The following is a 71,812-nucleotide window of genomic DNA, read 5'->3' as shown; positions in this document are numbered from 1 at the left end:
AACAGAATGTGGAAGAAGGGCCAGTGTGTGAATTCTAAGTCCAAGTCGTTAGAAGCCTTGGTATTTCCACTCGGCCGTGTTGGAACACGCACACTGGCGAGAGACGGGCTGTCCAGTTCCCCTGGGACCACCACGCCGTAAGGAGGCCCAAGGTAGCCACATGGAGAGCTGGGTATTGAGAGCACGATGCCCGGCCACCCCAGCTGTTCCAGTCGCCCCAGCCCAGTCATCAGACACGCGGGTACAGATGCCCCTTGGATAATCCAGCCCAAGCAAACACAACGTGAAGAATCAAAGGAACCCAGCCAGCAGCCAGGACCAAGGCTGAGCACCGCAGCCCCAGTCCAGCGGCCCAGCAGCCTCCAGTTTCTCAAGCCGCCTGAGCTGTGGCCAAGCCTCTGGAGGAGCAGAGCCTGGCTGTCCTGCGGGCCTCTGTGCCCCAATTCCTAACACATTTGTGCATAGGATTAGATGGCTCTTGTCTTATGCCCCTACATTTTGGGGTGCTTTGGGCGCAGCCGCAGATAAACAGAACCCTGGACAAGCTCAAAGCATCAAATCTAATACAAAACATCCTGGGGACAGACAGGAAGTAGCGTGTGCGTGCGTGCACGCACACACGCACGCCTACACTCTCACGCTTCTCGGACACACCTGTTTTCATAATGCATTCCCACTCTGACCTCTACTCCAGCCTGAGTCACTTCGTGGCCACAATTCTGAAGGTGGAAGGACAGTGGCCCATTTGACAAAGAGCACGACGTAAATATGGCGGGCATTATCAGCAGGTGGGTTTTGTTGATAAGAATTGAGTGCAATTCCGGGAGCGAAGCAAGAACACCGTGTCAGTCGGCATTTCATTCCCACGGCAAGATCACCTCTGCAGCAATTTGTTACGTCTCTGGGTCGAATCCAAGACCTCAGTGCAAAGCCAGCAAAAACCTCCCTTCAAGGAAGGCATTTGGGGGAATTTCAGGCCATTCATCTCCTCCCAAGGCTCAAAGTCTGCCTAGCGTAGCCAAAGGCAAAACTCAGCTTCCCCTTTGCTTTCTCGGCTGGAAGCGCTGAGGGAGGCCTTGGGGAGGGGAGGCGGCTCTGCAGGAGGGAGAAACATGGTCTGGGAGGACCCTGCAGAGAGCATACTCACCAGACCATTCCTAGGGAGGCCCTGGCCCTGCTCTGCCGTTAAGAGACCTGTGCTCTGATTCTGGTTCTGAATCCAGGAGTCTCTGTCACGTAACAGCTGTTTATCTGTTTTGGGGAGTATTGTGGGGACACCGTGAGGAGGCAAACTTGTAACCTGACTGTTACGTCCCGGAGAAGGAGCCTTGAGACCAGCTTTCTGAAGGGTTGTTACGGGTTGAATGCATCTTCCCAAAATTTGTATATTAAAGTCCTAACTCCCAGTACCTAGAAAGGTGATCTTTCTCGGAAATAGGGTTGTTGTAGAGGTAATTGGTTATGTTAAGATCAGGTCATACTGGAGCAGGGTGGGCCCCTGATCCATTGTGACTGGCGTCCTTACAGAAGGGGGAAATGTGGACACACAGACACATACGGTGAGTGCCATGTAAAGAGTGGAGTTAAGCTGCCAGAAGCCAAGGAGCTACTAGAAGCCAGGAGAGAGGCGTGGAACACACCCTTCTGTAGTGCCTTCAGAGGGAACATGACCCTGAAGGCACCTTGACCTCGGATTCCCAGCCTCCAGAAGTGTGAAAGCAAGTTTCTGTTGTTGTATGCCACTCAGTACATGGTACTTGGTTATGGCAGCCATAGGAAACGAACACGAGGGATCATTTGTTTAACAAAGTTGCGTTCATCCAGCTTTTTCTATTGCCTCATAGAGATGACCAAGACACGACTCTTCCCTGCACTCAAGGGCCTTCCGAAGAGAAAAACTCACCCCAAAGCCATGTGCTAAGTTCAAAACAATGGCGGTGCAAAAGTGCAGAGAAGATGTACCTACCCCGGCCCAGAGGGTTGGGGAAGGCTCTGAGAGGAAGGGACATCTAAGATTTCAGGCTGGGGGAACAGGTACCCTTTTGATGAGTGCCACTGTCATGGTTCACCTAGAGGATTCTGGCCCTTCTCTCAGGCTTTTCTATCTAAAGATAAAACCCCCAATGGTCAGGTGTGGCCCAAGACAAGCATCCTTTCTCCACGTAGGGGTTCTTGTTAGCAGAGAGGCAGCTGGAGGCATGGGGAAGGGCAGTGAGTGACTTCACAATTCCCTATGAACTCCATGGGACAAGGAAGATTTGTATTGCATAGACTCTAAACCCGACAGGATCCAGATCAGAGCCCAGCTCCTGGTAGGTTCTCTGAAGGTGTTCATTGAACTGAAATGAGAGCAGAACTGAACTCCAGCCCAACCTGTTCCTGGGGTCATCAGGCTTCAAGGGGCCTTGGAGTGTTTGCACAGCTCATGTAGACCACTGTGACCACCTGCTCCTTCCATCTGGCAATGGACCTACTCAACGAGTTTACCCATCTGTGACCGATGCAATGGGTCAGAGGTGGGAGGGGGGGGGCATCATACGGAATGGCAGCCATTTGGGCATCTGACCCACCCAATAAGCACCTTTTCCAAGGATTTTGAATTGAAGAGATGGGAAAAAGAGACAACGAAAGAGACAGATGGACACCAAGAGAGCCTGAGACAGAAATGAAGACCTAGAGAAAGAGAGAGAGAGAGATGGAAAGAGAATGTGAATGGTCTTTGTCCCTGGTTCTAGCCCCTTCCTAAGGCTGTCAAAGCTTGCCTGATAGAGACAAGAGCTAAGGGGTCCTTTTCTCCCTGCCTCCAATCCCATCGGCCCTTCTGAGGAAGAATACCGAGGACGCCTACTGCCAGGTGCCTCGGTGGGTTTTGGAATGGAAAACAAGAGAAATCTTGGCAAACTTTAAAGAAAATACAGTTAATTGCCACTGACATTCTCCCTTTGGTTACACAAGCAAGCCCTGACTTTAATCACACGCATTATTGTAATCAGCCTGCCAATCACATTTTGAAATATTTCATTTTTGACATAATTACAGTAGAATACCCACAACCCATCAATAACATGGATAAGGCAAGATTGATATTGTGTTTCCAAATGGGGCCTGACAAAGCCGTCACGGCTTTTGTTCGGGGGAAGAAAGGTAGGGCGGATAGCATCTCCCTCTCACGTTATGACTGGGTTTAGCGAGACTGTCTCACACATCACTCACGCGAGGCTGGAAAACCCCACTCGTCGCAACTGTAATTGGGAATTTTCAATTATTCAAGCCTCGTCCGTGTTATTCTTATTGAGTAACAAATTCAAAATGAATGCTCTACCCTGGGGCCTTTGTGCGTAGACATTATTGTGAAATGGAGGCCTATTATGAATCGCGCTTTTATGTTAATCTGCCTCATTTTCCTTATTAGTCCCTTGCTGTATATCAGTTTGTGCGTGTATAACACAAAAGTACAACACGTGTCTGAGAACACTGTGACATTTCAACTTCTGACTTTTCCAGGTGGGCTGGCTGTGACCGCCCTCTCCCTCACCCACACCTAGCTGTTCACGTCAAGACAGGGCTTTGTCTTTGTCCCCAACAGTGAATATTAGAAGCTCCAGGCAAATCCGCAAACAATGGTTCCAAGAGTGACTTTGTTTTTCCACGCAGAGTTCTGTTCTTGCAGAAGAACCCCCTTTATCCAGCTACTTGAAGAGCTGAGGTTAACAAGGAAAGGAGGAAGCTCAGATCTGAAGAGAATGTGTCCTTACTCAAACCTTTTCTCTAGAAGCATCTTTATCAAAAACATAACATTCGGTGCGTTTGATCAACAGAAGGGGACAAAAAGTCGCTCCAAAGTAAATCCCCGGGGGTCCAGGACAGAGGCTCAAATGGGTCAGCAGTGTGACTGAGGCGACAGCTTTGTACAGCATTGAATGCCCACCCTGGAAAGCCCCCTGTCAGCAAGGCCAGGGCAGCCCAGACCTCCCTGGTGATGACACCTTAATCTTGGACTCCTGCCCTGCAGAGCTGGGAAGCCATCATTTCTGTGGCTTAAGCCGCCAGCATGGGGTACTTTGTTATCGTAGCCATACCAGATGGATACACCCAGGAAGGCTGGTCACTGAATTGACCAGGACCTTCATTCCCCACTGCCCCTCCATTCCTGGTTGGTCAAGGCCGACCTGCTTTGAAGTTGGAGAATGTTGTCTTGTACCATTCAATGCAGGCACCTAAGGGTGCCTTCTGCGGCCTCCCTCCCTGAGCTCTGATCATTTTAATAGCAACCTGGGGTCTAGCATGATGTCTCAATGTAATGTGACCTGGGAAAAAGGAGGGTGGGAAGGAGGGATGGGAAGGAGAAGGAAGGAAGGAAGGAAGGAAGGGAAGAAAGGAAGGAATAAGGAAGGAAGGAAGAAGTTGGCTTTGTAGGTCAGATGTCACACATGGTGTGGCTGGGCTCTCTGCTCAGGGTCTCACGTGTCTGAAATGAAGGTGTTGGCCTGCTGGCTTCTCTGGAGCTCAGGTCCTCTTCCAAGCTGTTCCCATTATTGGCAGAATTCAGTTCCTTGTGATCATAAGTCCAAGGCCCCCTTTCCTTATTGTCTATGGACTGGGGGTAACACCAACTCATTTCTGCTGCTCTCTGGTCCTTGCCTGGAGTTAGACCCCACCCTGATAACCTCCCTTTGTCATATAAGATAACATAGTCATGGGAGTGATAGCTTACCATATTGGGTTTAATCCACATTCCAGAGGGAGCATGCAGGGCATGGGTCTTCAGTTGTCAAAATTAGACTTCTACCTTGTAGAACATCCACATGCGTATAAATGCCCAGAAGAGACTCTGCAGGGATACACCTCAGATCCATAGCAGTTCTTATCTTATGCAGGGGAATATCCATTCTAGTTGATGCTAGGACTATATGCTAAAATATACGTGCTGATAATTAAAGGGTAACAGCTAATGAATATGAATGAGACATGTAACTTCCAAATCCTTAGAAAAGAGAAAGCAATGGAGCAAAGAAAACTCCATTTTTTTTCAGTAAAAGTCTGAAAAGGGGGGAGGGGAGCATGGTAATTCGAAAACATAAAATCCTATCAGTGGAAAAAAATGTAAATGCATTAAATTCTTACATTAAAAGTCAGAAGCTCAGGGTGAGTTCCTTTTTTCAAGGTTTTTTTCTTTATATTTGAGAGAGAGAGAGAGAGAGCATGAGCAGGGGAGGGGTGGAGAGATGGAGACAGAATCTGAAGCAGGCTCCAGGCTCCAAGCTGTTAGCACAGAGCCCGATGCAGGGTTCGAACTCATGGGCAGTGAGATCATGACCTGAGCTAAAGTCAGATGCCCAACCGACTGAGCCACCCAGGCACACCATCAGAGTGAGTTGCTTTGATGCAAATACCTATCAGTAATAGGAGGCACAACTGGGGCGCCTGGGTGGCTCAGTCGGTTGAGCATCTGACTTCAGCTCAGGTCATGATCTTGCAGTCTGTGAGTTCGAGCCCCACGTCAGGCTCTGTGCTGACAGCTCAGAGCCTGGAGCCTGTTTCGGATTCTGTGTCTCCCTCTCTCTCTGCCTCTCCCCTGCTCATGTTCTGTCTCTCTCTCTCTGTCAAAAATAAATAAACATTAAAAAAAATTAAGATTCTCTCTTTAAAAAAATAGGAGGCACAACTAAAAAATGACACACAAAGACATAAAATAAAGACGAGCTAAGTAGCAAGTCAAAAAAAGAAGGCCATGTGGTAACGTTAATGTAAGACTGCACTGAATACAAGCCAAAAATAATATTTCATATTAATAAAAAAGTGTAATTTACAAGAAAATATAATAGTTATGACATTTTAGTTCCTGACAAACATTATTTTAAAATCTTAGTTTAAAAATCAGAAACAGGGGCGCCTGGGTGGCTCAGTTGGTTAAGCATCTGACTTCAGCTCAGGTCATGATCTTGCAGTTTGTGAGTTCAAGCCCCACGTCTGGCTCTGTGCTGACAGCTCAGAGCCTGGAGCCTGCTTGGGATTCTCTGTCTCCCTCTCTTTCTGTCCCCACTCATGCTTTGTCTCTCTCTCTCTCTCTCAAAAATAAATAAGCATAAAAAAAGAGACCAAAACAGAGCAGGAAATTTACTCCTATAAAATTGTATTGTCTTTAATGTACATTTCTCAAAAATGAAGGGATGAAACAAAGAAAGAAACATGTAGAAGAATTAAATAACACAATTAACAAGCTTGATATAAGAGAAACAGAATTTTGAATCCAACAGGCATAGAATCCATATTCTCTTCAAGGAATGCTCATAAAACCTGATCATACAGTAGGCCATATAGAAAGTCTTTTTTTTTTTTTTTAAAGAGGAGAAATGACTCAAACACATTTCTGACCACAATTCAATAATATTAGAAATTAATGACAGCAACAAAGGCAGCTAAATAGAATCAACCTGTGTCAAAATGTTAAAATGCCATTTTTAGTAACTCTTGAGTGAAAGAGAAAAGCAAACCAAAATTAACAACTGTTCAAACATGAGCAATAATGAGAGCAGTCCATGTGAAAACCCATGGATTGCAGCCAACTTAATACTCAGAGGAAAACTTATAGCCCCAAATTTCTATCTGAAAAGCAGAAAGATTGAAAATAAATGAACTAAACATTTAACTCAGGAAATGGACCAGGTAAGAAGAACAAGAAAATCAACCTAAAGATGGTAGAAGGAAGAAATTCATAAACACAAAAGCAGAAATAAATTAAAAAGGAAACCAGTGGGGGAAAAAAAAAAACAGCCCGTAAAAACAAAAACATGCTCTTGGAGAGACGGATGAAACAGACATTCTTTTGGCATGTAGGTTTCATCAGCGACTCACTGAAAATTTTCAGAGCAGGTATGACAGGCCAGATGCTGTTCTAGACCCTAGAAAAGAGAGTGGACAGAGCAAAGATCCCTGCCGTTATGGAGCTGCACTCCGGTGGACGTGAGGAGACAATAAATTAATAAACAAGTGAATCTAAAAACGTCTGATGAGGAGGAGTGTTCTAGAGAGGAAAAAAGAATGGAAGAGAGATACAGAGCCTGAGATTGGGTAGGTTTGCTGTTATAAAGACGATGGTCGGACCTCACTGAGAAGGCATGTTTGGGAGAAGATCAAGGGGAGGGAGGGGATAAAGACATGCAGATACCTGGAGAAGAGTATTGTGGCAGAGGGAAGGGTGAGTGCAATTACCCTGAGGCAGGAGCATGCCTGGTAGGTTTGCAAAGGAGGCAAGAAAGGTGCTGGTGGAGAGTGGAGGGAAGAGAACAAATACACAATAAAGAGGCGTAAGTATAGATAGATGAGTTGTTTTAAAAAAATAAGTTATTGAAAACGTAGCTTATATTAATTAGATGTGGGATCAGTGGTTGTAGCAAAATAATAATAATAATAATCCTCAAAATAAGTAGCTTAAAAAGAGAAGTCAACTTTTTCATAGCACGAAGGTATTGACTCAAGCTCCTTCTGCTTTATTGATGTCAGCCTGTTGTCACTGGACTCACCTCTAGGCGTCTGTTCCAGACATCACATTGAAGGAGGAAGGGGAGCTCTCCCACATATAAAGGCATGTGCCAGGGGTTACACACAAGCATCACTTCCTTTACAACCTGAACTCTGAAATCTTGCATAACCTGAACTTTGGTATCTGGTCACATCCAGCCACAAGAGAAGCTAGGGAAAGGTGTTTCATTCCAGGCATTTATACCCAGCTAAAAACTGAAAAATGAGAGAACAGATATTGTGGACAGCCAGCAGTCTGTGCTAAGTAGCTGTAGATCTATCTCTAAAAACGAAAACAAAAACAAAAAGCCCACCATGCCAGGTGGTTTTAAGAACAAATTATCCCAATCTTCAAGAAATAGAGAGTTTCAGGTTACATCCTCTGTTATTGAGCATGGGAAAGGACAGAAAATTTCCTTGTTCATCCTTTCCAGTTGGAATGGTCCCGATACTAAAAACAAGAATAGTGCACACATAAACGCTATAGGTCAATATCATTTATAAATATGGGAGCAAATTCTAAATAAAACATGACCAATGGTCTGTTAAGAGAACGATGCAACTCGATTGAGTAGATTCAAATGCCAGAAATATAAATGTGGTTCAACACTAGGAAGTTTACCACACTAACAGATTAAAGGAGAAAATCATATGGTCACCTCAAAAGTTACTGAAAAATAATCTGGTGAAACCAAGTATCTAAGCCTAGATTTAAAAATAAAACAGGGGCGCCTGGGTGGCTCAGTCGGTTGAGCTTCTGACTTTGGCTCAGGTCATGATCTCACGCAGGGTCTGTGAGTTTGAGCCCTGCGTCAGGCTCTGTGCTGACAGCTCAGAGCCTGGAGCCTGCTTCGGCTTCTGTGTCTCCCTCTCTCTCCGACCCTCCCCTGTTCATGCTCTGTCTCTCTCTGTCTCAAAAATAAAATAGAACATTTAAAAATAATAATAAAAATAAAACAAACCGCTTGTTAGCTAGAAATAGAAGGAGATTTATTTAAGTAGATAAAAGAGTATGGTGGCAAAGATTGTGCTAGTCCCCCATCATCCATTCTCCCCCCCCCCCCCCCCCCGTTGTACCCAACCCCCAGTTTTGGCGGGCAATATGGCCACTGAGCCAGAGACTACATTTCCCAGCATTCCTTGCAGTTGGGTGTGATCAGGTGATAAAGTTTGAGCCAATGGGATGTGAGTGGAAATGATACCTACAATTGCTAAAAAGAGAACAGTTTTCCTTTGAGTTCCCTTTCCCCTTCCAGCTGGATGGAAAATGGCAATGACTGGCGGATGTGTGGAAGTAACCTAAGGAGACTGGCAAAACCAGCCCTGGACAATCACTGTGAACTCTTATGTGAGAGAGAAATTAGCTTCTATCTCACTTAAGCCACAGCATTCTAGACTCTCTTTGTTGTACCATTTATCCAATGCCCTAACTAGTACGTGAATGCATAAATCGTGACAAACATAATTTCCAATCATGAATCATAAAAGCATTCCCCATTAAAATCAGAAACAAGGAAAGGATACCTGCAGTCTTCTTTATTGTTCAAAATTTTGCTGGATGTCCTAGCAATTAGGTGAAAATAAAATAATAAATATTAGAGGGCCGCCTGGGTGGCCCAATTGGTTGAGCATCTGACTCTCGCTTTTGGCTCGGGTCATGGATCCCAGGGTCTTGGGATTGGGCCCTCCAACAGGGTCTATGCGCAGTGTGGAACCTGCTTAAGATTCTCTCTCTCCTCCTGCCCCTCCCCCCCCGACTTGTGCGTGCGCGCTCTCTCAAAAATAAAATAAAAATAAATATTAGAAAGGAAAATTAAAATTTCCATCATGTGTAGGCAATATTATCTGCTTTCCTGCTAAAAAGTACTAGAAATGGTATGAGATTTCAATAAAGTGGCTAAAATACAAAAGATTTGGAGACTCAGTTCCTTGTTTACAAAATGAAAATAACACTTCTTCATAGGATTGTCATGAAGATTAAATGAGAAAATGATTGGAAAATGCCTAACTCCATGCTTGGTATATAGTAGGCATTCAGTAAATACTATTCCTTCCCTTCTTTCTCATTCATCTGTAATTGGGAACCTCACACATCTATCTATTACAAGAGACAAAAGATTTCTTTTCTAAAGTTCTGAAAGTAAAATCAGTCTCCACTGCATTTCTGTGCTGAGACAAAACCCTACAGGAGTATAATGAAATCAGGGGCTCTCCGGTTGGAAAAAATCCAACAGATTAGTTTGTCTGACAACCTATCTAGTTCCTGAAGGCTCTCTACAGCCTGTGCCTGAATGCTCTCAAAGCCAAAGAAAATATTATCTTCTAGGAGGATCTGTGCCTTCAATCCATCCACCCACCCATTCATCCATCCACACCCCCATCTGTCCATTCCACAAACACTTACTGAGCATGTATTATGCGCCACAGTGGTAGGCATTGGGGCTTTCAAATTGAACATATCTTGGCCGAGACACTCCTGTGTGTAAACATATAACAATAACACACTGTGACAAGTGCTGTAAGAGAGTCCCCTTCAAATTGCTGTGGGAGAAGGGAAGTAATAAGTGCGGGGAGTGCGAGAGAGAGTTCCCAGCAGGGATGACATTTTAGCCAGGAGCTGCAGAATGTCTATGAGATAGTCCCCAAGCAGGGAAGAGAGGACGGACATTCCACATAGAAGCAATAGGACGCTGAATACAGAAACGAACATACGCAAGGCGTCTGGAACACTGTAAGCAGTAGGGCAGGGGTGGGGGTGCGTGGGAGCAGGAGGAGGGGTGGCAGACCGGGGGTCTGCAAAGGTGACAGGAGGCAAAACTCTGCAAGACTTGGCAAGCCCTGCTTCAGTTAAAGTTTTGGTGAGTGGAACAATCATGCTCTAGAAATCTCCTTAAGAAAATATGCAAAGAATCCCCATGATGTTCTTACATTAATCTGTGCTGCCGGCGTGGGCTTAGATGCAGCTTTGCAGAATATATTTTTTAAAGTTTCATTATGCCACTGTACATCAAAATAGGCCAATATAAATTATAATATGGTCATGCCGATAGGACTTGCAAACACAATATTTTAAGTTTATATTGCTTTCCAAGACCCATAAAAATTATTCCGAATGGCTGTTTGCTTTTTGAAGCCAAATGAAAAGGTATTTGCAATTTGATTATTAACAAATCAAATCACTGATATGATATTGGATTCGGTACATCTCAAACTGACTGAGAGCGAAAAAATCCTCAGTGGTCAATTATGTAGCCTGGCTGGTTTATAGTTTCTTGTGTGTCATTAAGAATAAGCATCACAGCCAACTCCGATTTTATTTTGATTTATTTTAACTGTTTCTCTGCTCTAAGAATTTCTCTCTAGGCCTCTACCAGGCATTGGACCTTTTCTCTGACTCAGGCTGGTATGGATGGGTATGACCAGGTACACAGTTAGCTACGTGAAAAGGTCGGTGGGTGGATGGCTAGGCGAATGAACAAGTGAACGGATGAATGAATGAAACTATGTCAGTGCCACACTAGATTTTAAGAACTGAATTGCTTTCGCAATAGAAAAAGTGTTGGTTTTCTTACTTCCAGCATTGAGCCTTTTTTATTTTTTATATTGCTTTGTGTTTTTGCCCTGTGCCTTTGACTAATGGAAAAGTCCCTTTTCTTTAGATACGTTCGGGGCCTCTTGATAGCAATGGCCAGAGAGAAAATTACATATATGCCCTCAAGTAAAATGGATCATCCCGGATTGGGGCCTCCTGTGCCGTGTCCCTGGTGCCTCTGCAGATTCAGGGAAAACCTGAACTCCTCCTTCCAGTAAATGGTGCTTCACCTCACCCCTACTTCAAGCTGGGATCTCAATTTCAGGAAATCCTTAGACTACCCAGGCTCGGCTAGGGCATGGAAATGCAGGACCCAATTAATGCAGGGGGGAAAGGACTCCTACAGAGCAGCGTGTCTGGGGACACAACCTTCTGCCTACTGATCTGGAAATAGGATTTGGGTTTGGGAGAGCCACGTCTTGTCCTGCTTTATTCAGCCTTTAAGGTATCCTTACGTTGCCACGGGCGCTGATGATCGCCTCTTCCAGATGGCTTCCGCGGACAGCTCTCACAGTCTCCCCACCTTGTGGTTCTCAACCCTGAGCCTCACGATGGGTTGGGCAGGACAGGGGTTATTTCCTGAATTTTGCTAAAACCAGAAGGAAACAAAGATTTAGGGAAGTTATGTTATCTCACACAAGGTGACCGGAATGAGCGTCTATTTTGTGCCTCTCCAGGGTCCGTTTCCCCAACCCCTTTGGTAATAGACCCCATAAAGACCCCACACTGAAGCCATTGTTTGGCTCGGACTGATACCTAGCCCTGCTTCTAGGGGTGGAGAACGCTCCTTCTGCACCCTTAACGTGAAGGAAGATCACGTGACTAGGCTAATGGAACGTATTTCGAGAATTTTGTGTACCTACTGAGATGGAGCAGGTGTGTTCCTGGTCTTGCTGGTAGCAGGGGTGATACAAGTCTGAAAGTTCTGGGGAATATCAGTGGAGAGTGGTGGTTTGGGAAGAAGCCAGTACAGAAGAGAACAAAACATGAAAAAGAGAGAAAAACAAGATCCGGCAATATTATTTGAGCTTCTGGATCCAGCCACACCTCTAGACCTCCTTGGACTTTTGCATCATATATGTGTTCTGGTCATCTATTGCTGTATATAGCAAACCATCTCAAAATTGAGTGGCTTCAGACAGTAACATATCACTGTTGTTATGGTTCCGTGGGTTCATGGAGTCAGCTAGGTGGTTCCGACTTGGGGTTGTTCACGTTGTGGTATTCAGATGTCAAACAATGTGCAAAGTGGCATCTTCCCTAACGCGTCTGGTTGACTAGGTTAGTGTAGGTGGACCACCTGGGGGCTGGCCAGGCATCTCTCTCTACGCTGCCTCTCCACATGGCTCGTTTGGACTTCCTCACAGCCTGGAGGTCTCAGCAGAGTTGAACTTCATAGGATGTCTGGCTTCCCTTGGAATGAGTCATTCCAAGAGAAGGTGGAGTCTATAACACTTCTGTCTCAGAAGCCAGGAAGCATCATTTCTGCCACTTCAGGTTTCAAGCAAGCTTCTGGGTCAACTCAGATTCAAGGGGGAGGCGCCTATACAAGACATGTGTACCGAGAGGCTTGATTCGCTAAGAAGTTCATTTTTAGAGATAGGCTACCATGATATGCTAGCCAGTATATTCCTTTTGACACCCTCAGAGTTAGGTTTCCACTGTTTGCAACCAAAAGCAAGTTTGAGCAGAACCTAGAGAATACAGGCCTGCCCTGCCCTCTCCTCAGATATGCTTTCTGGTACACCCCCTTCCTCGGTTCCTTCTCCCCAGTCATAGGAATTATGTGTTTCTTGGTTCCGTTGCACTGTTGGAAATCCATTGGAAGAACTGGTCAGAGCCGGAGACGTGGTGAGGCTCAACACCCTACTTTCGCAGCTCGGGAAACTGAGGCCCAGAGAGACAAGGAGAAATGACCAAAGTCACCCCATAGTTTAGGAGGCTTGTGAGGGAGGCATTCTGGCTGGGAGGATGGATATTATGTTCGTGTCTTATTCTCTCTACCGGACCGTAAACTCCTTAGAAGGCGGGATGGTACCCACTCCATCTCCGGACTCCCAGGGCTCCTTGAACAGGTCTTGGACAGGGAAGACCTTCGATGCTTCATTAAATAAGTGTTTAAAAGTTGCAGAGGTAAACTTTGCATCAGGAATTTCCCCAACCTGCTTGGCTCTAAGCAGCTCTCTCTGGCCCCTGCCGGGGAGGGGTGGGGGGAGGGCTGCCACTCTTCCCATGGCAAGGGGAAAAAGGAGACGAAGGACTCAGGCCTGGGCTCATGGCCAGGTGGACCTTCACTTCCTCATCTGGAAAGTGAGGTGTGAGAACCACAGCCCCTCCCAGTGGGGCTGTTGGAGGCAATGATGTCAGCAAAGGGGCTTTGAGAACCTTAACAAGCTACGCAAAAGCAGGGGGTTGGCATCATTAGTAGACTGGGACGCGGGGACTCCAGTGTGCCCGGGGGGGGGGGGGCGGGGAAGGTGAGGAGAGGAGCCTGAGCATCCTCAGAAGAGCTGCCCCCTCCCCCTCCCCTGCCCCGGAAACCCTCCCCGGGCCCAGAGGACAGGCACTCCCACCAAAGCTGCCCATCAGAGCCCAGGGCTAAGGGAGAGACAGAGCCCCATCGGATTTTCTCCCTCCCCCACCTCAGATTCCCCACCCATTATTAGCCCCGAGTGGGGGGAGAGACGTGACTAATGTGCCCACAGTTGCCTCCTGGCATGGACAATTAGCCACCTGCATCTAATTCTGAAGGACCCAGAGGCTAATTGCATCTGCCAGACCCCATGGGCTGTGTGTGTGTGTGTGCGTGTGTGTGTGTGCATATGTGTGTCCTCGAGCTACCAGTGGGCACCAACACAGACGCCGCTAAAATAATCGGGTATTATTGCATTCCACATCCACCGAGAGCCTGCTGGCCCCTGAGCACAAAGGGACCAGAGCACGACACGGTCCTACCCAAGGAAGAGGGACAGAGGCGGCCGTCACCGGTAAATCAGTGGAGCACTGTTTTGCAGCTGGAGAGCGCCCTCTGAGTCATTCTGGAGGCGAGGGAGGGGTCCACGTCAGGGCTGTGATCAGAACCACCTTGCCTCGGGGTTCTGGACAGACGTCGCCTAGAGACTCCTCCACTCCCATCACCGCCCTCTCTCCGCACACTGGCGATGGCTCGGAGGCCGGGGCCGGGAGTGTTAGAGGCTCCCCCTGGCTGAATGAATGAATGAATGAGTGAATGAATGAATGAATGAATGAATGGAAGACAACTGCTGCCTCCGGAAGGGCTTGTCGCTAGTTCAGTCCTGTGTTAGGACTCCCCGCACACCTTCTCGCCACACAGCCGCCCTCACCTAGCAGCAAGCGGGTCCCGCCATGGGGTTGGCTCCCATACTGAGTCCCGACACCTTCTCATGGTCCCGCTGTGCACCTAACCCAAGCTGTGTTACTAACCAGGCCAGCCCTCCCTCTGGCCCCCATTCTTCAGTCCCACAGACTTGGCCTTGCAGGTCTCGGTTGTCTGTAGGGGACCCTGCCCTGGCAACCATTAGAAGTTATAAACTCCCAGATCTCCGTGGCTTCCCACACAATACAGCCCCACACAGGTTCACGGGGAACTTGGCTCTGTGCATTCATTGACACTCCCAGGCCCTTCTGTGTGGGCTCAGAGCCCCCCACTATCCCATCTGCGGCTGGTGGGCACGTCAGGGAAAGGAGCGAGCAGGCAGGGTTGTGTGGCCGATTACCGTGGCCAGGTCCAGAAGTGGCACAGGTTGCTTCCCTTTCCCCCCCCCCCCCCGGCCAGAATTCACACGGTCACCTAACCGCAGGGGAGCCTGGGACATGTGGTTCACTGTGTGCCCAGGAGGACACGAGATTCAGCTGGTGAGCAACCAGCCAGGCTCTGCCCCTTCCACCAAGGGTCTTGCATATAAAGCCACAAAAATGTACAGTTAGGCATTCATTTCCTCTGCATGCTCCTGATAAAAGGGAAACACCGTCATCCGACATCTGAAGCCCTGCCTAGTCACCTGCCCTTTCCCTGGCCCCCCTTCCACATCCTGTGCTCCAGCCATGGCAAGCCAGTCAGGACACCGCCCCCCCCCCCGGGGACCCCCAAGGCTCTTTCGCACTTCTGTGGTTTGGTTATTCCTCTCCTGCCATGGCCTCTCTCCCCTCCCCCAAACTCCATCCGGTCTTCAAGCCCCACCTCAAGGGCTTCTCCCCGCAGAGCTCGCCCCAGCTCCCACCCCCAGGAGAGCGGACAGTATCTCCACCACTGCCCTGCTTTGCTCTCCTTGGCCCACCTGGCAATCCACCTGTACTGGGTTGGATTGTGCTCCCTCGAGAAGGTACGTTCAACTCCTAACCCCTGGGACCTGGGAGTGTGACCGTATTTGGGAACAGGGTCTTTGCAGATGCAATTACATTCCCGATGTCAAGATGAGGTCCTCCTGGATTTAGGACTGGCGTCCTGAGAACAGAACGGAGAGGCGAACTTGACACAGGGATCCCGGAAGACACAGGGAGAAGGCCGTGTGAAGATGTAGGCAGAGATGGGAGGACGCAGCCATGAGCCAAGGCACACGAAGGATGACTGGCCGCCCCCGGAAGCTGGGAGACAGGCAGGGAACACAGTCTCACTCAGGGCCCTTAAAGAAACCAGCCCTGCTGGCATCCTTGATTCCAAACCTCTGGCCTCCAGAACGGTGAGAAAAGAAGTTTCTGTTGTTCTAGCCGCCGAACGTGCAGTAATTGGTACAGCAGCCACAGGGACCCAGCGCGGCACCCACGCTGCGTGGCCGCTGAAAGCAAGCTGCAGCTGCTTCCCCAACAGCTGCCACCCGCGTGCCAGGCAGGTGATCTGATGACACGGGAGACCAACGTGAGTGCCTGGCCCGTGCCGAGCGTGAGAACACGTGCTTCTCTGAAGACCATTGAATTTCTCCTTGAAAAGAAAACAAAACGAAGCACTATGTCAGCAAAACAAAGCCCATCTGTGCTGGGATCGGGAGCCCCACCCCACCTCTAATCGTGCCCCCACATCGATAGATTCGATTATTGTTCCGCCCAATGCACACCCTCCCCACCTCCCCTGCCCCCCTCCTCTGAGGAAGGAGTATTTCCCTCTGTCCAACAGATGTAGGGCTTGGCCATTATGACTTGCTCTGGCCTCGCGGTGCACAAGGGCAGAGAACACTTTCCTGCTGCGGAATCTGGCCCGAGCCATGTGACTTGCTGTGGCTCCTGGGATGTTAGCCGATGTGACTGAGCTGAGGGTCGAACAGCCCTTGCACAACTGGGATTGCCTCTTGCACCCCGTTCATTGCACGACTGCTCCCCCGGCTAGGTGCTGCCCCTTCAGCCTGGACCCTGACACGAACACTCCTGGAATAGACCTGAATCCAATCCTCAGAGAGAAGCCAAGCCCAGCGTAGATCAGCAGAACCCCAGCCAATCTGCAGAAACAAGTGCACGTTCTCGTACATCTTTGTGGGCTTTTGTGACTGTTTGTTACACGGCAAAAGCTGACTTGTACACCCTCAAACCACCATTGGATCCCAGTATGGTCGTGCTCACCTCTCGATGCCCTGGGTTGCAACTCTAACCTCCTCACCCCAACCCCAGTTAGCACCTCAAGCCCCCACATGCAGCTGGAGACTCTGCTGACCTCCCCTTCCTGCCTCCGGGGTGGCCTCCCCATGTCAGATGCGGAAAACTATAGCACTCCCTTTGTTGTTTTATAATTAACTGATTACATGTCTACACACCTTGTAGACCAGTGCTGTCAGATAGAAATAGAATGTGAGCACATTTGTAATCTAAAATGTTTCCAGTAGCTGCATTGAAAAAGTACAAAAGGGGCGCCTGGGTGGCGCAGTCGGTTAAGCGTCCGACTTCAGCCAGGTCACGATCTCGCGGTCCGTGAGTTCGAGCCCCGCGTCAGGCTCTGGGCTGATGGCTCAGAGCCTGGAGCCTGTTTCCGATTCTGTGTCTCCCTCTCTCTCTGCCCCTCCCCCGTTCATGCTCTGTCTCTCTCTGTCCCAAAAATAAATAAACGTTGAAAAAAAAAGAAAAAATAAAAAAAAAGAAAAAGTACAAAAAAAAAAAGGCAGGTGAAATTAATTCTAACAGTGAATGTTTTTTAACCTGATAGATCCCAAATACTATCATTTCAACATGTGACCAATATTAATTATTTAAATTGTAGTATTAAATATTCTAATACATAATAAATACTATGTAAAATATGTATTGCTTTAAAAACATCTTGTGTTCTCTCTCATGCTAAGTCTTCAAAGTTTGACATGGCCAGCAAATCGCAGTTCAGACTAGCCACGTTTCAAGTGCTCAGTAGCCACATGTGGCTTATGGCTACCATATTGGACAGCCCAGATCTGGAACGTGGAAGACAGAACTCAACACCGCCAATGCGTAGCATAGAACCTGGCACATACGAGGGACTCAGGAAATAATTGTTAAGTAGATGAATGAAGAAATGATAAGCACAGGCATTGTTTTAAGGTGGTGTTTCTGTAGAGGCACCTGGGTGGCTCAGTTGGTTAAGCATCCGACTTGCTTTCGGCTCAGGTCGTGATTTCACAGTTTCTTGAGTTTGAGCCCCACATCGGGCTCTGCTCTGGCAGCGTGGAGCCTGCTGGGGATTCTCTCTCCCTCTCTCTCTCTCTCTCTCTCTCTCTGCCCACCCCCCATCTGTGCTGTCTCTGTCTCTCTCAAAATGAATAAATAAGCTTACAAAAAAAAAAAAAAAAAAGGCGGTAGAACTATTGTCCCTGGTAAAAACACCAGAGGCTTATAAAAGATCCAATTTTCATTATAAAGAGCGGTGATGGTTTGAAGGGCCAAGTTGTCTAGAGCTGTACCTGAGTCTACATAGCAACCTTGCTCCAAGACTTCGATGCGCAACTAAAGTATGACCTCGGGCAGCATTTCCCAAAGCCGTCTGACCACGCATAGTATTTAACTCACAGCGCTTTGTCAGGGTGCCGACAGAAGCTCATGCGGTGTCATTTACATTAGAGGAGACAGCACAAAAATGGTCTCACGGATGAATTAATTCTGGTAAGAAATGATCAAAATGTGATCCATACGCTTAATATAAAGTAAACAGGGAATAACTGCACCGATAAATGTCGAAATTATGAGATAGAATGCACGACAAAGACCAGCCATTGTCAAAAAGAAAGCACACAGCTTGGCAGCGGGAGAGGCAACGGCGCCAACTGCTGGGGAACAGCGCGCTTCCCCCCAGGCCATCTGTCACGTGACCTCGCAGCTCTTTCAGGTGGCGGGGGAGACCCCTTCTCAAAGGCAGATGATCACTTAGAAAGGAAAGCCACCACAGGTCCCAGGGTCACCGCGTGGCGGGCACTGGTCTACCTCTCCGATGCAGGTCCTCGCGTCCGTGCCATTTTGCAGATGAAGAAACCGAGTCGCAAAGAGGTCGAGGCATTTCTCAGGTCAGGTTGTGCCTGAAGATGCTGGGCCCAGAGCCCGCACTTCGGGCTGTTACGCCTTCCAGCCTCTCTCTAATTATTAGAACAGCTCTAGCGGTAAGCTTAGCCTTTTTCTAACATTTTACTTTGAAATACACCGAAGAGGAAAAATGTCACCGGCTGTGATGATGCTCCCTCCTCTGGAACCTCCGTATGCCACGGAACAGCGTTTGGGAAACGGTGTTCGGGAAACATACAGGCTCCGTGTTATGCTGCCAGAAGGTGTATTGCACCATTTATCATTGACAGACTTGATCCCTGGGCTTCCTCTCCACCTCCATTTCCCAAAGGCAGCTTACAATAAAAATAGAATACCATTAGATCAAGAGAGGGGTACAGTGGCCCAGGTAACACTCCAGAAATTAAGCCCCAAACTGCCCTCTCGGCTCCCCAGCACGTGGAGTCCAGAGGGAAGGACCGCAGGCCAAGGGGTTCTTCCCGTCTAGAGGTAGGATCCAGCCTGCGTGTCAGGAGGACCAATTTCTCTTGGCCCGGTGCCCTGGGATGCATTTGTCACAGGGACATTTGCATAAGTGGCATTGAGCAGCGTAATGAATGATGTCCCCAATAGTCATTTTACAAAAAAAATGCAGTGATGTTCCTTGGGTGGCTTTTCTTAGAGCAGCACGTAATCTTTGCTGAGGGCAAAATATTAAGGTGTTGTTGCACAGACGCAATTCTAAAGGGGAACTGAAGTAATTTTCAGGTGCCTTGATTCTAGACAAAGGAATTTTAGTTAAGCTGCCTTCCGATCTGTCCCCTCCTCCTTATCCAGGTTGCCATGGCCCCCAGCCACGTCTTAGGAGTCTCCTCAAGGTCTCCCAGCTTCTAACTGCACCACCTCCAACCCCTCCCCCCAACTGTCGCCACGGTGACTGTCCTAACACTCAGATCTGAGCACATCTCCAGGGCTCAAAACACGGCCACTAACCCAGCAACTGCCTTGACTGTTTTTGTTTGTTTGTTTGTTTGTTTGTTTTTGTTTTTTAATCTTGAAATCCCCAGGGTCTGGCACATAAGAGGTGCTCAACAAATGTTCATTGCTGCATAAAGGAATCATCCCAAAGTAAGAAATAAAAACAAAGCGCAAAGTCTCCAGTCAGTCCTGCCGACTCGGTAGTCCCTAAACTGGATGCCCACATGCCTTTCTCTGTGACTCCTCTCTTACTGATCGCGCCCCATCTGGGAAAATTGTACTCGGACACCACCTCCTCTATGACCTTCTCCTCCTTGCCCCCAGTGGAGATGAACCCCTCCTTCTCAAGGTCTCCACCAGCACAGGCTGCTGCTCATCGTGGGCAGCGGGCAAAGAGATGTGGGTCCCGATGTCAGACAGCCCTGCTCTGGGGGACCCGGGGAAGTCACCTAAGCAGCCTGAGCCCTGGTGCCCTCTCTGTAGCATCGTGGTGCTGCAGATAACCACATCGCAGGGTAGGAACCAGGAGCATATGGGATGGTGCTCTAAGTCACAAAGACTATTTTAAAGCCCGCACATCCAGCCTGTTCCCCTCCCGCCCGGCAGGCTGCTTCCGAACACGGTTTTCTGAGTCACCGCTGTATCCACCCGCATGCCTTCCAAGGACCTTGCCCAGAAGGACTGAATAAATCCGGCAGATTTGAACACGAGGGATCCAACGTGTATGCTTCGTGGCTGGCGTCCTAGGGCTTGAACCCAAAATTTCTGGGCAGTATTCATAAATATCCAGGATGACTCCCAACACTTCAAATTTCTTTGACTCCATGGTTCTAAGTATAGAAATAAGCTTTGGATTTTAAATAGAAATCGGGGAGCTGAAGACCCGTGATGAAAGTCTCAAGATATCCAGGCACAACGGCGGAGTTCAGGCAGGGCACGAAACACCGTCGGGGCAATCTGTCTGACAGATCTCTGAGCGAATCCAGAGCTCGGAGAGCGAGGTTGGAGCTTGGGCTCCACTGGAAACAGGCACAGCCTGGGCAGGAAAGATGATTAGTAATAAACAGAGAGCACCTCAGGGGACCCTCCTACAGACAGTCTGTCACCCAGTGTTTTTACCATTCCCTTTCAAAGTTTAATGAGATAATCACTTTCCGATGCTTACGTGCAATTAACCCCTTTGGAGCGGCCCTGGTATGGCATCAACTTTCACAGGCCCCAGAAGCTGAAATGCCCCATGACGGTATTTAGCATCGCGGATTTGAGAAAAGCATTTTTCCAAGAGAAAAATAACTCACAAATATTTGCGGGTTTTAAAAAGGGAACTTCGTTCCTAAATGTCGGAAGACAACCATTTCTGCTCCAAGAGCTCAGCCTCCACCATCCATGCCTCCTTCCTCGTGGAAGTCCAGAAACAGAAAGAACACACTTTGGCTGGAGCCAGGATGCCACCTTCCCCGCTAAGGGAGCACAAAGACCGTTGCATTCTTCCCTTCAAGGGCAAGCATCTGGTTAGCTGCAAATGCACGTGCTCTTTTCCTCACTTGTCGGAGGCTGCTGCCGCTGGTCCCATTTCATTTAAATCAGTGGAAGAATGTGGACCCCCTTGGCCCCCCTTGGATCACCAAGCCCAAGAAAGCAAAGAACCACAGAGAATACAAAATGCACCAGGACTTTCAAAAGCAAGTTGCTTATTTGCACGGTTTTCCAAAGCATTCCTATATGTTACTGACCCTCACAATATGGTGGCCGGGAAAGGGAGCGTTGTGCCCACGGAACATACAAGGACACTGGCTCAGGGGATGAACTCAGCATCACACAGCTGGTAAGAGCTGGAGCAAACTCATACTGGGGGCTGCGAGTTCTTTCCACTAAGCTTTTATTATTATTATTATTATTATTATTATTAATCCAATGAGTACTGATTGAGCGCTTCCTACACGGTAGGCCCTGGGGATTCAGCGTCTAGACCCAGGAACTACCCACGTTCAAGGAACTCTGACTCTAATGGAGCAGGCAGACAAAAAGATGTGGGGTGACAGTCCACTGAGAGATGTAAGCCTTGGAAGCCCCCAGATCCCAGACAACGGGCCTGGTCTGCCCCTGGGAAGCTGGTGGGAAGTTACTCAACAGAGCCGGGCCTCTAGGGTAAGACCAGTGAAGTGTCTGGTGAGCAAACTTCAAGGAGGCCCTCGCTCTTAGAAGCATACAAGTCATGGTCCTCTCACTCAAGGATGTGCTGGTAAGTACTGGAAACTGGCTTCTGGAGGAGAACAGACCTGTTGTAGCATTTGCCCGTTTCCATGGCATAAAGACTCCCACGACACCTGATTTCGAACCACTAATGTGAATTCCCAGCTCGCGAGAGGTTGGTGCAGGCCAGGGCAAGCCGGTTCCGACTCAGCCACCGAGCTGGCATCTAGCTGAGACCCGAAGAGCTCATACCATTTGGTTATAAAGGATGGATGTGGGTTTGAGTGAGACCGGAGGCAGAACTGAGGACAGGTTTTTATAGAGCTGCACGGTCCAATGCTGTGGTCACTAGCCATATGGGGCCATTTGATCTCCATTTAAATTCATTAAAATTAAATGAAACTACAAAATCAGTTGCTCAGTGCCCGCTAGACACGTCATAAGTGCTCCGTAGTCACATGTGGCTAGTGGCTACCGTATCGGACAGCACATATTCCAGAATGTTACCAGCATCACAGAATGTTCTATCGCACAGGTCTCTGGGGTAGAAGGGAGAGCGAGCATGAATTTCTGGCAAGAGAAATTCCAAAACGGGACGTGAAAGGTCATCTGAAATAAACTTCCTCGACTTCCCCACTTTACCGAGGACCAGCCTGAAATGAAGAATGCACTGAATGCAGGGCACTGGGATGGCTCGGTCCGTGGAGCGTCCGACTTGGGCTCAGGTCATGATCTCACGGTTCGTGGGTTCAAGCCCCACGTCGGGCTCTGTGCTGACAGCTCGGAGCCTGGAGCCTGCTTCTGTTTCTCTCTCTCTCTCTCTCTCTCTCTCTCTGCCCTTCCCCCACTCGTGCTCAGTCTCTCTCTCTCTCTCTCTCTCTCTCAAAAATAAACTTAAAAAAGGCGGGGAGGCATCTGGGTGGCTCAGTCGGTTAAGCTTCCGACTTTGGCTCAGGTCACGATCTCACGGTTCTTGAGTTCGAGCCCCAGGTCGGGCTCTGTGCTGACTGCTCAGAGCCTGGAGCCTGCTTCGGATTCCGTGTCTCCCTCTCTCTGTCTCTGTTCCTCCCCCGCTTGTGCGCTCTCTCTCTCTCAGAAATGAATAAACATTAAAAAAAATTTTTTTTAAAAAGAAGGGACTGCATAGAAGAAAGCAAAGTCAAGGTGCTGGGTGTCAAGAAAGCAAAGTCAAGATGCTCCCTGTCTTTGCGGAACTTACAGCCCTGGATCAGAGAGGTGCTCCATGAATCCACTGAGCATTGGGGGCCATCGGCAAAGCCTCCTTTGGGAAACGCCCATGCAGGTACATTGCTGGTTTTGGTCCCCAGAGCTCACGGCTGCAGCTACACCATGGGAACGCGGAGTCATGGGGCAACGAGCGTCTTGGTTAAACCCTCAACTGGGGAGTAGCGCTCTCTCCAAAGAGAGTATGCCATGCATCTTCCTCAGGGGTCAGCAGCATAAGGGAGGATATGGTGACGGCCACGGAGCACGTACAACAGACACACGGAGGTCCGCTGTCGCGGAAAACAGCTCCACATCGAACAGCGAAGGCGGCAGAAAGCACTGGGCAGAACTCAGTGCTGCCCGGGTCAGGGAGTCGCGCGGCACTCAGACCCGGGCCCCTTTTTCTCTAACACCCGTGCTCTGTCCCTCCGTCTCCCCCCCACCCCCCCCCCCCCACCGCCATCATCCTAGAAACTAAGCTCCCCACCACTTCCTCTACCTCACAGCGTCTGCTCATCCCGAAACTGGCTCCTTTCCCCCTCAACCATCTAGAACCTTCTTCTCCGAGCCCTGGTCACTTCCACAACCACTTTGAAAAGGGAAAAAGAAAGGCGACTGCTTCATTTCTAGTCTAAAGGGAAATCGGTGCTCCTTCCAGAAAACTAGAAGGCCAAAGAGAAGTGGGGGGGGGGGGGGGGAGAATCAAGCCAGTTCCACCATGCAGAGGCAGGCTGTGAACTGGTTTCCGCGTGTGACTTTCCCTCGCTGAGCGCCACTCTGATCGTGCTGCTGATGTGGCTTTGAATCCTGCTTTTGCCTCACTGGACCGCCGGCACCTCCCCGGTCACCGTACTCTTCCAGGCGCGACCTGCCACGCCACGTGAGTTGCAGGCGGTGGGCGGACCACAGGTGACCTACAGAGTCCACTTCTGGTGGACATTCAGGCTATTTCCAATTTTTCTTTCATAAGCGGCAGCTCAATTTACATCTCTGGGCGTAAAGCTCTTCCCACATTTCAGATGATTTCTTTGGGCCGGATTCCCAGAACTGGAATTACTGTATCAAAAGGTATGAGTGCTTTAAAGGTTCTTGACACAGACTGCCAAACTTCTTTCCAAAAGGGTTGTGTCAATTTATATTCCCCAAAGCCATGCCTGCAACCCTCCTTCTCTCGCCTCCCACCAGCCTGTACTCCTCTGTGCTGCTCGGGGGGGGATGAATGTCCTGACTCATTGTCAGGAATCCCTTTGGCCAATTGAGTGGTGGATCCTTTTCTCCAGCCTGAAAAAAACAAAAACAAAAACAAAAAAAAAAAACACCCCTGAAAAAGTTCCCCGGCCACCGAAGCTGCCTGCATCCGTAAGAAAGGGGCGCCTCTCCAGGGAGAGGCAGAACTTCTCCTGGAAAGCCCAAACTCGGAGATTCTTCTCTCCCTGCCGACTGGCTCTTGGGGTCCCCTCCCCGGCCCCCTCCCAGCCGCGTCTGCACCCTCACCTAACGCCCCTTCCTCCGATATGGACAGTGGATCCCCAAAGGAGTCTGTGTTTTTAAACCGAAGACAGCAACAGAACACAAACCCAACCGACACAGGCAAGCAAAACAAAGCGAAAAGGAAGGAACAGCCAGGCCGGGCCGGGCTGCGGGAGGCACCCGTGACCCTCCCGCGTCTCGCAAGGCTCTGGCCGCAGCTAATTCGCCTGCGGTTGGAGGAAGGGGAAGTCGGCTCGCATTAGAAATGATTAAACTGGAGGCCCGTGATTTATTTGCGAAATTCCCGGGGGAGCGGGAGAGGGAGCGAAGGGGGTGGGGGGAGGAAGGGGAAGAAGAGGAACGGGGCAGAGAAAAAATAAATCAGAAACGCAAAGTTGAAGGTGAAGAAACAGAAATGGAGAAAGAGGGAAGAAACCGTGAGGTTATCGCGTAGGAAGAGGAAAAGCGAAGCGAGAAAAGAGAAACAGCCAGAACACTGTAGGGAAAAAAGACGGAGAGAGCGGAGAAAGGGGATGAGAATTCGCTGCTCTAAAATCCTCGCAACGGAGGGAAACGAGAGCCGGGGTGCAGACGGGGGGTCGGGGGCGCAGCGATGGGGGGCGCGGGGGGACGGGCGGAGCAGGGGCGAGAAAGCAGAGGGGGCGGAGGGGACCCCGGAGAGCAGCGCGCGGACTGAGCCGCGGACGCGCGCGGAAATCCCGTCCCGGGGCGCGCGGCGCCCTCCGCGGGGTCGGGACGAACGCAGGCGGCGGGGTGGGACGAGAGCGGGCGGCCGGCCCGGCCTGGGCCTACGAGCCCGGCGCCCCGGCGAAGGTCACATGCGGGGCGACTCGAGCGAGAGGCCCCGGCCCCCGAAGGGGGTCCCCAGAGTTGGACGCGGAATCGGCCCCGAGCCCCCGCGCGGGAGGGGACTCGTGCTAAATGCACGCGCCCGGGCGCCCTTGGCCGCGCAACCCCGCACCTCCGGCCCCCTCTCCGGGGACCCCGCTGCAGGCGGTGGAGGGCGGGCCGGTCCGCGGCGATGCCGACGCTAGAGGGCGCGCGAGGGCCGCTGCGCCGCGCCTGGTCCTCGAGGAGCGGCCCGCGCGACACGCTCTCAGCCCCGGCGGGGGGGGGCCTGCGGGGAGCCAGGTGCCGGCCGGCCGTGGGGTGCGCGGGGCGCCGCCGGCCGCGTGGCTGATGCCTTGCAAACGGATGTCGTGCACTTTGTTCATTTGGGGGAGAAGTCGCGTGTGAATTGAGTCTTGGCAAGGCAGAGACCGGCACGTGTGAAACTGAATGAAAGGGGCGCGGGGTGGGGGCGGGGGGCGGGGTGGGAACAGGTGGACGGAGTGTAAGATGCCTCTTGACCCCGAGTGCCCGCACCTCCAACCCTCGGCTCCAGTCTGCACCCCCCTCAACTGCTTAGGAAGAGAGACTCTGATCCCACCAGCACTCACCACTCCACCTCAACACACATCCAAACACCCTTTCAGGATGGGGGAGGGAGGGATAAGTTTAAAAGGCTTTTTAAAGCAGAAAAAAAGAAAAACGAGGGGAAAAAAGAGAAAAGAGAACGAGGTTTGCGAGAGGCTGAGGTACTTGAAATGATTTTTGTGTTGCAAATTGCTATGCTTTTACTGAGGCGCTGATGAAAATAAATGAGGCTCCTCTCTCTTTTTGCTAATAAATGAAATGAAAAAAGCACCATTATTATGCCACCTGCTTCTAATTCCTAATTGTGGTAACTTAATTCTCAGATTGTTGTTAGCTGCTTAATATCTCAGGCGCCCCAGCACAGACACACACAGCACGATCGGAAGGCCATTTGGGTCTTTTTTGGGCGGAGGAGTCAGAAGGTGAGGTGAGCAGGCTCCTTTGGTGACGGTTCCCGTCATGAAACATGCGTATCGGAAGGGAGAAACCTTTATTCTCTTCGGCTTCCCAAAGAAAGCTCAGAAGGCATAAAAGGGCTTCTGAGAAGCTCAAAATCTAAACAGTCATGAAAAGTGATCGTTGCGGAGGTCCGTGCATTTCCCCTACTGAAATAGAAAGGTGTATATTTGCTATGAAAAGAGGCAGCGTAAATTTCTGTAAGCTTGTTCCCGAGTGCCTTCTGCGAACCCCCAAGTCATACAGTTCCCAGCCTGGGTAGTATAGCTTGTTCTTGGGAATGAAAAGCCCTTTTATCCCCAGAGTGGGGGTGGAGGGATCTGATTGAAAATTCCTTCCTGGCAAGTAGAGATTACCAGACCCAACCACAATTTTGCCAAAGTCAAGAGCTGTATGTAGCGTCGTATCTCATTTTCCGTGAAAACTGAGCTTTTTTGTTTGTTTCCAATGGCCATTCTTATCGTTGGGAAGTTCTGGACTATGGGACGTATCGGGGAGATATCACAGGGCCTCCAAGAAAGACAGAGTTGGGAGAGGGGAAAAAAACATATCTTCGGCATCATTACGAAGGGATAGGGTGTTTCCTTTTGCCCCAACACATTTGTCTTCTCTAGGAGTTTGCGAGCGGCTAAATAAACACCAGAGAATAATACCAATTTCATCAAGAACGATTTGTCACTGTTGTTACTTACATCGGTCAGGAAGGCCAAAGTGCCTTTTGTGAAACCACATGAAATCAAGGTAATGCGTATTGCCTTGGCCTCATGGTCTTTGACTTCCTCGCCCTAGATGCTGTTTTTCTCTTATGACTGTGAATGAAGACAGCACAGTGGAACACGCAGTCTCAATGGTATGCAAGCCAGTTGGGGGCCTGGCGAGGAAAGCTGCCAGACCCCCGATCCCAGTTCGAACCAACCTCCTAGCATGCGGCGACACATGGCGATGTCCTGGTGACTGTGAAATCCCCTTCCAGGGAACGAGAGCCACGTCTAGCCCCCGGCAGAATGGCAAAACCCGCATGAGCAGAGAGCCCGATGCAGCCCTGAAATATGAACGAAGTTCACCAGGGAGAGGACGCAGAACGGCCAGCCGGAGTCAGCCGAAACCAAGGGAAACCAAAAGAAAACACTTGTGAATGGGACTTAGCAAGCTCTCAATGGAGCAGCTGCATTAGGTGCTGTTTAAATAACCAAAATAAGGTGGCAAGGAGATGTAGCCCATGAACCCCCAATTCAGGAAAATACGCAATTGTTCTTTCGATCCCCCCCACTCCCCCGGAAGAACAGAAAGTGGAAAATATGTGTCTGGGCCATAGAGAGGAAGGGTAAATGAAACACTGAATGTTAATGTGTAACATGATCAACCTAGAGTGCCGTGGTTACATCTTAAGCTATTTGTTGCTGATTCTCTATGCTACTGTTTTGTACTGGCATTCTCAAAGCTGAACCAGAAGCATTTAAATGACCCTATGCGTTTGTTTTGTGTCTTCTAGAAGGCTCCGGCACACACACATGCATCCACAGGCACACACACACACACACACACACACACACACACAGCCGGTCCCACATCTATGCACATAGGCAGAGTGTTACCCCCCCTTTATCTGTACAAATCTCTGGCATCTCTATATTCCCAAACACAGGAGAATCTATGTATTTATCTCTCTTGAACTCAACTATGAAACACAAGTCAACACTCTTAAATGTCATCTTTTAATACCTCATATAAAAGGCAAACTTTTCCTAACGTGCTTTCCTCCGATCCTATTTAATGAACTCCCCCAAATGCTACATGCCCCCAGTTTCATCTGTAGAGCTAAGGCTTGATATAAAAAAAATATTTTTTTGGTATTAAAAAATGAAAGGAAAAAAAGCAGGGGAAATATTTTGAAAGTCAATTAAAATTTTGTGTACGTTTTCATTTTTTAATGATAAATTAAGTTACTAATTTTGTCCGTGCTCTTTGTAGACACTGCAGGTTTAATTGCTAATTGTTAACTGCGAATGAATACATTTGCATATTAATTAGCTCCCAATTTACATTTTTAATTTGCTTCCTTCAAAAGGTGCAAGATAAAAGGTCGTGTTATTTTAAATAATTTATGCTTTATTGCATGAAATACGCTAATATGAAATGTGCCTACTAATTTTAACCCCTTTTCTAAGAAGGAAAATGAATACCATTAAAAGGAGGAAGCCAGAGCTGGTGGTGTTTTGAAAAACATTATGCCATGTTGTTCCTCAGCAGCAGAACCTGCTTTTTCCTGCAGCCTCGTTGGGCTGAAAAATGAATATATTCGTTCCTCTACCGTCAGTTTTAAAAGTGATAATATATTTAAAGAACAAAACAGCTGCACTGGATGCAGGCGGCTGGGGGGGGGGGAGAGGAGTGGGGGGTGAAGGAGGGGGCTGTTCTCTGCTCTATCCAGGGAAGGACTCACAAAATGGGTCTTGCTGTCTAGTAAATACTGCCAGCCAGCGAGTGGAACCCCCGGTAAGTGGAGAAGCATCCAGCGGAAGCCGCTCTCCGCCCCCCTCCCCCCCGAAAGTCCTGCCACTCCTGTCTCGCCTTTGGAATCCAAGCCGCTCACGCTGGCTTCTTGAAAAACCTTGAGCTTGCTTTAACAGGAGAGAATTAGTTCTTTTCCAATAGCTGACCAAAGAGGTTCTCAAACTGCAATTTTCACTCACCTCTGGTAAGTCAGCTGCCCTGAAAGAAAATAAAACCCGATGGTTAAAGGCAGCGATGTGAACACATCATGGCTTCGACCAGGACAGTAACGCTCCATTTGGAAAGGAGTCTTCAGCTTGCTGTGTTTTTACCGTTACTGATGGAAATGCCTCCTTTATTTTATTCCTTTTTTCTCTTATAGAGTGTCATTTTGAGCCATAACCACTGAAAAGGCGCGAACATTTTATAATGTTTTGTAATAATCTTTCTGCATAAGCATTCATTAAGCATTTTTTAAAAACAGGGTTCTGGAGCTAGGAAATACAATTAGAGAAAAATATATTAATAATTTGGAGGATATTGAAAACGGCCGCTTTGTTCTCGGATCGCCCCTGGGTCTTAGCCTTTTTGGTTAGGTTTTATTTTTTTTTATTCTTTTTTATTATTTTATTAAAAATGTTTTTTAATGTTTATTTATTTTTGAGAGACAGAGCGGGAGCGGGGGAGGGGCAGAGAGAGAGGCAGACACAGATTCCAAAGCAGGCTCCAGGCTCCGAGCTGTCGGCACAGAGCCCGACGCGGGGCTCGAACTCCCGGACTGCGAGATCGTGACCCGAGCCGAAGCCGGAGGCTTAACCGACTGAGCCACCCTGGTGCCCTTGTTCGGTTTTGTTTTTGCAGATGGAGCCCAAGCCACAGCCTTGTGGTTGGAAAACCTCGTAGGTGAGGACGATCTAAGACAGCATCACCAGGGTGAATTGTGTACATTTCCAGGCGGGCAGGCCAGGAAAGGAGGAAGGAGGGAGGTGTGGACGGCAGACAGCTCTGCAGGGCAGGAGTACAGAACCCAGGTAACCGGCACTGAGTAGCCTCCCTACACAGGTCCCAAGCTCTGACCCAAACCCTCCCTTGTTCTCCAGATCGAAACACACCCTCCCGGGGCCGTGGAGGCCCGGCCTGGGCTGGAAATCCTCTAGTATCAATGGATAGTAGCAGCAATGGAACAGAGTTGGTCGTCCCCCAGAGGGTCGATCTTTCCAGATCTTTCCGGGCAATTATAGCTGCAGTGACGGGAACACCGTAGGTTCACTGTGGAAGACACACGGGCAGTGGGGTATAGCCCCCGAGAGGAGCCAGGTGCGTGGGCACAATCCTTCAGGTGATTAGGATTTTCAGGCAGCAAGACTTCTTGTGCGCATCAACATCAACAGAGTGGAAACAGGACACGATGCAGCCTCGACTGTCCGTCTAGGAGCAGATGCCTAAGGGGAGGACGGGCAGCTTAATCGTGTGCTATTCCCCGCTGGAGCGGCACCGATGAGGTCCGCAAAGCACCCACACCGCCATGAAATAACGACCTTGCGGCCATCTCTGCCTCAAAGCGGAAGAGCGAGCACGGGAACGTGCAGGACACTTGCCTTTTGTGCGACACGGGTGGCTAAACGGGTAAGATACACACTGAGACAGGCAGGTGCCATCCGCGGCGAGGATCCTGGCTTTCTACTCAGCTCTGCACGGATGCCACCGCAAGTCCCAGAGCACAGACACCGTGATGGAGACAGGCTTCCCCACATCCTCCCAGCCGAGGGGTCTCCCTGCGTTTCTGCCTCGGATGCAGCTTATTCCATACGCTCCAGCCCTCCCGTAAATCAGGGGCTAATTGTGGTTCTTTCAGATCAGTGTCGACGGGAACCTGGGACTTCTGAAGGATCCCTTGCCGGTGAACAGCATGGAGGGAGGGGCAAACTTTAGGAAATCCAACTTTCCTGCCTTTCCTGAGCCGTGTGTTGTGCGTGTGTGTGTTGAAAAAAATACGTCAGGTACCAGCGTTACAAAGTCCCGGCGCACTTTAATTAATAAAGCCACTTAGGATGGGCGCAAATCACGCATGCGGAGTGTGGCGCAGCCCGTGTATCTCTGACATCCAGCCCGGTTTGTTTAGTGTAATAGTCAAAACATTTTTTCTTCTCTCGGGTCATGTTGATCTGTAGGATAATTTGAATTCTCAAGCTGTTATCTATACATCATTCCCAATAGCATCCAAAGGAAAGGAAACAATCTCATATTCTATAATTAAGCAATCCGGAGCAAGCAACAGGCAGGGGGGTGTTCTGGAGGGTGGGGGGGGGGTCCTCAGGTCTGAGCTGCAGCCCCCACGGCGGCACCCGGCCTGAGCAGGAACTCAGCACTTTCTCTCCACGTAAGTATTCTCCGTGTGCAGACGCATAGCCCCCGTTCCTTCAACGGAATCTTTCTTTCTGGAAAATTCCAGCCTGTGTGACGGATTTATTCCAATGGGGGTCGTCTACTCCCTGTTTAAAAGAGAAACCACTTCTGGGCGCACGGAGCCGTCCAATATACTTCGTGCTGGAGAAGCCTAGGCTGGCTCCTTTCTTTTAATTTCTCTTCCCCCCTCCTAACAGGAGAGGGTTTAAAGAATTGCTTCTACCATGGATACCAGAGAGGGGAATTTTAAGTAGGCAGAATGTAATCACCCAAATTGGAATTCAGCCAGGACACTGCCAGGGCAATTACTCCTCCTCTCGTGCTAAATACCAGGGGAGCGTAAATGACCCAAGTGGCACAGACCTGCAGGTCTGCACCCCCCGTTCGAGCGGCAGGACTTCCCGGAGCCCCTGAGGTCTGCCTCCCCACCCTCCCCTCCCCCGACCCTGGTCTTTAGCTCATCTCTGTCTCTGACTTGCCCTCCACCAAGTTCCTGTCATTCACAGGGTTTAAAGCTGAGATTGGAAATGAATTTGGAAAATGACAACTCCCGCTTACACCTGCGAGGAATAGCCCCCCTCTCCAAGGCCCCCCGCCCACGGAAAGATCAGATTATTGTCCTTGGGGCCTCTTCTTGGTGACTCTGCGGAAGCTGCTTCTCTTCTTTCCACCTCCTTAGCCCAGAACTGAGCACCAGAGAGGTTGTGACCTGCTCAAGGTCACAAACTCAGCCTCCCAGCGATGTTTGACCCCCGACCCCCAACTCTGTCTCTTCTTTGATGGGGACCCTTGAACTAGAATCCGTGCCTGACTCAACTCTGCCTATGCTTCTAGCTGGAGCAGACCCCTCTTCAGGACAAGAGTTTCTACTTCAAATAGGCTTTCACCATCACGGGTAGGACTGTAATGAGCACCCTGGCTATGTTCACCCTCACACATGCCTCTGATTATGCCCTTAAAATAATTTCCCAGCGATGGAATTATCTGATCAAAGGGGATGCACATCTTTAAAAATGTTATCACTGAGAGACGCCTGGGTGGCTCAGTCGGTTGAGCGTCTGACTTCAGCTCAGGTCACGATCTAGCAGTTTGTGAATTCGAGCCCCGTGTGGGGCTCTGTGCTGACAGCTTGGAACCTGGGGCCTGCTTCGGATTCTGTGTCTCCCTCTCTCTCTGCTCCTCCCCTGCTCACACTCTCTCTCTCTCTCTCTGTCAAAAATAAACATTTAAAAATATTTTTAATGATATCAATGATCAAATCACCTCCCCCAGAAGGACTCACCTGCTCAGCAGCTGTGTATAAGCCCATTCTTAAAGGTTGGATTGTTGTAAACCTTATCATCTGTACATTCAGACTTTGTGTTGATTAAAGACGAAATACTCTCACGTGTTCCCCAAGGCCCCCTGCCCTGTCACCTCTGGCAGCCACCCCACTTTCCCAGCTGTGTGTCATTTGTGCTTTTGTGTGAACAGGCTGGTTCCTCGGGCTGGAGCGTGAGCTCACTGGGGTCAGGGGTGGGTGCTTTCCCCATGTCCTGAACCCCAGGGCCTGGCCTGGCCTCCCGCAGGACACTGGCTCCACCAAGGCCCGTGCTGGCCTGCGTGGAGAGCTCCAGGGACCCCCCAGGGTCAGCACACTCGGGCTGGATGGCAGAGGGTCCGGAGGATGGGAAAGGACACAGGTTCTGACTCCTCCCTGGCACAAACTGCCACGAGAGCAGAATCGCTCTGTCTCCCACAGAACATGGGACCCTGGTGTCCATCTTGCAGAGCTGCTCCGGGTTTCTGGTCAACTAGATGCTAACACCCAACTCTGTGGTTTTGAGTCTTCAGATTCCTATTCACGGTAGTCTCATGTCAGTTTATCAACAAAGCTGTCGCCAACCGGCGGCCAAGTGAGAAAAAAGAGACTAACAGTGAGATTTTTCTTCAAGAGAAATCTATTCAATGCGAAGGCATTTCTTCACTGAGACATGATATGATCGCTACTTTTTTGCTGCTAAAACCTCCTTTTGTTTCTGAGGGGCTGGTGACGGCCCGGAAGTTGTTATTGTGTCTATTTTGTTATTTTATTTATTTTTGAGAGAGAGAGAGAGAGAGACAGAGTGTGACTGGGGGAGGGGCAGAGACAGAGGGAGACACAGAACCCGAAGCAGGTTCCAGGCTCTGAGCTGTCAGCACGGAGCCTGACGCGGGGCTCGAACCCGTGAACTGCGAGATCGTGACGTGAGCCAAAGTCAGAGATGCAACTGACAGAGCCACCCAGGCGCCCCTGTTGTGTCTATATTTTTGATCAGACACATACGTCCCCATGAAACACAACAGGTAGCAAACTTCCATGAGCCCCATTGACGCCAGCTTGGTTTTTTGTTTGCTTGTTTGTTTGTTTGGGGCTCAAACCCTAAAGGGCCCAGAAGAACTGATGAGGCTAGAGCTCCGGCCCGGATTTCTGAGCAAATACCCCAGCCCCACAAGTGCATGGAGGGCAGGAGAGGGACCTAGGAAGCAAAACAGCAAATGTTCCCCCATCGAACTGCTCACCCTTATTTTTGAGCGACATAAAGAACAAAATGAGCCTCTCGGTTTTGCTTGTTTGTTTGTTTGTAGGACAAAAATGTGAGAATTTTGGAGTCTGCCTAGTGGTCCTGGTGGAGCAGTGATGGATGGGGCTCACCACCCACCGCTCGTGGTTCAGCTCCCCTCCTGGCTTCGTCACCTCCTGTCCTTCTTCGCTCCAAGCGATCCTTCTTCTCCAGCTTTTTTTTGTTGTCCATCTCATGAATTTCCTCGTCCCCTGTGGCTCGTGATTGTTTCTAAAAAATCAAAACCTACCCGTAAAGAATGGAGATTTGCCAAGGCCCAGGAAACGCATACAAGGAACCAAAAGCTACAGAAAGCCAACAAAGCTACCTTACTTCTTGTGACCTCACGGGCCTGAGTGTTAGCGCACGACCTGACTATGTTGGCTGATGCCATTCCTGCTTGTCTAAGGGATCCCAGACCCCGGCCCCACTTGGCCTCACGTCTCAGGCTGTGATGCAGGAGGCAAAGCCCAGATAAAGAAGCAAGAATAGAAACAGCCCTTGGAGGAGGCAGATTATTCAGATCCGCTTGGGGAAGTATGTGGGACACAGTGCGGCCCCCAGACAGGGTCTCATCCTTCCGCCAGGGCTCAAGGAACATCCCCAAAGGCGTGGCTTCAAAAGCCTTCAGAACGTAGAGGCCCCAGAGCACTCTGGCTGTGAGGAGGGGGTTTATGAGCACAGAGGGTGTGAGGCAGGCGGGGGACGTTGAGGAGGTGGCCCTAGTGACGAAGGCCATCACATGAAGGGCCTTGTCGCGGCTCGAGGGGCGGCTCCCCAAAAGCTGAGTTTACATCCTACGCCCCAGGGTCTGTGAATGCGACCTTAGGTGGAAAAAGGGTCTTTGCAGATGTCATTAAGTGAAGGGTCTGAGGATGAGATCACCCTGGATTACGTGGGTGGGGCCTGAACCCAACGACATGTCCTTGTAAGAGACGCCCGGACACAAAGAAGGCCGTGTGAAGACCGAGGCAGAGATTGGCGCGATGCAAGGCCAGGAGCCTCCAGAAGCCGGGAGAGGCTGGTGCGGGTTCTCCCCAGAGCCTTCCGAGAGAGAGCACCTCCACGTCGGAGGCAGGGCCTCCAGATTGTTCGAGAACACATTTCTGTCTGCCAAGTAATGGCAGCCCAGGAAAACCAATACAGGCCTCTCTGGGCAGGGGTGGGCCTTTGTCATTTTAGGAGTGAGGGAAATCCCTGATGGTGCCGGGGTGGGGGGTGGGGAGAGGCAGTCGCCGGCGGGACGCAGGGCAGCTCCAAGGAGATGCCACCATTGAGCCCCCAAATCTAAGGGGAGAGCACGTTGCGTCAGGGGTCTTGAAGGGGCTCTGGAACAAGAGCAGAGAAGCAGAAAAGGGAGATGAAATGAATGTGAGACGTGGGACACAGGCCCACAGAGGCGTGAGCAGAAATCACCACATCGCTCATGATGGCGGAAAACTGGAGACGTGCCAGATGTCCAACTGTCGGGGATTGAAAAATTATCGTACAGCCTTGAAATGATTGTGCAGATTCGTGGTAGTTCGTTGCCAGGGACAGGGCTCCAGATACCTAGTTAAATGAGAGCCATCAGTTGCAAAGAATATATATAGTGCGATCCCGTGCCTGAATTATGTAAGCGTGTATTCTGTTTAGGAAAAGCCTAGAAGAAAAGCTCACTAAGTGTGATTATCAGTGGATGGGGGAATTAGGGGCGATTCTGGCTTTTATTTTTTTTCTCTCTCTCTTTCCACCTTTTCTAATTTTTTCTGCAATGGAATCCATGATTGCATAATATCTTTAAGGCTTTGTTTTTCTAAGATCCTCTATCGGAATTGAAACATAGCCTTTTCAAGCAAAGTCCTTAATACAAAATCGTCAGCAAAGCTATCTGCCTGCCTAAAAAAAGCCTCCAGTACCCCTGTTGGGACTGTGAATTCGTTCAGTCCTTTTAGAGAACAATCAGGCAATGTCTATTAAAATTTAAACTGCTCATACCCTTTGATGCAGGACTTTAACTCCCAGGCATGCATCGCCGAGAAACTCTCAAATACCCATGCAAACAGCTTGCACGAGGTATTCGTTGAAACATCACTTGTAAGAGCAAAAAAGTGGAAGGTAGCTAAATGTTCCTAACTGAGGAATATGTGTGTGTGTGTGTGTGTGTGTGTGTGTGTGTGTGTGTGTATGATGACGGGCTGTGTCAAATCCCCTTGCCTCCTCCTTATGAAGACATTGGTGACTGCATTCAATGCCCACCGGATCATCCAGGGCCTTAATCACCCAGGCATCTTGCTTCAAGGGTCCACTGTGTATAGCCAGGAGGAGGGAGGCGGCTTTGCGGGGTGAGTGACGGGGGCAGGGGCCCTTGCCTTTTGCTTTTCTCCAAGTGTGTACTCTTCAAATACTATACGTTAAGAATACAGCCATGACTCATGTATGAAAATAAATAAGCTGGGGGCGCCTGGGTGGCTCAGTCGGTTGAGCGTCTGACTTCAGCTCAGGTCACGATCTCACGGTTCCTGAGTTCGAGCTCCACGTGGGGCTCTGTGCTGACAGCGCAGAGCCCGCTTTGGATCCTCTGTCTCCCTCTCTCTCTGCCCCTTCCCCCACCCCAAAAATAAATAAACATTTTTTTTTTAAAAAAAGACAAATCAGCTAGATGAATAAAGAAGCTGGAAAGGTTTTCTGCACTTAAGGGGAGCCCAGGACCGTGGGCAGGCCCCCTGCCCCTTCACGCGGTCACCTCGCCTCCCCTGTCTGCTCCTGGGTCTCCTCCTCTGTCCCACCGACAGTGTTCCAGAGCCGGGTCCCGAGCCCCTTTCAGCCCAGAGTCCCCAGTTCTCTGTGTGCGGTGACAAAAGGAAAAGATTAGTCCTCCTTCCTTCGGCTGGGGTGGGGGGAGGGCTTGAGGACCACAGCGTGGGGACCCAACAAGTTGCTTTGTTCGTGAGAAAACAAACTGAGAAAAGAAACCTCTCCTCACATGACTCCCGGAGCCCGCCCAATACCCAGAGCCCCCAAAGTGCCTATTCTGCAGAAAGAAGGCTGCTTACCTCCGGGAGACTTTAAAAATAGTCGATGTGTGAAAAGATTTCCTGAGACTTTGAGAGGGATTTTTTCGTACCCTCCTCTGTAATAACCAGAAGGTGTTTAATAAACATGATATACAGCAGTTGCTAAGAGAATCTGATTTATGTACAAGAGCAATGCAGAGCAACTGTGCAACAGGGTTGTGTCCTTTTCTTTGACTGTGAATCCTCTGATTCTTATGAAAGCAGTTAGGCTGAACTTTATTTATAATCAGCTTACAGCATGGATAGCTGTATTGTAAGTGCTTCTCAAATTACATAGCAAATCTTGTTGTCTCCTTAGGCAAATAAGAGGCCCGCATCATAAGCTTTAATTGTAATACAGGTCACTGTCAAGGGTAAAATATTTTCCAAACCCTTCTGATAAGTGACACCGTGTATGACTGAGGGAGGGGCTGGGGCCACAGCCTCAGCACCTGAGGACAGCTCGGAAAGCCTCCAATAAATAAATTGACGTTAGGGAAATCTCATTAGGAGAAAAATTTAATTCTTCTCCGTGTGTGTTGAAGAGTTCACCAGGAAGCATGGACCGCTCGCGCTAAGGAGCTTCTCTCCAAAATGAGCCCTAAATACATTGCGGAAAATTCGAGGCAGGGAGGAAGCCTTGTTTCGCTAGCCGAGAGAGAAATCAGAACAGATGGGAGAGACCATTTTCCCAGAGACTCAAACAGGACACGGGACAAGACTTTGAAGCTGTCTCCCTTCGCTGCAGCTGCCGGGCAGAGGGAAATCACAGAGCGGTCCCTCGGTTGTTGGTCTAAAACCCCTCTCCACGGGAGCCACCACAGAAGGGTCCCAGAGGAGCCAACACACCTCTGGAAAACGTTCTCACGATTCATAATTAACACGCCATGGAGCTGAATCAAAGGAGTCTGCGTTTTTGGTGCCCTTTTTCTAAAATTTCTTTCACGTTTATTCATTTTTGAGAGACAGAGAGACACAGAGTGTGAGTGGAGGAGGGGCAGAGAGAGAGGGAGACACAGAATCCGAAGCAGAATCCGATGCGGGGCTCAAACCATGAACCGTGAGATCATGACCTGAGCTGAAGTCGGACACTTAACCGACTGAGCTACCCAGGCGCCCCTGGTGCCCTTTAAGAAAAAAAAAAAGTTTATTTATTTACTTTGAGAGAGCGAGAGGGGGAAAAAAAAAAACAAAAAAAAAACCATGAGCAGAGGAGGGCCAGAGAGAGAGAGAGAGAGAGAAAATCCCAAGCAGACTCCAAGGTCAGCGCAGAGCCTGATGCGGGGCTCGATCTCCTGACCTGAGCTGAGATGGAGAGTTGGACGCTCAACTGACTGAGCCCCCCGGGGGGCCCCTTTGGTGCCCTTTTACAGTCTCTACGACCTGGCTCTCTCATTCTGTGAAATCAGACAGAAATGACCTCAGATCAATTCTTCTTAGCTGAGGCTCGTATCGGAACAAGGGACAGTCCGAACATTCCAGGCATCAGCCACGTCCTGGGAAATTCATAAAACTCTCAACAAAATTTGACATACACACATATCCCCTTTCTCTTCCGCTCGTCTTCGAGTGTCCGTTTTTCGATTCCTCCACCTCACCTTCTCTGCCCCTTTCCAGAAAGGACAAGCAGACCCCTTTTCCCCACACCCATTTCGGGTGGTCTCAGAGCAACCACTCCCCCCGGTTAGTATCTGTGTGTGGGTGCACATGAGACATTCAAAGAGTTCCCCGGATGCACCAAACTCGCTTATTCTTTCCATTCACTCCACAGATATTTACCAAGCACCTAATATATACCAGGCATCGTTCCAGACGCTGGAGATACAAAAGGGGCCGAGAGAGAAGGGATATGGTTTCATGAGGGCAAAAGAAACCCAAACAAAATAAAACAACTACGTACGAATGGGGATGATCGCTGCGAAGGAAGCGGCCTTACGAGAAACGGAGGGCTGCCCGTGTTCTGGGAAGGTCTCTCGGCAACCCTGGGGTCAGGAGCTGGTCTGCAGAGGTGGGGTGAGAGCGTTCTGTCGCAACTCAGCGAGGATGAAAATCAATGACCACACGCCTAATGGCTCACGTTGTGGGGGTTTACAGAGAGTGCTGGGTGCTGGGCCGTCTCCCTGCCTCCTTTCTGAACCCCGGGACTCAGGTGAGCAGAGCGGAGGAGAATGTACTGTCCCCTTTTACAGAAGAGGAAAATGAGGCTAAGACACGGTGAGGCCTGCTGGAAATCACTCAAGCAGTGGGCAGCGGTTCCTCCCTGCTGTTCCGCCCCCACCACACAAGCTGGAGCCTTGAAATGGGTTCTGTCTCATCCCCGAGATGACTACGGCAGGGGTGACAACACAGCAGGGTACCCTACAAGCATACCCTTCCTTGTGCAGTGACCAGCCTGCACCACTGCACATGGCAGTCCTGGACAGGAGGGTGTCTTCTGGCGTCTGAACCGTGCTGCACTTATCTTCTGTTCCTCTCACCACGTGACTCCACCTGCCTTTCCCACCTGCTTTCCATCCTGTCTTCCACTTTGCTCCATACACACGGGGCTCCTCCCCACAAGCAGACCTCAGAAAATGCCATTTCTCTTGCTTCTTCTGACTTCTGAGTCCTACTCAGCTTCTTAATTCTCTTGATCCTAATCCAAGGCACCGGTCACTGTGAGTCTCTCCCGTCCATGTTGCTAAAACCCTTTCTCTGATCTCCCCGTAGCCTCTCTGACTCCCTTCCCTTCATGTCTCCACTCAGCAGCCATCAGAATATTCTTTTTTAACGTTTATTTATTTTTGAGACAGAGAGAGATAGGGCATGAATGGGGGAGGGGCAGAGAGAGAGGGAGACACAGAATCGGAAGCAGGCTCCAGGCTCTGAGCCATCAGCCCAGAGCCCGACGCGGGGCTCGAACTCACGGACCGCGAGATCGTGACCCGGGCTGAAGTCGGACGCTTAACCGACTGAGCCACCCAGGTGCCCCCATCAGAATATTCTTTGAAGGGTACAAATCACATCACGCTGCTCCCCTGCCTAAAAACTATTCCAAAGCTTTCCATGGCTATTAGGGCACAGATCACATCCTCACAGTGGCTTCCAAGAATTTGCTTCATGTGGCCTCAGCTTGGCCCATATCCTCACCTGATAGCATTCTCTCCTTTGGTCCGGTCTTTTGTCTAGTTTCTTGGATTCACAACTTCTTCCTGCCCGGGGCCTTTGTGCATATTTCTCCCTCTGCCTGGAATGCAGAAGGAACATCCCTGAATTAACTGAAATGTGGTTTTCCTATTTTGCTTTCGTAATAAAAGCTAATACTCGGGGCGCCTGGGTGGTTCAGTCGGCGAAGCGTCCAACTCAATTTTGGCTCAGGTCATGATCTCGCGGCTTGTGGATTTGAGCCCCACTTCAGGCTCCGTGCTGACAGTGTGGAGCCTGCTTGAGATTCTCTCTCCCTCTCTCTCTGCCCCCCGCCCCTGCCTCGCTCATGCGTGTGTGCGTGCTCACGCTCTCTCCAAACGGATAAAAACTTAAAAATAAACTAGAAGCTAACACTTAGTAAGGGACGTATACTTCAGACATTACTCTCAAACCTTTTTGTGTATTTGCTTATTTAGTGCCCACACGGATGCCAGGATCTCACTTTAAAGAGCCCGACTGGGAGGCCCTGAGAGGTTGTTAAACACTTTGCCCAGAGACACGCAACTAATTAGAGTAGGATTGAAATTCAGGTCGGTGGGATCTCAGAACCCACAAACTGGCTACTTTCTCGACCCGGAGGGAGAAGCTTTCTATTTATAAGGGACTGCGTGCCGCCATGCCTTATTTTTGTAGGTCCTACACTGAAAAAAAGTAGCTGGAACACACTAAGGGCTCAACAAATATTGAATGCAGGAGCCAGAAGTAGCTGGGACACAGACAGAGCCATGCCTGGGGCACTCCCTACGACCACGCATTGCACTGGGCGGTGAAATGACGGTGGTTCCCTCCGACAGCCGTCACGAAGGACCACAAAATCGATGACTTATACACCATTTGCTCTCTTTCTTACCCTTCTGGAGATCCGAAGCCCAAAAGCTGGTTTCAGCTTCAGAAATCAGGGTGTGCTCCCCCTGGAGGCTGGAAGGCAGCATCCACTTCCTGGCATTTTCCAGCTCCCAGAGCCCTGCGCACCCTCCCCTCTGCCTCCCATTGCAAGAACACTCGTGATCACATTTAGGACTCCCCCCCCCCCACCACCACCGATAGTCCAGGATAATCTCTCCATCTCAAGATCTTTAACCTAATCACATAGAAAATGCCCCCTGTGCTGTGTATGGTGACATAGTCACAGATTCTGGGGATTGGGACCTGGCTATCTTTTGGGACCATTAGTCAGCAGGCCACAATGCTAATAGGCGCATCACCTCCGGCCTGCCACACGGGGACCTTCACCCGGGGGCTCCCACCTGACCTCACGACGGCGCTCCCCAGATGGCTACTGTCCGCATCCCCCTCACTTCTCAAGTGAGAAGACCAGGGCTGAGTGAGAGGCAGAGCCAGCGTTCGAACCCAGGCCACCGGGGCCCAGAGCCTTGCAACTGACCCCATGGCGCCCCGAAGTTCAGTGTTCACCTCCGGAGGGCGGGCAGCAGACAGGAGAAACCCCGAGGCAAGTGGGTCCCAAAGGTTCACAGCAAACCTCACAACGGGCACAGACGGGCGCACCCTGGCCACCTTGGCATTGGCAGGGACCTCCCAGCGCTGGAACCTGGGCACCTGTGGGCCAGCGGGGGGGGGGGGGGGGAGGGGAGGCCCGGCCACGCCTCACGTCAGCCCCCCTCAGCGCCTGTGGCTTTATGGCCTCACCCCCATCGGGCCTCCGTTACCACCAGCCACTCGGGCTCAGGAGCACTGCACCTCGTTAATGTATTATTTATTTTATTACCTTATTATGGACATTGGTGTTTATAATCCGCTACTTTATATAAGGGCCTTCTAATGCACACAGTGCTAAATAATTTAACGACGTCTTAGCCCGCCCCGGCTCCCCCCTTCCCCCCCAGGAGCCTCACCCTCCATCCTGCTAACTCCAGTCCTTTTTGGTGGAGCATCTCGTGGAGTGGGTGTCTGCGAGAGGCATGCTGGGACCAGGGGTGACTAGCCTCATGGGCATCTGGAACGCGGGGGCGCCGCCCGTCCCCTCCACCTCGAGGACACAGAGCATTGTCTGGGGGGGGGGCTGAATAAAGGTCCCCAAAGGCTCCACCTCCTGATCCCGGGACCCTGTGGATGTATCACCTGACGTGGCAAAAGGGACTTTGCGGGTGTGATTGAGTTCAGGACATTGAGATGGGGAGGGAATCCTGGATTATCTGAGCGGGCACAGGATCATCACAAGGGTCCCTGTGGCGAGAGGCAGGGTCCTTGCGGAGGGTCCAAGGAGAGAGAAGATAAAGCATTGACAGATCTGGAAATGTTACACATCCGGCTTGAAGAGGAAAGAAGGGGCCCCGAGCCAAGGAATTCAAGTGGCCTCTAGAAGCTGGGGAAGGCAGGAAGCAATTCTCCCCAGAGCCTCCAAAAGGAACCTGCCCTTCTGACACCTTGATTTTCCCCCCATACCCGGTCCCTGCCTTCCAGAACTAGAAAAGAATAAATTTGTGCTGTCGAGAGCCAGCAAATTTGTGATTAGTTCTAGCAGCTATAGGAGGCTAACAATACGCCATGTCGTACGTACGTTTCCATCTAACACAGAGCTTGGCACACGGCAGGAGAGTCTGCTGAAGCAACCCGATGGGCCCCAGCGTCGAGGATGCCGGCGGCCGGCTGGCGGAAGGCTGCCCAATGACCCGTGAGTATGGACACAGCATCTAGACACATTGGCACCAGCCTGGCGAACGCCAGGCCAGATTCCGAAGCCTTGGCCAAATGGGGCTGGGAGGCAAATGGAGCCTACAGAAACCCCAGACCTCCGCTGTAGCTAATGGGCTCCATATTTTCTCCTGCCAAGCTTTTGGCTGATGAAATGTACAACGACTTGCTCCTGGTCGGACATGCTTTGTAGACACCAGGGTCCCCAGCCCAGCCAGACTCTGGAGGTAAACGGCACAGGCTTCATACCCCCCCTCCCCCCAACAGACAAGGAAAGCAGGGCTGGGAGAGGCGAGGAGACTTCCTTGGCACACGGCTGGCCGGGCGGGGGTGCAGACCGAGGGAGAAAACATGAAGTCTGATGTGATCCATAAAGAAACGAGCCAGTGCCCTCGCCTCCCCCACCCCATGTGATGACACAGTAGGTCGAGGAAGAGTCACCTATTCACTCGTGGAATTTTCCGGCGAGACCCATGGTCCCGACTGGAAAATGCATGGCAAATCTCCGAATGTGTCGTGAGGGGCCCGTGTTCCAGAGACAAGGAAGGGCCCACCTTCTACCGAATGCTGTGGGTGTGGCATGTGGTGGTCATATTGTTAAGACTAGACGGTGGGTTTACACCCCTCCCTTCCTTCACATGTTCGAGGCAAACCCATGCACCGAGAGCCCTGGGGTGCCGGGCGTGACTGACCCAGGAGCTCAAACTCTGCGGCGGGGAGAAGTGCCATCGGCAGACGGGCTGGGTGCTCAGTGCCGGGGTCCAGGGGCGTGAAGGGTGCACCCAGCCAGAGACGCATCTGGGGAATGTGACCCCTGCTCCCAGTCCTGAACAAGTCAGGGCTCATTGGGCCGAACGGGTGGAAAGATTGCCGCCATTAATAAGAAATCCAGAAGCAGAGGACATTAGGGTGTCCTGCTGGAAGCACGGGGCTCCAGTCTTTTCTGGAAGGCATCCTCTCGGCTAAAGACAGGGACAACCTGCAGCGTTAGACACCAGGGGAGGCCACGAAGGCGCCCCGTGGTTTGAACGAGCGGGGAGCCCTGGCCCTTTCAACAAGAGCTAGGGTTTATCGAGCCCATGCTTGTGGCAAGCCTTGACGGGACTTGGGGGACCTGACAATGGGCCAGGAACCATCAGCCCTGCTAGGAGGGGCAAGTCGAGGGGGGAACAGACCCACAACTGTCGCTCTTACTTTTCACCATGGACACAGGCTGCTCGCCAGCCCGATGTCCCTTCTCCCGGGAACAGATCTGCGCCCGAGCCTTTTACAAGATTTTACGAGAGGAAGAGCTGGTGGGTGACCGGCAGGGCGATGGTGGCAGGAATTAGCCTACGAGACCCCAATGGGATGGTGACTTTGAGCAGGTGAGTTGGGGTTACTTGGTCATAGGCTTTGTCTCCTCCGTTGAGTCTCAGAGAGCTTAACTGTCTCACCCCAAGCCAGCAGCCAGTGACTGAATCAGGACTCGAAACCAGGTCTGCCAGAGGTGGGATCAGTCGAGGCGTGGCCTCATCTCATGCCGCACGATCAGCTAGACACCCTGCTAAGCAAGCGGATTCCCGGCTCCCCCTCTGACCCGAAGAATTGGAGTTGGGGGTGGGGGTTGCGGAAATGAGGGGAATCTATGTTTGCACGAATCGCTCCCCACCCCTCCCGCCCTGTCCTCCCGGGGCGCACGCCGAAGTCTGAGAACCATGCTTTCTGTCTCTACCAGCCACGCCAGCTCCTTTGCTATGAATTCCTGCCGCCCCTCACACAGGAAGGCACGGCCCCCGCCCTGACCCCGAATTGCCATTGGGAAGGCGTCTGGTGGTTCTTTTTCCAGAACCAGGGGCCAGGTTCGGCGTTAGGCAGTCCCCGGGCTGCTCTAGGTTCTGCTGCTCTCATCAGCAGGCTGGAGACCCCAGTGGCTCAGTCCGACGTGGTTAGTTCCCGTCGGGGCTGAGTGTCTCCCCGCTTCCCTCTGCCTCACCCTAGGAGTGCCTAGGGTCTCCTCACTAGCGATTAAATGCCTCAGACAGGAAGTGATGTGTCACTTGGTCAGGACAGCTCACCCGGCGTCTCTACTGGCAGGGACAGGCAGGGGGGTCCCCCCACGTGCCCAAAGGGAAAAGAGACCCCGATGGGGCAGGGACGAGGGGGGGGCGGGGGCTTTGGCGCATCTGTTCTAGTTGTCTGTCCCGGGAACAGCACCAGATTCGGAGGTGGGTGACCAAGGACCACCCTCCGTCCTGACACAGATGATTCTCCAGAAAGGCACTTGCAGGAGTCCAATTGGGGCCCGTGCACCAGAAAGGGTAAATCTCAAGGCAGCGAGAAACCGAGTAAGAGGCGGGGCGGTGCCTGGGCCTCGGGAGACCCAAGTTTTCGTCCTGCTCCTGCCTTTGCTTCTGCGGGCCCTCGGGAGAGTCACCTGAGCTTCCTGGCCCACTTTGTCCACCTCACGGCTCGGGGGGAGGCTGGAGGTGTGGGAGGCCCAGCAGCACTGCCAGCCTGTGGTTCTAGAATGGACTGTGGCCTCTGACCTCAGGCCCGCCCCCAACTCTTGGACGCAGAGGAGGGTTTCCCCCCAAGAAGCCCCAACAGGCAGAAGCGGCACACGCAGAAGCTGGCCTGCCTGCAGGCCCGTCAGCCAGCGCTGAGTGGGGCGACAGGGGGCCTCTCCAGGCCCCACCTGAGCACCGGAAAGGAGTGGCCCCGTGACAGGAAAGACATTTGTCACACAGCTCCGTATCCCCGCAGGAGCCAGGTTCTCTTTCCCTGGGTGGCCTTTAGCAATACTTGGAGAAGACTCCAGTGTGGGGGCCCTCAGCACTTTAACCCTTAAATCAACACCTAAATACGCCTCCAGGGCATTCCACGTGCTGCAGTGACCCGACAGAGCCCACAGAGGTCTGGAGGATGGGGCCACAGCCCCTCGCTGCTCCTCCCCGGCTCCTGCGCGTGGGGACCTCAGCCTCTCCCTGGTACACAGTCCCCTTGCTACGCCCTCGCTCTCTTTGCAACAAGCCAATGGGAAGATTCCAGAAGGCCAGTGAGAACCGAGTTCATACCGGAGGACGTATGTCTCCTACATTTCTCCTTCTTTTCCTTGGGTCGCTAGACTGGGATTATGCACCTGTGCGGAAAAATGCGACTTAATTTGTTTTCTCTAAGCACTCTCATCTTGCAGAAACCCTGATTTTGCCAGCTAGGCTACTCTGTCACTTCCGGGTGAAAGGTTAGTGACCTCCAGGACTTCTTGCCCATTTTCAAGGACCCTCCCTTCTTCCTTCCCAAGATGGAGTCAAGGGGTCCACACAGTTCTGGGGGGCAGAGCAGAGGCTCCTGCCTCACGAGGCTCCCACTGACCTCAGTCAGGGTGTTACTCACCCATGGACAGCAGGTGACAGCCTGGTCCCTCCGTGCCCCCTGAGGAGTAGCCTGGCCGTTGGGTCTCTGGGCATCCTGCTTTGGCGTCTGCTGGTCCTTGGAGCGTTGTGCTGTGCTCACGGGTTCTGGTTCCAAGAGTCCACACCATGTGGCCTCCTCACCCAACCCAAGTCACCTCCAGGCTCTGGCCCTTCTGGGCCTCCCAGGGCCCGCAGACTCTCAGTTGTTCCCTGGGCCCCTTGCCAGAGAGGGTGGGCCCTGTGAACTGCCTTGGACCCACTAACTGGACCTCTTCCCTTGGCCATGCACCTCTACCAATCTGCATCAACCTCCTGCTCCGGTGGGGGAGGGTGGGGCGGGTCTCCATGTTGAGCCTAGAAAACACGGAAGGAGTGTCCTGTTTAGGGATCTGACCACGGGAAGGGAAGGGTGAGGACACTGGCACTGGCCCTCTCTCCCCTCTCCCTCCCCACCAGGACCCTCATCCCAACCCTGAGCGTCCTTCTTTCCTCTTACCTTATGGATTATTCTACCATCAGTTCTCCAAGCTCCGGCTCTTGAGATGTAAAACCCGGCTCCGGAGGCGTTCTGAGAAAATAGCTTTTCTCTTTAGAAAGCCTGGCTTTCAAGAACATTACTGCACAACGAGTTTTTATTTTTAAAGGCCAGTTGAAGCTCAAAGTACAGCAAAACCTTCTTTGTTCTTGGCAGTATCAGCCCTCGTTTCCCTGGAGTGAAAGCCTCATGGCCTCATCTTCAAGTTCAAGGGTCCTGAGGGGGAGGGAAGAGGTGGGAGGAGAATCTGAATTTCCAAGAAGACAAAACACAAGTGATATTTCAAAATAGTGTTTCACCTTCCTCCCTCCCTTCCTTCCTCCCTTCCTCCCTCCCTGTCTCCCTCTCTCTCTACCTTCCTTTCTTCCTTCTTCCCTTCCTTCTTTCCTTCCTTCCCTTCCTTCTCTCCTTCCTTCCCTCCCTCCTCCTTTCCTTTCCTTTCTTTTCCTTTCCTTTCCTTTCCTTCCTTCCTCCCCCTTCCTTCCTTCCTTCCTTCCTTCCTTCCTACTTTTGTTCCTTTCTTCCCTCCCTCTTGCCTTAGTTGGATGTTGGTTTACTTCCAGCTACATCCTGGGATCAGTCACATGGCATTCTGGGCATGTGGGGATGAGTAAGACCAGTACTTGCCTTCAAGAGCTAACAGTTCAGAAAGAGTAGGTTGACCAGCCATCCTGGTCGCCTGAGGCTGAAGGGTCTCCAGAGATCTGAGGCCTTCAGTGCTCAAACCAGCAAAGTCCCAGGGTTGGCTACTCTGAGAGAGACTAGGGATGCCATGTAAGAAAGCCAAGAGAGATTTGTGCCACTGCAGAGTCACTAATTAAACCGAGGGAAATCATATCATGCTTCATGGAAGAGGCAGCAGGTACCAGTAACAGTAACAGCCCACGCCTGTGTGTGCTCCATAAGCACTACCCCGTCTAGTACTCACAACTCACCCCTGAAGCCATTATTGTTGCTGTTTCGTCGAGGGGAAACAGCCTTAGAGGTGAAGGCACGGGCCCAGCTGTGCTAAGCTGGCCCGTGGGGAGAAGCGGACCCCATGCAGAACATGGCTGTGATCCTCACCACCCCTACCTGCAGTGTCTCAGGATGAGCGAGAGTGTGCTAGGTGGGAAAGGGGGAGGTGGTCCCGGCAGGGGCACCAGGATAAGAGCCGGACTCACGGGAGGAACAGAAGAGAACCCGGTCTGGCTGCATGGAATTCGGATGCCTGAAAGAGATCTCTGTGGGTGGCCTGGAGCAGGAAGCTGGCATCTTGTTCCTGAGTGTGAAGACTTCTGTGTGTCATGCTGAGTTTGGACTCCATGGACAGTCAATGGCGGTGTCTGAGCAAAGCGAGAGTGGGGACATGATGAGCAGAAAAGCAGACAACTGGGTGTCTCCGTTGGTTAAGTGTCCGACTCTTGGATTCAGCTCAGGACATGATCTTCTGGTTCTTGAGTTCAAGCCCCGCGTCGGGCTCTGTGCTGACGGTGTGAAGCCTGTTTGGGGTTCTCTCTCTCCCTCTCTCTCTCTCTGCTTCTCTCTGCTCTCTCTGCTTCTCTCTCTGCTTCCCTGTTTGCTCGCTCTCTCTCTCTCAAAAATAAATAAATACTAAAAGAAAGAAAGGAAGGAAGAAAGAAAAACAGAAGAAAGAAAGAAAGAAAGAAAGAAAGAAAAGTAAAGTAAAGAAAGCCTGCTCAGTTGGAGGGAAGAGGGGATCCCACAGTCCCTCCTGTTTGAGCTCGCTGGCCACTGGGAGAGGAGTCAGATTGCCCAGCAAATAAAGTATTGAAGTCCAGGGCCTTGACCTCACAGCTGAGAGTGAGCCCTCCCTGGGCCTCCCTTATGTGCATGCAGGACGCCCGGAGACTTTGTGCCACCGTCGGCACTGGAGCAGATTCCAGCCCGGATCCACCTTGCAACGTGAATCCAAAGCCCATGTTCAAGGACGCAAGGAGCCGTGAGGACAAAGGGAAGCATATTAGTTTCCCGTTGCTGCTGTGACACATGGCCACAGTTCAGTGACTTAAGACAACACACTTAGTCTCTTAACGGTTCTGGCGGTCAGAGTCTACAACGGGCCGGCAGGGCTGGGTTCTCTTGAAGGCTCTAGGGAAGAATCTGTCCACTTGTTTTTTCTAGCTCCTGAAAGTGGCCCGCGTTCCTTGGCGCGTGGTCCCATCCGGACATCACTCAGACCTCTGCCTCGGTTGTCACATCTCCTTTCTTGCAGGCCCCTCGTGACCCCCGGTAATCCGGGGCAGTCTCCCCGACTCAAGATCCCTCACTTGACTCCACCTGCAAAGTCCCTTTTGCACATAAGGGAACACACTCACAGGTTTGGGAACGAAACGTGGATGTCTTTGGTGGCGATGAGGGCAGCTATTCTCTCTGCAGAGAGGAGACAGTGAGGAGGATCGTGGTCGTGGGTGTCTGAGAAGGCTCAGACCCTCTTATCTATCAATGAGCAAACATGCTGAGAACTGTGCGAGTGCTCACCTGGGCTACTGGAACAGAGACCCCCCCAATAATGGATCCTTATCAAGAATTATAATTCTTAGGGCGCCTGGGTGGCTTGGTTGGTTAAGTATCCGACTCTTAATTTGCGGTCTGGTCATGATCTCACAGTTTGTGAGTTCGAGCCCCGCATCAGGCTCTGCACTGCCAGCGTGGAGCCTGCTTGGGATTCTCTCTCCCCCTCTCTCCCTCCCCTGGCTCATGCTCTCTCTTTCTCTCTTCTCTCTCTCTCTCAAAATTAAAAAAAAAAAAAAAAAAAAGTAATTGTCTCTCAGGTAAACAGCTGGGGCAAAAATAGTACATGGCAGGGCACCTGGGTGGCTGAATCTGTTAAGCATCTGACTTCGGCTCAGGTCATGATCTCGCAGCTCATGGGTTCGAGCCCCACAATGGGCTCTGTGCTGATGGCTCAGAGCCCAGAGCCTGCTTCGGATTCTGTCTCTCCCTCTCTCTCTGCGGCTACCCTGCTTGCTCTCTGTGTCTCTCTCAAAAATAAACATTAAAAAAATGCAAATTCTGGACCTCTACCCAGACCTATTTACATTTTTTAAAAATGTTTATTCATTTTTGAGAGAGAAAGAGAAAGTGAGCAGGGGACGGGCAGAGACAGACAGAGACACAGAATCTGAAGCAGCTCCAGGCTCCACGCTGGCAGCACAGAGCCCGATGCGGGGCTTGAACCCATGAGCCGTGAGATCTGGGCTGAAATCAGACGCTCAACAGACTGAGCCATCCAGGCACCCCTACCCAGACCTATTTAAAAAAAAAAAATATTTCAGGGCTGGAGAGCAACCTCACAGTGTCATGGGCCAGGCCGACTGCATTTTGTTCCTGTGTCCTCTTAGAGTGCGGCTCTTGACTGCATGGCCCAGGTTGCTTTCTGTCATGCCCAAATTCCAGGCAGCTGTCAGGGGCCAATGGAAGACGGGGAGTGTGCATTTATTCTTGAAAGTTATGACACAGAAGTTAAGCCCTTGGATTCTGTCACATTGACATTGGCCCAAACACAGTCACGTGGTTATGCCTAGCTGCAAAGAAAGCAGAGAAATGCAGTCCTTGTTCTAAGAGACTGGGTACATAGCCGAATATTCTATGATTATGGAAAACAGGGTGGCTAGATGTTGGGGTACCATCCCCAGTGTCTGCCACAACCACATGATAAGTTCACGGAACATGGGTGGAGGGCTCAGGATACAGCCTAAGGGAATCCTTGACCTTAGGAAAACCCACAGACACTCAGGGGAGACGGACAAGTAAACCAAGAATTGTAATTTGCTCAGTTGGATGCCTGTGCGGTACACCATGAAAACCCCAAGGCTGGGTGTCTGAGTCCACTCTGGCTGCTGTAACAAATACCACAGACTGGGCAGCGTAAACAACAGAAATTTATTTTTCACAGTTGTGTCGGCTACAAGTCCAAGATCAGGAGCCAGCATTGTCAGGTTCTGGTGAAAGCTCTTTTCCTAGCTTGTAGACGGCTGCCTTCTCACTGTGTGCTCACGCAGCAGGGGGAGACATGGGCGGGGGGCGTGCTCTGGTGTCTCTTCTTATAAGGGCACTAATCCCATCGCGAGGGTCCTGCTCTCATGACTTCACCTAAACCTCCTTATCTCCCAAAAGCCTCATCTCCAAATATGGCACATTGGACTTTAATATATTAATTGGGGAAGGAGGAGCCGGCGAGGACAGAATTCTGTCCGTAGCCCTGGGCGAATGGCTAGGCCCAGAGGAGGACAAGACAAAGAGTCAGAGTAGGCATCCCAGGCAAGGGAGCATCTCAGCAGAGTCTCTAGTAATCAGTGTCCCTCGCTTTCCCTGTCCACATCCCCTAGGTCTGTCACCCGACGTCTTCACAGTCTCTCCACCATTGTCTCCTTCTCTACCCAGAAGCACGCTGGTCCACGGCCACCCTCAAGTACTTTGTCCTGAGCCAAAAGAAGTGCTTCTCTGTGAGTGTGAACACGTATGTGTATGCACACACATGCACACACGTGCACATGCACATATAGTGGCTTTTTGTCACCCTTCTTGTTGGAAGCCACCCTACCTCTAACAAACGAGCCACAGCCCCCTAATAGGTCTGAAGATGCTAATTTAGAAGCAAGGCTGCAGCCTTACGAAAGCCATTCTCTGAGCAAACCTTGCCTTCTTTAACCACCACCCACCTGGAGGTCCCCAGACTGGGGAGATGCATCTTCCGTTACTCTGAAAATGGGATTCTCCTGCTCAAATTAACCAAGTACATAGCACCCCCATGTGTGTGTGCACGCGTGCGCATGCATACACACACACACACACACGCACACACACGCACATGCACACACGCACTCATGCCCAAATAGACAGTTTCTCAGAAATGAGGAAGCAGATGAGAGAGTCAAGGACAGGCCTTACTTGCCCTCTGTCAGTTTACAAGAGAATTTATTCTACATATTCATCCATGAATATTTAGCAAGGCAACAATAACATCCAATGACACCCATGAGATACACAACTCGGAGAGCTCTCTCCCAGGAACATACACAATGCTTGATGTCAACGTTTTCACTGGACTGAATGTTTGAAATGCAAGCATTAGCTCACAATAATCCTCCCCTCCCCTCTCTGTCTTGCTCTCTCTTTTTATTTGTGTACCCAGCCATTTCTCCCACTTTTGATGCAAACCACCAAGCAAGTTCTTTACAATAACAACAGAGCTGGTGGGTGATGAGGACAGCTAGCAAAGATTTAAGACAAAGAGTCAGAGTAGGCATTTGTGGCACAAATGAATTTGCAAACATTCCATCCTTTCTTTTTGCTCAAGAAAACACACACACCTGAGCGCACACACACACACACACACACACACACATCAAGCAAGGGCTGTTCGAGGATTGGCTGACATTTGATAAAGTCGATAAAGCTGCAGGCTTTTGATAAGCCCCTGTGGCTGCTGAATAATGGTCCCCAAAGATACCTTGCTCCTAATCCCCGGAACCTGTGAATGTTCTAACATATGGCAGAGGGACTTTGCAGTTGTGATTAAGTTAAGGATCTTGAGAGAGGAAGGTGATCCGGGTATCCAGGTGGCTCTAAATGCAATCACAAGAGTCCTTCTAAGAGGGAGACAGAGTGAGACCATGTGATGATGGAGGACAGAGGAAGGGACCACAAGCCAAGGATGGCAGATGGCCACCAGAAAGTGAACAAGGCCCCCAGAGCCTTAGAAGGAACCAGACCAGTCAACACCTTGACTGGGTAGCCCAGGGAAACTGATTTCAGACTTATGGGCCATAGAACTATAAGAGAAAAAAATGTGTGGTTTTGGCAGTCACTAAGATTGCGGTAATTTGTTACAGCAGCAACGGGAAACTGATACAGTCCCAACAGCTCCAAGGAAGGTCTTTGTCTTCTCCACAGATGTGCAGGCATCTTCTGAGGGGCTCACCTGCAGGTCTGTCTGCTGGGCTCTGCTGTCAGTGTGGGGCCACTGGAAACTACCCTGGTACTTGCAGGTTTTGTGTTTGTGTGTATTTTTTTAAGTTCTGTATTTTTCTGAGGTGACGCCTGGGTGGCTCAGTCAGTTAAGCGTCCGACTTCAGCTCAGGTCGTGATCTCACAGTTTATGGGTTGGAGCCCCATATTGGGCTCTGTGCTGACAGCTCAGAACCTAGAGCCTGCTTCAGATTCTGTGTCTCCCTCTCTCTCTTCCCCTCCCCAGCTCACACTCTGTCTCTGTCTCTCTCTCTCTCTCTCTCAAAAATAAAGAAACATTAAAAAATTTAAAAAAACAAAAAAAATTTTTTTAAATTTAAAAAACCAAAGTTCTCTATTTTTCTAATAATAAAGTCCATAAAGGCCATGGTAGGAAACATAAGATCTAAAGAAATTTAGAAGAGCATAAAACAAAAACAACACCACAATCGCCCATAATCCCCCCCTACGGAAATAACCTTCTCAATAGCAATAACAATTTGTATTAATGAATTTAATTTCATGATCATTTTCTTAATAGTGCCTCTTCTTCCACCCTTACCATGACAGCAAGATCCATAGAGGCAGGAACTCACTCTATTTTGCATACCGCAGCTCTAGTGGCTAACACAGTGCCTGATACATAGAAGTGGATCAATTATCATGGAATGAATGACCTCTACAAACACTTTAGTACGTTTCTTTCCAGCCTCTTTCATATGTATATTCCGTAGTTTTTACATGTTATATCTATATGTTTTTGGTCTATCTTCTTCACTTAGTATTTTATCCTGGACACATTCTAAAGTCATTAAAAAGTCTTCAAAAACATATTTTAATGGCAGCCTAATAGGGATTTTTTGTTAACTTACTTCCTCTCCCCCACCCTTTTTTTTTTCTGTTCTAAATAATACAGCAATGAACATCTTGGTGCATAAATCTTTATCCATGTTTCTGATTATTTTCTCGAGGTAACTTCCTAGAAGGGGCATTACAGGAACGTAGCACATCATCATTTGTAAGACCAGCTACAGCTGGTTGTCCATGCATTTCAATGCTTCAAAACCAACTCTGTTACCAGGAGGGGACCCTCTGGGACCTAGACAGGATGGCAAAGCCAATCCACTTGGTTGTATTTAAGCGAGAATTTCGCCTGGGTAATAGGAGACCCGGGTTCTGGTGTGAGCTTTGCCAGTTTCTAGCTAAGTCTGTTTTCTCTGGGAAACTGAAGTCCTCATCTTTAAAAAAAAAAAATTTTTAATTTTTTTTCAATGTTTATTTATTTTTGGGACTGAGAGGGTGAGAGGGAGAGAGAGAGCACGGATGAGCGGAGGAGGGGCAGTGAGAGAGGGAGACACAGAATCTGAAGTAGAATCCAGGCTCTGAGCTGTCAGCACAGAGCCAGATATGGGGCTCGAACCAACGAACCACGAGATAGCGACCTGAGCCAAAGTCAGATGCTTAACCAACCGAGCCACCCAGGTGCCCCTGAAGTCCTCATCTTTAAAGTTTATTTATTTTGAGAGAGAGAGAGAGCACAAGCAAGCAGGGGAGGGGCAGAGAGAGAGGGCCCAAGCAGGCTCCGAACCATCAGCGCAGAGCCCGATGCAGGGCTCAAACTCATGAACCTGAGCCAAAATCAAGAGTCACTCTCTTAACCGACTGAGCCACCCAGGCACCCCTGAAGTCCTCCTCTTTAAAACAGGGAGAATGGGTGATGACTTTGAACTCTCTTCTCCCAAGAAACTCCTAGCAACCATTTCAAAAGGGAAAAAGCCAATGAAAATTTGGGGCAACGCATGCCAGACAATCAAATGTTGGTTTTCAAAGTCAGGCTTCTCAGGTTTGCAAACTAAACCACGATAACAAGCATCTTGCCACTCTCCTGCCTGCCCGGGCACACCACATTTGCTGTGTCTGTATGTGTGTTGAGAAACAATTCGAATCATTCGAAGAACATGGAAAACCTTCCCCAGGATTAACAGACTCAGAGAAGTAGCCGGCCTGACTTAGCAGATGCAACACATTCCATTTATGCAGAGTCGGAAGGAACAAAGGGTGATTTGTGGGAAGTGCCTTTGGCAGGACTTTAAGCTACGTTATTGACACTACTCGATCCCGGTGCTTTGAAAAGTGTAATCCGTATCTGATGCATGGACCCACTCTGTTAGCCAGTGCCCTTGAGGCCTAGCTCGTGGTCCTGAGCAAGACACCTGAATCCTTCGAGACAGCTGGTGCTCCACAGTCCCCTGGAAACCCGACACTTGTTCAGTCATTCTTTTATTGGGCCACTCGGTCACTCAACACACATTTGCTGGGAAGCTGGACCAGGCAGACCCTCTGTGGGACTCCGGGGAGATGGTACAGAATAGAGCATGGCCTCGCTGGCACAATGGGAAGGCCACGCACATCCCAGTTTTGCCTCAAAGTGGCCGTGCGACCTACAGCAACGTGCCTCTCCTTTTAGCCTCCCGCGAAGGGGGCCGTTAAGATGCCACCCGGGAGTGTTGCAAGGAATGACTTGAGGTGTGTCCCACGTGTGGCCCAGAGCCTGATACGGAGGAGATGGTGAATGCCAGGCCCTCCACCCCGGCCTCGAAACACTCACAGTTTGATGAGCGGGACAGGAGACGAGGTTATTTCAACCTAATGGAGGTTTTTACAAAGCTCTGTGCGAGCATAAGAGACCAGCCGCTCTGGTTTTCCTAGAGGCACAAAGGGGAGTGTTTGAAGTGTGTCGGGGCAAGGCGGCGGGTTTGCAAGCCCGGGTGCCACCCTGTCGAGCCAATGTTTGGAATCGGTCTGCAAGGATCCAGGCTGATGGATGTTTATTTAGACACCCATGCCAGCAGCCTGTAATATGTGCCCAGAAGAGGGAAGGGGGCCAGCAGGATTGATAGATTTTATGTGCAAGTACGAATTCCGGCTATGAAATGTGAAGTTTAAGATGCCTCATTTTCGGGTTCGGCTCTGGGAAGAGATGGAATGTATTTCTCCCAAAAGCTAGAGGATTGGGCCAAGTTGGGCTGCAGAAGGGATTTCTGCATTTGGAAGACAATCTCATCTGGTGGGCTTGGGTTTTGGGGCAGGCAGCCTGGGTTTGTGTCCCAACTCAGCCACTTACTAAGCGCACGAGGCCAGCCGAGCTCCATTTCCTAGAAAGTTCCATCCGACGCCAGATGGGGGTGAATCTGGGGCGTGCTTCAGAGGGCTGGTGTGAGCTTTGGATGGGGGAGTACTGGGAGAGTGCCCAGCCCAGAGAGTGTCTAATAAATGTTCGTTATTATTAGCAGTAGGCAGGAGGCTGGTTGATATGCTTCGAACTAAATGTTCCCTTGAATCCAAAAAGTCTTCGTCTTTGACTCTTTCCACTGCATTTATGGAGGGTTCGGGAGACACTTTTCAAAAGAGGGGAGAAGGGAGAGGCGTGAACTCTCACGCCGGTGTTTTTTTGGCTGGCACTTCTGATTGGCCAATAGCTCACTATTCCCGCAGCGAGAGGGTCTTAGGATTCAGACTCAACAAAGGCTCTCTAAATTCTCTCTGTGTTCCAGGCACTGCACTCCAGACATCATCCTCCCCCATTCAATCTCAGTCCACCCCCTCAGCAGCAGCATGAGGTGACATTAGTGTCTCCGGAGGCACAGAGAAGCCAAGTAATTTGTCGAAGGACGCACAGCCTGGAAGTGGTAAAGCAAGGATTTGAACCTGGATCTGAATGGCCCGTGGCCCTTCATTATTTCCAGCTGGGAGGATGTGCGTCCCCTCACAGCTGGGGGTGCCCTCGGAGACCCGCAGAGGGAGTGCTAATTCCTGCCTTGCTCAGACCTCCTGGCGACCAGCAGAAAGATGTCTGTCCCGTGGCAGCAGACCAGCCGCACCCCGGGGGCTGACTCTGGAAAGAGTTCACCTCTTAGTCTTTTAAGCACATCGACAAACACAGACAACCCGTCACTTCCACATCACTGCAAACACAAAGATGCCAGAAAAGGAGAGCTCATGAGGGTTCGTGAAAAGTGCTCGCTGAGCAGAGTCCGGGGACATCGGGGGACAAGACAAAGCCATCTGCCCCTGTGTCTCCCACCGCCCTGCCTGATTCAGGGAGAGGCAGCAGCCTCTGTCCACACCCACCCGAGCTCCCGGAGACAGGAGACACCATCTCTGAGCCACCTTTGGTCTCAGGTCTGGCTCCGAGAAGCTCGGCCCCTGGGCGTCTGGAAGGTCTCGCAAAGACCCAGGCACTTCATGCAAGGACAGCTCGATCTCCTGACGTGCCAGTGGGACTGGAATGCAGCTAGTGGCCCGTGGCTTGGCAATTCCTTGTGTGTTCAGAAGTCTGGGGGCAGCCTCCAGGGGCATCCCTCGGGCTCCCACCATGTGGCTGGCCCAGGCACTGCGTCCCCACAGGCCCCGCCCACTCCGGCCCCGGGCCTCTTCGGGGCTGTGACTTCTGCCTAAATGCCTTCTGCAGCCCCTGCCCCAGTCCCACTGACAGACTCTCCCTCTCCCCTGAGGAGTCGGCTCATGCCCAGAACAGCTGAATGGAGGCTTGGTGAATACCTTCCATAATTAATTACAAATTCCTCATTTTCCCCACACGCCCTCGTGCCCCTCCTGTCCCCTCATTGGGGGAATTAATTAACCGGACTTTTGAGTTACAGACGCATCTCTCCATATGGTCTTGTAATTCCTCCTGATACCCTCTGAGGTAGCTGTGGTTACTTCTCCACGTCCTGGTTCTTTCCCCTTTTCCTCCCAAAGATGAAACTCAGCCTCACGGATATTAAGAATGCACCCAAGGGGCGCCTGGGTGGCGCAGTCGGTTGAGCGTCCAACTTCAGCCAGGTCACGATCTCGCGGTCCGTGAGTTCGAGCCCCGCGTCAGGCTCTGGGCTGATGGCTCAGAGCCTGGAGCCTGTTTCCGATTCTGTGTCTCCCTCTCTCTCTGCCCCTCCCCCGTTCATGCTCTGTCTCTCTCTGTCCCAAAAATAAATAAACGTTGAAAAAAAAAAAAAAGAATGCACCCAAGGCCGCACAGCTAGGCAGTGGTGAGCAAGAGACTCCATCTGAGCTCTGGGCTCCGCGTGGGCCAAGGACAAGCATGCCCCCCCCCCACCCGGCCCCTGGAGCCCGTCCTGCCCTCAGACGTGAGCCCCAGGAGGGCACCGGTGAAGATCCGCCAGCTTCTCACCTGGGCCAGGTGGGGTGCGGCCAAGGCCTGGAGGCCCTCCTGCCGGGCAGCCCGTCCTGCCTGCCCACGGGTGGCCTCAGCCAGCTGCCCTCCGCCGTCTGCCGATTCCAAGCTTTTCGGCAAACTGGCACCTAATCCCCCACCATCTGTGAGCAGCGCGAGTCTTGGCTACCTCTTGGTGCTTCTTCAAATCAACTTGCAAGTTTTCAAAGTGACGTGAGTTCTTGGTGCTCGAAAAAATGTCAGCTTCCGTCACATCCTATTAAAACTGAAAATATGAAAAGGTTTTGGATAAACTGAGATGAGCTGAGTTTTCCTCTTTTCTTAAGTGAGATTGCTTTCTTCTCTTTCTTTTTTTTTTTTCTCGTTTTTCTTTCTTTTTTTTTTTTTTTTTTTTTTTTTTGAAAATGAAGAATTTGGTTGTTTTTCCCTGATCACAAGAGTGATCATCCCTGTCTCGGTGCCTGTCGCCTGACGAGGGGGCCCACGTCGTCCGTCCAGACTGTGGCAGACTTTGTCCATCCCACACGGGTGGGGTCTTGGGTTATTTTCTAATAAGGGCATATTCTTGGGGGCGCCCCTCAATGAGGTAACGGTTGTGGAGAAAATACTCAGAGCAGCTAACACCCCATGCCAGGGACGATGTCCTATATGCATCTTGTTACTGAATTCCAGAAGAAGATTCTCCTTTCATCTCCATGGAAGTGAGGAGACAGAGCACAGAGAGGCCCACCAGTCACAGGGTTAGTAAGAGGCAGAGTGGGGCTGGCTGGCTCGAGGTCCTGCACTCAGCCTCTTCCGGGACACGGCCTCCGCGCTCCCAGCCAACTCCCCACAGGGTGACAAGCCAGGGCCACGCCGTGGAACCTGCTGGCAGGAGGAAGGCGCTCGGATTCCGTCCTAAGAGCAGCGAGGGGCTGAGTAAGGATCTGGAGCAGGGACTGGCAGGGTCAGAGCCGCATTATAAAGATTCTCGTGGCTGCATCGTGGATCCACTCATCCACCCATTAAGTGGCCTCAGCTGCACAAGCCAGTGCCAGATTCTGGGGAAAACACGAGATGGGTAAAACTCAAACCCAAGCCCAGGGGAAGAAGCCCGTGCTTCATTATGGGACCACCAGGAAGGAACAAGTGGCCTCCTGCCTCTCCAGGATCAGCCCCTAGTTTTCAAGTCAGCCCCCCCCCACCCACACACACGTGCCCCTCCACCCAAGGGTCAGGCCCCCTGGTCCTGGTGTCTACAAGGATTCTAGAGTACGTTGCCTGGCTATCAGACCTTCCTCCTCTTTCCAGATTAGGTCACGAGGCTCTGGGAAGCTGTTTGGGACATCACCTCTGGGCATGGTGGCCCTTCCCGGGAACGTGAACCCTGACCAGGAGGGAGGTGGGTTTCTTGAGTGCAGGATCCCTCCTCGCTCATCGCTGGCTCTCCTGCCTCTTCCACATCCCCTGAACTCAGCAGGCATTCTGCAAACACAAGTGGTAGACTTTTGTCCGGTTGACGGAATTGGGGGGGGGGGTCCCCAGGCAGACAGTGTGGCACAGATAAGCCAGCGCCAGTCAAGAGCCAGCTCTCTTCCCGACATCCTAGGGCAGGCATTCACCTCTGCTTCCCCATCTGTAAAAGGGGGCCACAGAAAACCTCACAGAGGTAGCAGACAGACTCAAGCACCCCAGAGATACATGCTATGACAATTAATTAGGGAAGAAATCTTCAATAGTCCTATGCAAAGCTGGAGAGATTGAGTCGACAACCCGGCACAATAGGGCATCATTATAATGGGCTACTTTGGGTGAGACAGAGGCCGTGTCACCTGAACCTTGATCAGTATCAGTGAGCACGGAGGGGAGAGAACCCACACATTTGACCCTCAGGGAATGATCGCCCCAATTGGCATATTGTCACTGGCTGGAATATTACACAGCTCTGAACAATGGCAGTGATAAAGAGATCGTCCCACCAGGAAAGAAGCTTATGATGTACCATTACAAGGAAAAGTTTAAGACACAAAATAGAACTACGCTGTTTACAGTTTTGTAAAATATGTATGCTCACAGACAAGTATTAGAATAAACACAGAAAAATGGAAATAATTAGATTGAGTATTCAGACCACGGGGATTTTTTTTTTCACAGTTTTCTTTAATATTACTCTCACACTGTTTTTTTTTTTCAATACAAAGGAAAAGAAGAAGAAATATCCCAACAAACTATTGGTAGATTTTCCCCCTTTGTGCATGACATAGATGTATCTATTTAGAAGACTTCTTTTTTAAAAATCTCTTTTAGCACCACAACAAAGAATGCCCAACTCCAAGTTTGTTCCAAGTGAGTTCCTGGAAATAAATGGATTCCTGTTTACTGCGTGTGTAATTTGCACACTTTGGGAGATGTAGTGGTTATATAGGAATCCAGAGTTGTCATAATTTCCTGACAGGTTGTTTTTGAAGCAGACAATGTGTTTTTCCTATTTCCCAGACAATCTGATTGATGGAAAATATCCAGAATAGCCATGCCTGAGTCTTTCTTTCTCCTTTCTAATTTCCCACACATTTTCGTGGCTGTCGCCACTGTCCCTGAGCTCCTATGAGGAAGAACTCTCCTTTTGAAGCTAAGTCTTTGCAGACAAGAAATTATAGTCATCGTATCCCTAATGCACTGCTAGATAAGAAAAGGACTTATTATCCTTCAGGAATCTGTGCACAAAGGCTTCATCCCAGCAGGCGGACTCAATCTCCGTGGGGCAGGTAAGCAGAAAATCTGACCCAGAGATTTCCGAGCTATGGGAAATGGGTATTTATGTCAGCGCTAAGAACTGCTTTGATTCCAAGGCAATAGAGACCTGGGAAAGATAGGGCAGGAAAGAACGTTTCAGATGATCTCATTCAGCCGCGTCATTTCACAGATGGGGAAACTGAGGTCCACCAAGATGCCGTGACTTGCCCGGGGCCACTTGCCACTTAGTGGCTGAGCAAGACTCCAGCCACTCCTAAACCAATATCCTTTCTACCCTCTTTAAGAGGGTCTTTTCTTAACTTAAAAAAAAATTTTTTAACGTTTATTTATTTTGGAGAGAGAGACCGAAGGCAGCAGGCTGTGATGAGGACAATCACCCCCATTTTACAGGAGAGAGAGCACAGCTCAGACAGGCCCGGGCGTCCTGCTCACAAGGATGCTCTTTCTTAAAAGTCTGGAAGCGAGATTCGTGTGTGACTGTCTGACACCTGTGAGCTCTCCCGACTTCTTTACGAACCTCGACCTCCTGACCAGGAGCCTGAACAGAGAACTCAGCCCATCCGGAGAGCAGGGAGGGTGGACAGCTCTTTGGGGTGGGAGGGCGGTCCTTGGCCAGACTCACACATACACTGACAGGTGCAAGTGACCTCCTACAGGACCCGAGCGTTGCCCAAAGTCAGATGGCTATGGGACACGTTCACCTATGTCCTCCCTGTCAGCAAGCTGGCTTACAGCAGCTTCCCACCTCCAAGTAGGAAGGAAGCCCTGTTGCCCTTGGTAAGCCCATTGGGATTTTGAGTCTACACTGAGATATTCACAGAGGCAGGAAAGGAAAGCAGACTAGTCTGATGAAGTCCCCCAGCTAGCAGGGGCCAAACAAGTCGCCTTTGCACACGGTATCTTTTCATCTCTATGACAGTTGTGTAAAAGGGGGCATCGACTGCTTTTCCCCCACCCGGCATCTTCTGGAACATTCTGGAAATGACCCCCTGAGTTTCTCTTTAGGCACCTACTCCTCTACAACTCAGCTTTTTAAATAACAGCTTGTTTGAGACAATAGCCACATCCCATACAATTCACCCATTTGAACTCTATCGTGCAACAGTTTTAGCATCTTCACAGATGTCCCCAACCATCACCGCAGTCCATATTGAACATTTTCGTTACCTCAGAAATAAGCCCTGTACCCTTTGGCTAGCACCCCTCAATCCTTCATCCCCGCAGCCCAAGCAACCACTAGTCTACTTTCTGTCTCTATAGACTCGCCTGTTCTTTTTATCCAGTTGGAATCATACAATATGTGGTCTTATGTGACTGGCTTCTCTCACTTAAAATGCTGTTTTCAAGGCTCATCCACACTGTACTGTGTATTTGTGCTGTATTCCTTTTTACGGCCGAGTAATATTCCGTTGTATGGGCAGACCACATTTTGTTCATCCGTCCACCCACCGATTTGGGTCGTTTCCACCTTTTAGCTATTATGAATAGCGTTGCCGTGAACGCTTGTGTACAAGTTTTTAGGAGGACGCATGTTTTCATTCTTCTTGGGTGCACACCTGGGAGTAGATTGCCGAATCCGATGGTGACTCTGTGTTCTACCATTTGGGAAACTCCCAGCCTGTTTTCCCCGAGTGGCTGCACTATTTCACATTCCCGCCCTCAGTGGATGGGGGTTCTGCTCTTTCCCATTGCCACCCACACCTGTCACTGCCTACCCATCTCTAGCTCATCACCCACATGGGGCTCCACGAGAACGGAGACCTTAGTGTGGCCACCCTCTCCCCTACCTGTATCCATATACCATCTAGGTACTTTGTGCTGTGGGGAATGGTGGGATTCTTGCTGGTGGGCCGACGGATGGAATAGCCGGGCTACTGTGTGTTGTGTTCAGGTTGCGTGAGGTTCTGGGGGAAGACATTCTGAGCAGGTACACACTACGGAATGGGCATCGTGTGCGACAGCCCAGGACGGAGTCTACACTCCAGCTTCACCTGTAGGTTGGGGGCTCACAGCCCCCCTACCTGAGAAATAGGAGAGCATCCTCACGGGGCTGTTGGTGGGGAGAGCCTGACAGGTGACACTTGCAGCAGCAATGGTTGGACTTGGCCCCAAGCAAACCCCCACCCAACTTCTGGGCCTTTCTAACCATGCCTCTGGGTGCCCCCCGGTTCTGCGTCCCGGGACCCAGCGCACAGAGTCTCATCTCTTTTTCATCTGCATTCCGCAACACTTCTGCCTGTTGTGCCAGACGGGTGGGCTTGGTTATAACCACCCCGGTATTGCTGAATGCTCGTCTTCTCCCAGGCAGTCCTGGGAGTCTCACACACACCATCTCTAATCCTTCCGGCACCCCTAACAGTGTGGATTCAGCATCTCCAGGTTAGGGATGCATATATGAAGCCCAGAAGGTTGAGGGCGTGCAAGGGGCCTGGCAGCCAGGAAGTGCCAAAACCAGAATAGGAAACCCCGTCTGGCTGTATCCCGTGGCTGTCCGCAGGGCCACACCCAACGTGCCTCCCCTTTCCTTCCTTCTGGCTCCTTTTCCACCTCCCCCTCTTCATGGGTGGCCAAAGGATGGTCCAAAGACTAATAAAGTCTGTCCTAGGTGCCCTTCTTGCCCGCTTCCCAGCAAGCCACCCTCACCACCACCCCTCCGAGTCTCCCAGCCCAGCTGTTGACAATATCCCTGGTATCATGACAACGAGAGGCTGTCAGTTTTCAGCTGCAATAGACTCCTTTTCGGCTCTGCACTAAGAGTCCATTAAGGATGCCCTCTCCTCTAAAGTGTGGTGTCCCCAGGTTAAATTCTTTATAAGCAGATGTTTATTTTTAGAGAGCCGCTGTATGGGCTATTATTGAATGCTTAAGCAGTTTTTTTAAGACAAGGGTCACCAAAGGCTCCCACTGTAGGAAAACCTCCACATAATACCGCCCGCTGAACAACACAGCTGAGGAAAAAGAGAGAGAGAGAGAGGAAAAAAGGAGCCTTTTATTTAAAGGAGGAGGAATTTGAGGAGCGGGGGGTTACTCGGAAAGCATTTCTGTTGAAAGAAGCGGACTTACGTGTTTCCATTCAATGTGAAAATGGATTCAATAAAGTTTATTTTTTCCAGGTATTTTGAGCGACAATGACAACACCCATCAGGGTGCAGAGGACGGGCTGGGAGGCACGGTCTCGTCCGGCCAGGGCTTAATGTGAGTGTCACAGAAGTCTTTCAAATATCTCTATCTCACGCACCTCGTCAGGGGAAGACGTTGGCTCTCAGGCAACTCGTGGGTGCCGGAAGGGGTGCTGTGGGGTTTCCTCCAGGTCTGGACAGGGGAGGTACTGTGGGATGCTGCTAAGGGCAGCGGTGGGTTTTTGTCCCCACACAGTGGTGCTGAGGCCAGGTTTGATAACAACAATTTAAGAAGGATAGTGAGAAAGGGCTACCAATTCCCGGTGCGGCCAGCTCCTAAGGAGAACATGTTCTATGGCAGCAAGGTCTGCCCGCACCACGACAGAGGAAGGGGGTCTGATGACTCCTCGTTTATAGCAAAAACTGACTCAGAGAAGCTAAGTAACTCGCCTGTGGTGGAGGCTGCTGTGTGTCCATCAAAACTCATGCAGGTAGACTAGATGTCCCAAGCTTCCGGTTAAGTGTGGCCTCATGACTGTGTTCCGGCCAAGGGAACATGGCCCAAAGGAAAGGGTGCCACCTCCAAGCCCGGCCCAGAATACCATCCTGGGTGCCCTTGCAGCCTTGCACCATCCACTGGCTGCATGAGGAGAATATTCCAAGTGGTGGGGCCATAGGATGGAAGGACCCAGTGAGCACAGGGCAGGCTGTCGGGCCAGATGGTGGTGTGAATGAGGAAGAACGACCTGGGGACTGAACCACTAGTAACTCTGGGTTCATCTATAGTGGAAGCTACAGTGGTGGAGGGAAATCTAATCCCATCATCCCGTGCCCCTAAGGAAACCCAGAGAACTGTAGGCTCCCCTACCCCAGATCCTCCCAATCAGTCAGCATTCAGCCACTTTCCACCCCTTGCCAGGCTCTGCCATCTACTGGGGTCACGGACGTGTGGCACAGTCCCTGTCCCCACCACACCCCTTAACAGTGCTCCATTATGGTTTTCCCCTTGACATATTTTGGAGCACATCCAAGGGCCAAGAAGCACGGGGAGGGCACAGAAAGGGAAACTGCAGCCCCAACTCTCAACGAATTCCTGGGCCAGTAGGAACATAGTTGGGGGGCAAGGGGGTGCACCAAAGACACCAAGCGTGAAGTCCCTAGTTGGCTACAGGAAGTTAAGGGAAGTCTGCTGCAGGTAGTGGTGGTTGAGCTGGGGCTTGATGGCGTGTGAGGGAGAGCCCAGCGGGCAAGCAGCATGAAGCGTGTCCAGGAAGAGGGGTCAGCATGAGCAGACATGGCATCATGAGAAAGAAAGGCATGTGATGGAGGGAATCTAAGATTTTTGATGTGACCAGAGCCTGAAGGGCAAGAGAGGAGTCCCCTCCTCACCAGCACCTCTCTGGTGCAGGCTCTCATCTCCATGGCAACGGCCTCCTGTCTCCAGCCGGACCCCCTCCAGGCTGTCCTCCACCCTGCAGCAGACAGGCGCTCTCTAAAATCTCCGTCGGACCATGTCCCCACCTTGCTGGGCTGTCCTGGATATCAGCCACCTGCCTACAGCGGTCTACGAAGCCCTTCTGGTTCTGCCCCCTGCTGGCTTCCCTAGTCACATCTGCTACCTTCTGCCCTGAACTCGATCTTTTAGCAAATCTGAGCCACTCCTTGCTGTGCCTCCGTGTCATTGTTCACACCGTTCCCTCTGCCTGGAATGGCCTCCCCACCGACTGGTCCACCTCACCAATCCTACCCACTTCCTACAGGGTGTCCATACCTGCCCCCCGCAAAGGGGCTCAGTGCTCCCCTGCGTCTCCTGCGCATCCTCCGCAATCTCCCTTGACTACGGCGAATGGGTTTATCCATTCACTGATTGTCTCGTAGTGGACGAAGCCTGGCACCAGGTGATGCTGGGCTCATGTTTGCTGAACTGATCAGAGGGAGGACAGCCAGACCGCTTGACAAGAACCCAATCGCACCAATGACCTTTGATCATGTGGACACAGTGATGGTCAACCCAGCTGTTGCTGTAAGATTTGTAGTTGTTTCTCCTCTGCACCCTTCTGCCTCTCCGACTTGGGACAGGTACCTCGGAAGCAGCTTCCGCAATGAGGGTTCCCATGAAATCATGATTGGGAAACTGTCCCCAGAGGAGAAGGGAGGTGGGCTGGGAGGAAAGGGGGCCACACAAGGGAGTGCTATCCAGCAAAGGCCCACAGAGGGTAGCTATGGTGCAAACCCTCAGGTGCCCTGGCCCACCTCAGTGTTGCCCCAGTGAGAGGCAAGGGCATCGTGGTGCCCAGAGTTCGGTTCCCAAGCACTCTTGTTCATTTGCGTGCATGAGCTAAGTGGACTTCGCTCCTGAGGGCAGTTCTCCAGCAAAAGGGCCCACTGCTGGCTCTTTGAGAGCAAGCACATCAGCAGCCAGTGGGTGTGACAATGGCCGTGATTACAGAGGGTCCAAGTGGAGCGCCAGGAGCTTTTGCTGCATTCTCTAGGCTCAGTGTTTCCATTTGGCAGGGCGGGGGGGGGGGAGCTCCCAGGTCTCTCCTATCTCTAACTTCTTCTGGTTCTATAGCCTCAAGATAATATTCCAGCAGACTGTCTCCCAGGGACTCAGAAAGACACAGCAACCAGCCAGAAGCAACGATAACACTCTCATGGGCTCTAGAAGCCTGGGGAGGAGTGCCCAGCACAGGTGATGCTCTACCAGGAGTCTTTGCAAGGGAGAGCCATCAACATAGCACCAAGAGCAGCCAAGAAACTCCTCCATCTGTTCTGGTTCTCCTGTCTCAACCCGGCCATCTCTAGCCATCAAAGATGCAGCACCTTGGGACAAACTCTAGCCCACAACTCTCAGTTCAGGCTCCCCTGACCTTTCACCAAGAGTCATGCCTCGAACAACATGATAAGATTTTCCTACCAGGAAATGCTCAAGGGTTGTGGCTGGATATGCCCATTTGGAGAAACAAAGTCAAGAGGCGGCGGGGGGGGGGGAGTGCAGATGGCATGGCATGTGGAAACAAGAAGGCATAGGGCATCAGAAGGAGCAGATTTCAATTCTGGTTTTGCCTTTACCAGCTGTATGACATTGGGGTAAGAGACAGAATTCTGTGAGTCTTGTTTTCCCCATTGCCAGACCACACATAACTGTCCTCAAGCTGTTGGAAGAATTAAACTGGATGTCATAGGTAAAAGAGCTCTGTACATAGTAGGTGCTTTAAAAACATGTCCGCCTGTTCTCCTTCATTTTATTGACTTCTCCTCATGCTCACTGTCTTTCTTATGAACAATGCTCAAGAAATATTGGTTGAAAGAATGAATATGTGGGTGGATGGGTGGGTGGATGGATAGATGGATGGATGGATGGTGGATAGAATGATGGATGGATGGGTGGATGGATGAAAGTCTGGGTTTTGGAGTTAGGCAGACTTAGGTTTTAATCCCAAATCTGCTATGTCATCTTCTTCAGATTACCTTACCTCACCAAGTATCATCTGTAAAGTGGGCATAACGATTCCTATTCTCTGAAAACACTGAGAAGGAAAAATGAGACAATGGATATAAGAGACCAAAGTAAATGGTAAGTGATAGATGCTCAACAGAAGTTGTTTCATGTGGAGATGGAATGACTGGCTACAGTTTTTTACTCCTCCCTGCACTCATACCCCTGCCATGGCCTCATCATGGACACAGTTTGACCCCCACTTGTTGACTTTGGGTTTGGCCGTGAGGCTCTCTCTGGCCAATGGCATATGGGCCAGCGTGACTCAGCCAGTTCCAGCCTAAGCCTTAAGACACCATGTTGTCTTGCGTTTCTGCCATAGCCTCAGAAGCCCTTCCCCTGGGAAGCTGCCACCCCTTCTGCCTGAGCCCAGAATCAGCACCTTGGAGCAGCGTCACCTCACCCAGCAGGCTCGGTAGTGAGACAGAGCTTCCAGGCTAAGCCCAGCCCATCTGCAGATTTAGGAGAATAAGTGACATTTGAAACCGGTGCATTTCAGGGTGGTCCGTCATACAGTATTTTGTAGCAAAAGCTACCCAATATGCGTCCTGCTCGCTGGGGCTCCCTAGGTTCCCCTCTGCTAGTTTATATACCTAGAACTAGACCCCTACTCTCCTGGAAAGGCTTCTAGCATGCTTCCCCCCACCCACCACCAAACCGTATCTCACCTCCTCAATCGACGAGTTCTGCCCCAAACGCCCACAGCCCTCAGACACCAGTGGAGTACCCCACTCCAGAGGCAGCACTCTAGCAGAAATGCTTTCGCAGGCAAGAAAAAGCGACAGAGGCAAAGGTCTGCCTCTCAGCCTCTAAAAGAATGTTGTGTTGGTGATAATGCCTTCGACGATGGCGCTCACGTTCCTTGATCGACCACTCGCCACAAGTTAGGGACTGAGGTATATGTTCCACTGAAGCTGCCCACTTCAATTTTCTCTTTGTCCAAAAGAAAAAAAATTAAAAGTGCTTCATGTGGGCACTGAAGTACATCATTCCTTTCTGAGTGCTTTATCATCATTACTGAGCGTTCTCGCGCAATCGCGGAAGACCTTGACTCCCACCAGTCACACCGCCTTCCGCACTGGGGCTGCTTCCACGGGCACATTTCAGGCATTGTTCCTTCGGCATTACGAGGCCGCGTGTGAAGGAGCTGGAGAGGAAGCTCTCCAGGTAAATAGATACACTTTCTGTTTCCATTCAAGGCTTTGAGCCATTCCTTAACCCCCAGTGATGCCGGATACATCGACTTCGCTGAGGAGATCTGGAAAGTCTCAAAAGGAAGAATTTTCCTTGGGGACCTCCATTTATCTCAGCAGATAGTGGGGAGATACAAAGAGGAGGGGGTTAATGCTGGGCAAATTTGAGACGGTCCAGGGGTTTGTTTGGTTGGGTGTGTGGGGATTGGAAGGGAAGTGTGAAGGTTATCTGAATTTAATTGAATTTCTCTAATCCCCAAGGCACGCATGCCTCTCCAAGTTACCTGGCACCTCCTGGTTGAGACTAAATGGAAAGCGCATGAGAGCCCTGCTTGTTGTTCTGGAATGTGGCCTCACCGGGCATCCCCCTGAAGCAGGGTGGACACCAGCACTCTGTCCACCCCAACCCCTGAGCCTCTCCCTGCACAAACCCAGACAAAGGGCTCTCGTTCTATGTCGTTTGCCAGGAAGCACCCCATCCACTCCTCACCGAACTTCAGTGCAAGGAAGGAAGTCAGCAGACTAAGCAGGAAACAGAGGCTGGAAAGGATTGCCATCTAAAGGCAGGCCAAGCCTGTCCACACAGAGCCAGGCTGGGGCCCTGGCCGGGGACACTTCTTGCTACAGGCCAGGAACCCCAAGAAGGGGATTGGTCGGCTCTTAGAACAAAATGGGGAGTGCACCCAGAAATCATTCATTCATTCTCCAAATATTTACTGGGTACCTATGTGTGTTGGGAACTACTTACCGTAGGTGCTAAGCTATTCCAAGGTCTGCCAGATTATAGGCCTGCAAATCAGACGTGGAATTTTCAACATGGTTGTGCGATCTTGTCCCAAATCCCAGCGACATGAGGGAGGGGTTCTAGAAACTCCTAAAACACGTGGCATGGGGAAAGCAGAAGCAGGTGTCGTATCCTGTGAGCCACCGGACAGGAGGGGAGAGGCTTGTTGGTGCCCCCACGCCCAGTGCCCGGCACGCACCTGCCCGCAGAGGCCTCCAGAAGGGTGAGGAATCATCCAGATACTTTCTGTGAGGGTTGGGCCCCGCCTGCTGCTACCGCTGAACCTCCCAGGCTGCTCCTAAGAGTCCTTTGCTGACTCGGCTCCACACTCCCGCCTGCGGGAGGGGCCGGACCGCACTTCGCACCCTGTTCAACCTCCAGTGGCTCCCAGGGGCCAAAGGACAAAGTACAAAGTCATAGGTGTTTAACAAGGCCTATGCGGCCGTCCTCCAGACCCTTGTCTGTGTCTCGAGCCCCATGTCTCACCACCAAGTGCCCAAGACAACACACATGCGTGCACACACACACACACACACACAGATACACACACAGATAGACGCACACACGAAGATAAACACACATACACCACACACTCACATACACACACAGACACACACACACACATACACATATACACACAGACACACACACATCACACACACATACACACACCACACCCCTGCTGTTTCCTACCCCCACGCTTTGTTGGTCATTCCCCTCCCCCAGGACACCGTTCCTGACCAGCTCCCCCACAGATTCCCCCCTCCGTGTGCCCAGGACACTCCAGGCGGGAGGTCACCGCCCCGAGCATCTTCTGACGCACACACCGTCTTCTCCGACTGTCGCTGTAGGCCTGTAGGCGGGCACTCTGCTGTTCCCACTTCGCAGATTGGGAAACCGAGACTGTGGGGTTACACAGTATGACCAAGGCCATGGTTCTAAGGGGGTGCCAGGAATCCACCCAGGCCCGTGCAGACCCCCAGCCCAGCCACAGGAAGGTTCCATTCGTCCCATTTCACAGACGCTGAACCAGTGGCTGAGGAAGTACAGAGGATTACCTGAGGTCGCCTAGCCAGGGAGCTGCAGGGTGCCCCCCACCTTGTAGTGGCCCCCTCTGGTGTCCGCGCCCCTGCCACACTGGGGCTGCTGGAGGGCAGGGATGGTTTCTTACCTACTCCTCCCCTGCTCTTGGTGCAGGACCCCGCCCGGGACAGGTGCACCATCAAGTGGGAGCTGAATCAACTGAGCCAAAGTAAATGTCAAGAGAGTCACGGCGTCCTGGTCTGTGGGCTGCATCCAAAGAGTCGGAAGGACAGGAGAAGAAAGAATGTGCGGCCCCTGCCCATGGCAACCAGTCCTCAACCTCCAGGAAAAGTGTAGGACTTAAAAGCTTGTGTTCACGTCCTGCCTCTGCCCTGCTGAGATACGCGTATGCTACTGAGCAACCCTGAGGGATGGACAGTAACATGAGCCCCACAGGGGCTCTGTCTCCCCTTGGCCCAGAGCCTTCCTTTGGGCCAGGATGACCTCCCAAGGTTCCTCGAGCCCAGAAAGACAACCGACTCGAACTTGTACTCTCACTCTTGGATACAGAGAACAAACTGAGGGTTGATGGGGGGAGGGAGGGAGGGGAAAGTGGGTGATGGGCATCGAGGAGGGCACTTGTTGGGATGAGCCCTGGGTGTTGTATGGAAACCAATTTGTCGATAAATTATATTAAAAAAAAAAAAAAAGAACTTGAACTCTCAACGCAAAGATGGTTTGCTTGTCCCAGTCGTCTGCCTCAGAGGGAGCTCCTCTGCGGCCAGGAGGGGCAGGGCAGGAGGCAGGAGGTACCATGATGGAGGACCTGCTGTAGGGGTCCGTGTAGTAGGCAGTGGAACCCTGCTGGGCATGGCGGCGACCTGACAGCCCGGGTAACTGGTCGACCACAGAGCCTGCAGGAGAGAAGATTCGAAGCCGCCTCCCAGGGGTCTGCCCTGTGGACAATGATACAACTTACCGTGTTGTTAGGAGCAGGGAGGAGCATGAGGATAAAATGGTGGGTTCTGTTGGGCACCTGTTACATCGGAAGGTTCTCCAGCAAACCCCCAGGGTGACTCGGGAGACGACGGTGTGGGTGTGCAGTTTGTTTAGAGGGTAGCCCACGGGCTGGAAATACACATTTGGGGCTGTGACTGTACAGGTGGTGCAGGGAGGCTGCCCAGAGAGCCCCGGGGGCAGGGAAGAAGCGGTGGCTGGTCTGTGACCGGGACATACACTTACAGGACTCACAGGCCAGCCTTACAGGACACTGGGAAGTTGCCGAGAAGGAACATTCCGAGGGGTGGGAGGGAGTCATGGAGAGATCACTGTTGTGAAAGCCAAACAGAGAAAGAATTCAAAAGGAGGAGGGTTAACGGAGCCCCAGGGCCCAGGGGGGTCAGGAGAGGACCTGGAAAGTGCTCACTGGATTACACTAACCGTGGGAGGAAGGCTGACCGAACGTGGCATCTCATGCAAGCACAACACATCTTTATAGCTGTTTCCCGCATCCTTGTTAAAGTGCATCTTACCCTGAATTCTGACAGACTCCCAGGGCCTTTCTGCTCATTCCTGGCAACATCCTGTCCTAGGGCCACTGGGGAATCACAAAGAACATCCCCGTTATCACCATGTCCAGAGCGCGAAAGTGACACACGCTTGATTTCAAATCATCTCCCTCCCAAATAGACCCTGCCCAGACCGGGCCCTG

This window comes from Leopardus geoffroyi, chromosome B3 (assembly GCF_018350155.1).
Source record: "Leopardus geoffroyi isolate Oge1 chromosome B3, O.geoffroyi_Oge1_pat1.0, whole genome shotgun sequence".
NCBI classification, from domain to species: Eukaryota; Metazoa; Chordata; class Mammalia; order Carnivora; family Felidae; genus Leopardus; species Leopardus geoffroyi.
Note: the sequence above shows the minus strand (reverse complement) of the source record.